At 36.9% G+C, this 72,089-nt stretch overlaps 1 protein-coding gene across 1 annotated transcript; it reads right to left on the reverse strand.

Annotated features, from left to right (window-relative positions):
* Positions 1–8,771: 8,771 nt before the first annotated feature.
* On the reverse strand, positions 8,772–29,540 carry LOC141413714 (fatty acid desaturase 2-like protein FADS2B). Its single transcript, XM_074045655.1, has 10 exons — positions 29,414–29,540; positions 28,003–28,104; positions 22,556–22,681; positions 19,063–19,123; positions 16,281–16,357; positions 15,990–16,087; positions 14,100–14,196; positions 11,692–11,771; positions 10,587–10,712; positions 8,772–9,257 (listed from the first exon to the last, which is right to left on the reverse strand). The coding sequence occupies exons 2-10, from the start codon at positions 28,075–28,077 to the stop codon at positions 9,209–9,211; spliced, it is 789 nt and encodes a 262-aa protein (XP_073901756.1). The 5' UTR covers positions 28,078–28,104; positions 29,414–29,540; the 3' UTR covers positions 8,772–9,208.
* Positions 29,541–72,089: the final 42,549 nt, after the last annotated feature.

The following is a 72,089-nucleotide window of genomic DNA, read 5'->3' on the forward strand; positions in this document are numbered from 1 at the left end:
TAAAGGGCTGCTATATCATAAGTATAAGATAACCTATAAGATTATGAGATGTGTTCAAATATCAGACCTGGATAAAGTATAGGTATTTTTATGTTTAGTACATGAGAAAGCATTGGCAACAGAGTTGACTTACTCAATACAACTCCACCACTCGTTCTTAGAACTCTTATGGACTTTTAACTGTTGCTACCCTTATTTTTGATACATGGGTGGTCTTAATCTCTCCTTTTTATTCTGTATTAATCTTATCCTCTCAACCAGGCCTTTGAGAGCAGAGCAATGGCATGCCCCTATTCCATACGCCTGCAGTGAGTCTTAGCCACCATGTATGTTCTTTATAGTTACTTGTTAAATAGTCTGAAGCCAGTTATCAGAAGGCCTTCTCCAAATAGTACTCTATTTGTACTTGGATTGTCCAAGAACAATACAATGTTTTCCCATGGCAGGAGAGTGGAAAAAGGAAAACTGACTCCCCAAACACCTTTTCATAACGGCATTAAACCCTACACACCTTCATAAAGGCTGCATCATCCAACACTGTGCACTGGGGACTCCATTTCCAATATATGAAATCTAGGGGACACATTTCAGATCACAGTGGGTGAGGGCACAGAGGTTGTGTGCCTTAATTGGAATGAATGATATAGCACAACATTTTATAGAAGTTTATCTTAATAATGAAAACGATCCCCTCAGGCAAATATGTGGGAGAGTTCAGGTAAACGAAATGTTAAGTTCAGAGGTGCTCATGAAGAAAGAAGAGGGTAACAATGATAGTAGTTAGGAAGTCAGCACAGATGCCAGACATAGTACTGGTATTTTCAAATTTTGGTGAGGGGAGGGTGTGGGACTGGGGTTTGAATTTAGGGCTTTGCTTTTGCAATGCAGGTGCTCTACCATTTGAGCCAGACCTCCAGTCCATTTTGCTCTGGTTATTTTTTGGAGATGGGGTCTTGTGAATTATTCACCTGGGGTGGCTTGAAATGAGGACCCTTCTGATCTCAGCCTCCCAAGTAGCTAGGATTATAGTCATGAGTCACCAGCATGCAGCTCACATGTATTTTATTTTTAAAACTCAAAATAATCCCATGTATTTCATTCATCATCTGTGGAAAAAGGTAGCAATCCCTAGAGAAGAAGCAGAAGCCCATGATCACATAATGAATTAGGAATATTAACTAGTGTCACTTCTAAAGGAACCCATGTTCAGTGTCTGGTCATTGAACCCTTATGGTTAGAAACTCTTCGTGTGATGTAGAGTGGCCTCACTTTCTTGAATCTTCCACTATGACTTTCTCTTTACCAATAAAGCATGTGTTGAGACATACATTCTCATGGTGTGAATCAATGTTTAGGTTTATCTGAAAAAGGTGGGGACCCAGATCACTTTTGTGAAATTTCTCTCAGTTGACTGAGCAAAGATCCAAACTAAAGGCTTTAAAAATTCCATCCACTCAGGCATTTTTTTGTTTTTGGTCCTGCTGGACAGAGTTGGATCCTAGGAAGCAATTACCAGGAACTTATAAGATGCTTTATAATGAGAAGAAAGATAATTTATTATTTTTCTTACTATGTTTTGACAGTTTGCATCTTTGCTTGATATACTTAATTAGGAGGTTTTGTAGGCCATGTAGAAATGATGAAGTTCAAATCACCTGAGACCTTGAGTTTAAATTTGATTTTGGACAGGATATTTGTCTTTTGTAAACAAGCTGCTTTTTCAGTATATTGAACAGGTCTTAAAAGGTATGGAAAATTACCACTCCCATTCTGAGGCAGTCTGGTGGGGATAGAGGGTGTCCTGGTAGAAAGGGAGAAGTAATTGTGGAACTTAAGGTGGAGGTTTACCAACTGACATGGGAGTATTTCAATATTATAATAACTGACACTACTAAACTCCTGAATATTAGTAAAGCTGTCAGTGAAATACATACATGTGCCCTTTTGGTGGTATAGACCAGAACTTCCCAACCTGTGTTTTGGGACATCCTGAGCTGCTGAGATATTGGTTCCCTCATCTTACAGTTCCCAGTAAATCATCGGGGGATAAGTATACAATCCTACTTACCCTTATCTTTCATACAAACTTTATAATTTTTTGTACCATTTCAGAAAATTTTTTGGTGGTATGCAAATATAATATTCTCATTTGTGTCTTCAAAAATGATGAAAAGCTTTGAAATACAAAGCAAAGCAATCGTTTTAGAACACAACGGCAATATTCAATGCATAATCTTCAGTCTGAATGTTTAATTCCTTCTTCATATAAACCAAACAACTTTTTCAGACCAATCAAAGTTAGTCAAACACAAAATTAAATGGCCTTGTTTCTATAATGGTTTCTTTCACTGTCGTTTTTATTAGCCACACCACTAACCTTCCTTCTCTCCGACTTTCTGGAGCACATACTCTGTGCTTCCTGTCAAGTTTCAGCTAATCTTTATCTTTGCTGCCCCTTTTCCCCACTGCTCTCCTGCAGAAAAATATCCTTTACATTCTCTGCTCAATCAAACCTCGTCCTCTACTTTTTCTTCTTGGTGACTTCTTTGGAAACTGTCTAAGTCGCATCTTTTGTTTTTATTTTCCTTCAAAGTTTCAAAGGACTTTTCTCCAGTTACTTGTGAGACATTTTCACTTATTTTTTTAATGCCGTAAGTTCAATATGTTTAAAAGCAACCCATTACTTTTTTTTTAGACTTTATTTTATTTTATTTTATTTTCATTTATTCATATGTGCATACAATGTTTGGGTCATTTCTTCCCCCTCCCCTCCCCCACTCCCTCCCACCCCCCATCACTTCCAGGCAGAAACTGTTTTGCCCTTATCTCTAATTTTGTTGAAGAGAGAGTATAAACAGTAATAAGAAGGACAAAGGGTTTTTCCTAGTTGAGATAAGGATAGCTATAGAGGGAGATTCCTCGCATTGCTTTCATGTATATCTGTGTTACATTCTAAGTTGATTCTTCTTGAACTGACCTTTTCTCTAGTTTAAAAGCACCCCATTACTTTTGTTCCATGCCCTATTCTTCCCCTTTTGATGAATGTGTCATCCATAATCCAGACTTGGGGTTCTCTTTAAGTTTTCCCCACTTTTCATTACTTATCACGTCCTGTGAATCCAGGCTCCACAAGTTAGCCCTGTTCATTCCTTTATATTTCAAATTTGTACTATCACCTTTGGCTTCAAAATGAGTCTTTCTTTGGTGTTATTGGGGTTTAAACTCAGTGCCTTGCACTTGCTGGGCAGGAACTCTACCACTTGAGCCACACTGCTGGCTAAGGATGGGTCTTTGTAAAGCCCAATCCATTTTTACCCCATCCCCAGATCAGAGGCCTTTGCACTTTCTTCTGATGATACTGCTCATGGGTATCTCATGGCAGGTTCCATCACATTCTTCTCTGTGGACCATGCAGTCATCTAAACCAAGCATGTGCATTCCATCATAGCATTTTAGATTGTTTTCCAATATGAAATCCTTTTACCTACCAGGCTTATCTACTATTGCTCTAACAAATTAAATATTCACTAAAATCTTTACTGAGCACCCACATTAGGTCACAATGGGTTGGGGCTAGTGATGAAATGATGACACAAGGTCACTGCCCCTATTGGGTCTTCAGTCAATTTTATCAGTGAGGTACACAGGGCACAAGAGTGTATAAAGAGGGAGTTAACCTGGTCATCTAACTCTGGAAAAATTCCTGGAGAAAACTATGCTAGTACAAATCATGGAAATTATTTTGAATACTTTTGAATAGCAGAACATGTTGCCCAGGTATTTGAGGTAGCAGCTTCACACGCTATTCTAGTCACACAGGTCTCCTACGTCATTCTTTGGACAAAAGATTGTTTCTGCCTGTACACCTTTTCACTTGTGTCTGCTGATCCTGCTCATCAGGATCTCATGGCAGGCTTCTTGGATACTTTTCTCAGAGTCACCTTTTACCTTCTCAACTAATCTAAACTAGTTCCCTGATTATCTTCACCCCTACTTCACATGATTTATTTTCTTTATATGTAGTCATCTTGGATTTTCTTCCACATGCTAATTGATGGCCTTCTCCAACGGAGTGAAAGCTTCTAGAGCTTGTAGAGCACAAATGATATAATGTGATTCTTCCTTATGGCCAAGTAAAACTCCACGGTATATATATACCATATTTTCTATATCAATTTATCTATTGATGGGTACCTAGGCTAATTCCGTAACTTGGGTATTGTGAATAATATCATGATTTACATGGGCATAAAGGTACCTATATAGTAAACTGACTAATTCTTTTGGATATATACCTGGAAGTTGTATGGCTGTATCATAAGAGAATTTTACCTTTAAGGTTTTGAAGAACCTGATTTCCTTAGTGGTTCCCACAGTGGTGGGCTAATTCACACTGCAACCAGCAGTGAAGAAATTTTCATTTTCCCCCTGCATCTTTGCTTATAATCTTTTTTTGATGATAACAGTTCTGGCTGGAGTGAGGTTTAATCTCAATGTTGTTTTGATTTGCATTTCCCTGATGGCTAAGCATGTTGAAAAATTTTCATGTATTTATTAGCCATTTATGCTTTTGTCATTTGAAAAGTATCTTTAGGATAAAGGAAAAATATACTCTATTGACTGTATAACTTGACGTTTCTTTTAAAAAACAAGTCCCTGGAAATTTACATTGAAATATATGAAAGAATAAAATGGATTAATTGACAAATTGAGAGGGGGATAGATGAATACATATAGCTGAAGTAAGTGTACTAAAGTATTGATGTTGAAATCAAGTGATGTCTACCCAGATATTCACTATAAACTTTTTTCTATTTTGCAGTTTCTTTGCAAACTTTCAAGAATACCCAAGTGTATTCTTGCTTTCAATAGAGTTTAACCTAAGTTTCCTATATGTTCTGTACTTCTGAGATTATACCAGGTAAGGAGATGGTTAGCAAGGAAGAAATAATCGATCAAGCAACAGATGTTATTCTTATATTTAGTAAGATTTTGTATAACAAGATTTTTGCCCTTACATTGTCAATCAGAATTTTGGGTAACTAGAACTTTCACTCTTCTATTCTGACAGCTTGAGATTTGGATGCTGGTTTCAGGAGATTTTTGGTACAGTCACAAGAGACAGGTGACTTGTGGGTGTTACTTGTTGCAACAGGAGAAATCATTTCCTCATTTGTGATGCATAAGCTGCTCATTTGGTGAAAGGTGCCCTCATCATTATTAAAATGATTGAGTGTCTTTCTGTCATGTGGGTCTGTGTGGCTCTATCATCCTTTTTGATGCTGGTGGATCTAGGATATAAGAAACACTAATTATAGTAATAACCAGAATCAAAATGGGTGTTCCCCCAAAGACATCATCCCATTCACCTTCATTTGATTGTTACAACTATGCTATGATGCATATAGACAAGAAATGTTACACGCCACACCTATTTACAGAAGTGAAGATTGAGGTATGAAATATGTAAGTGAACTGGTCAAAGTCATTATAGGATAAAATTATGAGCTGAAATTAGAATCTAGGTTCATGACTTCTAATCCAGTTTCCTTTACTTAATGTCCAACTAAAAACTCAGACAAATTTTCATTATTTGATTTTGCCAACAAGAATGAAGCCTTAGAGGAAACAGGGTATTGAGGAAAACCTTACAAATACAAATATAGACATGAATTTTCCATGGATTGAATTCATATTATGCCATTGTAAAATCTGAATTTTTTCCGACTTATTTGTCCATATTTAATGCAGCATGTATATTTCTGAAAGTTTCAATTTCAGCTTGAATCTCTTCAAGTGAAATTGCTCTGATCTGGATACTTTTTAAGGATTGGTAAGTGGAAGTTGGCTGAGAAGGATCCTTTCTAGGTTGCTGTTGTGTCTATCATATGCTTCTCCCAAATTCCCTTTCCCCTCCACAGGCACCTGTTCTGGTGGAACGCACTGGCATTGAGGATTATTTCCATTTAATTAGCTCCTGGGAAGCTATCATAAATATTCAAAAGATGCCAACTGTCCATGTCTTTTAATGCCACTTAAATTATACTTTACTTTGGATTTCCTGGCATGGGAAATAATGATCATTGACTATGGAGTCAAATATTCCTAGATCTGAAACTCTACTCCATGAGTTCCTACCTGTGAAACCAGGCAAATTGCTCAGGCTCCGTAAGTTTCAGGTTTTCCATCTATATAATGAGGTTAATTACAGCTCCTGCCCAAAAGAGGCTGTTATGAGAATTAAATGAAACAATGTCCATGAAGGGTGTAGCTCAGTACTTATTGCCTGGTAGATGTTCCTAACTATTAGTAAGGTTTTTATACAGCAATTCTGCATATTTGTCTAAAAGAATTGAAGTTAAGATTGCAAAGAAATTATTAGCACCCCCTTCTTCATTACAGCTGTATTCACAACATCCAAGATGTGGAAACAACTTAAATTTTCATCAGTATAAAATGAATAAGAATTTGGTATGTTCCTACAATTGAATATTATTCAGCCTCAGGAAAACAAAATCCTGCAATAAGCAACAAAGTTAAGTTAACTTTGAAAGCATCATACAAATTAAAGAAGAATACAGAAGTGTTTCTTATTTCTATCTGATTGGAAAGAATTACACTAGAATTTTTGTAATCAGAAAAATCTTGGAATAAGCAAAATCTTAAATGGTATAGCTATGGAGTAAATTTTAATTTGCTTAGTTGGTTGTAATCAATAAAGTCATCATTTTCCTGACTTTGTGATCTTGGTTAATTTTATCTCTTACCCTGTGGTGACTGGTATTTGCACTTGGCGAAGGAATTGATTATATTTCTATCGCTTGTTCAATATGCTCCACAGAGGTAGAGAACCAGAGTCTGTTTCTCTTGTAACTTCTCAGACCATTGAGCACTGTTAGAATTTAGGTTGATTGATCTTATAGGTCATTTTATTTTTGTTCTTTTATTATAAGACTGTGATCTATGAGCCTGAAAGAGGGTAGCTTAATCAGTCCTGAGTCTTTAAATTGAACGATTCTTGAGAGTTACATTATAGCCCTATCTGAAAATCTTCATTGGCTTCCCATGGCTCTTGGAATAAGGACCATTAACTCCCTCCACTTTGTGCCACTCTGGCCATTGCTCCCTCTGCATCAATCTCACTGGCATCTCTATTGCCACAGTATATTTTCTCCTGATTCTAGTGCCTAAACCAGTCTAATACTCTCAAGCCCTCAATCCATCCTACATGGTCAAGCTGCCACATACCTAGCGCCTTTTCTCCTTCATGACTCTCAATTTTTATTTTTATAGTCTTAGTTCCCTTATCATGCTACCACATGTTGATGAATCACTAGACAGGAAATTGTTTAGCTTGTATCTTTTTGTACACCATAGAAATACAGAGGATCATAGCAATTACTGTAATTATGTACCAACAAATTGGATAACCTATATGATATGGATAAATCTCTAGATAAATGCAATCTACCAAGATGAAGTCATGAAGAATAGAACATCAGAACAGTTAAATAAAAAATAAGGGATTAAAGCAGTAATTAAAACCTCCCAACAAAGGATAACCAAGGACCAGAAGACTAGCAACTTTCTTGAACTGATTCTACATTCCCCGTATATAATCTACCTACATCTAGCAGATGTCTTCAAAATTATACAGAAGCTAACTTTGTTTGGGGAGCTACAAAGTAGGCTAGTTTTGACACTGAGTGAGGAATTCTTTTGAGATAATTAGGTTTGCCCGGGAACAAATTTTGTTGCTATTTCCAGTGATTGGAAAAACAAAGAGTGCTTGAGAATTTTTGGGAGTTGGACCAGAATTTTTGGGAGTGGACAGAAAGCTGACCAGTGTATCCACTCCCACTTGCAACCCTGAATTTGGTCAGGAGAAAGTTTCTACAGACCATTAGCAGGAGGAACAAGGCCTCTTGACATAATCATTACAAAGAATCATGAAGTCAACAGAGCTTTGCATTCTTTTCATTCCCTGTCCAAATTCCTTATTTGATATTATTAACATTTCAACATTTCCTGTTCCCAGACAACCAGCTCTTGCTTTCTAAGCCATGGGATACATATCTAATGCCCCAGGAATTGTGGGTGATTTACCCTGTTGTTCACATTTAGAAACATTGTTCAATTAAGAAACAAAATGCCAGAGTGTTTTGCAGTTTGGAGAGAATAGATGCTTACTGGTAAAATTTCAGACAACAAATAAACCAATAATGCTGATTTTCTTAGAATTGGGTAAAGAAGTCTTGCTGTTATCCTTTTCCTCCCTGTAGCAAAAGTCAAGTTTTATCACACCCCACAGAATAGCTGAACAAAAGCACAGCAAAGAGGTCAGTATGATACTGAGCGTATCTGAGTAGGTATGATCTCATTCATCTAGCACTGAAACCTTTGCAAGGGGAAAAACACTTTCAAGACATGCTTAATTTGGTGCAAAAGTTGAAAAAATGTTTTGACACAACCTATGGTCTCCATTATAGAAAATGAAGCTCTTTATTTCATCACAATAGCCCAATAAGGATGTCCAGTAGTTCTGCTTTATTGAGTAGGGAGCAAGCAAAGACACCTCGTAATATAGAACTACTTGACAGTTACCATTAAGACTGCATATAGGTAGTGTTTTAATGAGATTTTAATGAGATGATTATTTCTCCATGTGGAAACACAGTGTATGTACACACTAATTACACACATGTAAGTATGATAGTGAAAGTCTGACATAGTGAAATCTTTGAAGATATTTTAATGTTAATTATAATCAATTTTTAAAGAAAAAGAAATTTGCATGTTTGAGAAGAAGTAAGAAAAAACCTGTACTATAAAAGTGGTTTCTTTAAATAAATGATTCTTTTCAAAGAGCAATTGCACACCGTTTTCCAAAGTACTCCATCAGATGTCTCTCTTTGGCCCATTTCTTTCTATGTCCACTTCATCTGTAAAACTTTCACCTGGTTCCTATTCTTGTGCTCCTTGACTTACATGATCTGCTTAAAGTCTATTGATTGGACTAAGTTCAAGATCCTAGTGAAAAAATGAAAATAATGAACTCTCATTTCCTTTTGTCACTCTGGCCAAAGTCAACTTGTGTTTCTTCTGCTTCTTATTTGCAGAGAAGACTTTTAGGGACATGGTTCTCATGTGTCCTTGGGATTCACATTCCTGGCACACTCAGGTATACAATTAAACATATGGCTCTGTATTACTCATAGTAAGCATCCATCCATAGGGTTGCAGATTTCTTCAAGGCCCTGTGGGAAGAGTAAACAAAATCATCAGTCAGTGAAACTAATGGAAAACAAGCTTCTCTTTGGAGTGTTTGTTTGCTCCTCTGCATGGGTCAGGGCAATATTACTTCCAGCTATATCTGATAAATGCCATTCTCTGTTGACTAAGGGAGGAGATAAAATACATGGAATTGATTTGGTAGATGACTTCACCTTTATTTTATGGAGAATATTTTAGTTCTGTTTTAATTTTATTCTGTTCTGTATCCATATATCTATATACCAACCCATTTTATATTTTATAAAGTGGAAGATATTTTCCAAGCTCTTGGTAGATAGCATTGAAGAAGAAAGAAGAAAGATACTGTCTACATGGAGTTCCTGATATAGATTGGGAGACATGTATTAAATAATTTATCACCCAATAAATTAAGTATCATTGTGATAAAGGTCATTAATTAAGAAAACCAGGTGCTGGGAGAGCGTGTGATAGATTTGGTGTGGAGATCAATGAAAACCAACATGAGAAAAGGAGCTTGAGATGAGCCTTGGAGAGTGAATGGAAACTGACAAGGCGATATGAGGTGAGGGAGACATTTGGAAGAATATTCACGCAGAAGGCAAAGAGATGAGATGGTCAAGAGCAGGGAGTTTTGTAGCAATAGAAAGTAAGCCAGATATCTGGAGGGCAGAGAGGCAAGAGAGAGTACAGAGTCTGAAGTTGGAATACTAGACAGGGATCAGATGAGATCAGGCCTAGCTTTGTTGACCTTATTCAAGATACTATTTTCCCACTGATTTTAAAAGAAAGAGAAAGTTATTAAACCCAGAACTCTGGCTGTTAATTTGATCAGCACAATGTCCTCTAGAAAAATGTGTGTGAATGGCTCAGCATGAGTTTGAATTTTCAGTTTTTGTAGGCCTCACAACTTGTGGCTAGTCACCCCAAACTGATTCACACATTATATCCCACCAGGTCTTATAGACATGTAAGTTTGCAACAGTGGACTGGAGGATTTGATAGTCCCTTCCACCACTGAATTTCTGAAGCATGTAAGAAGTTCTGAAAAAGACACAAATACAAATGATACATAGCCTTGGTTTCAGGAAACTTAAAATATGTAGAACAGGAAGATGTTACTGCTAAGAAGTATGTAGAAGGCAAAAGGTAAATGGTACTTCTGTTTTCATTGCTGTTGGAATTGTTCTCTGTATGTTTCTGTGCTTATGTTGAAATCACAAGTAGTTCTTAATAAATGGTTGTTGGATGAATGATTTACAAGCCAGTGAGTAGTCTGGAGACTGCCAGGATGGAAATTGAGAGTTGAGAGTCAAGAGAAATTATGTTATTACCTGACAATATCTCCAAATGCCTTCAACATGGGCTTACTCACATACTGTAACCCATGCTTGGCACACAGTGACTTCACCAGAGGTGACACTTTGTGATAATTATGGCGTGGCATTGTGGGGAACAAACTAGGGAAACAAATAGGAGATATGAAACTTAGACCTGAAGAAAAACCCAAGGGAACTTTATTTCCTGTATTACCAAATAAAATTACATCAGCAGTGCAAATCTAACCTTAATCTTGCTCAATCCTTCTTGGAAGGTCAGGTATCTTGCCAAAATACCCTCATCTTATCTTTTAACATTCCCGTGAGCCCTATGGGTAACAAATGTTTGTGAAATGCTATTAACATGTTTATTTTGGGGCAGGTCAAATGAAAGTATGGCTTATCTATCATTTTTAATTACTTAAGAAAGCTGGAGATCCTTTTTCCTTTGCCTTTGTCTCTTTCTCTTTTTGTAACTTTGGCTCTAAATTGCCATTAAATTTCAATAAAACTTGGTTACTCAAGTGGTGTGATTTTTCTTGGGATTCAACAAACCAAATGTGTGCCTACAAGCACACATACACACGCACACATATTCACTCACTCACCAATTTCTTCTTTTTTTTACTTTTTCTTTTATTATTCATATGTGCATACAAGGCTTGGTTCATTTCTCCCCCCTGCCCCCACCCCCTCCCTTACCACCCACTTCACCCCCTCCATCTCCCCCCCACCCCCTCAATACCCAGCAGAAACTATTTTGCCCTTATTTCTAATTTTGTTGTAGAGAGAGTATAAGCAATAACAGGAAGGGACAAGGGTTTTTGCTGGTTGAGATAAGGATAGCTATACTCACCAATTTCTAATACTTAAATCTGAAAACTAAGCCACTATTACAATTCCACGATTCCAATCCATTTTTTCACAACTGTTACATCTCCTTCCTTTCTCTCTTCCCTCCTTAACCACTGATACTAATAGAAATATAGCAGCCTTTAGAGAATCCTAGTTCATGTTTTCCATTCTGAGATTCTAAGCTGAAAGGCTTTACAATAAACTACATTGGGGGCTGTTATTAGTGACTATCCTTGACCTATCAGGGACTGCTTCTATCACTCACTGGTGCTCAGTGTGGAAGTTCAGGTGCCCAGTGAACCAATTGTTGAAAAAGGACTGTTCAATATTACAGGTGGCCAAGACCTGGAAAAAAAATTGCATTAGATATAAATGAGCTTAACTATTAAGCAAGAAAGTATTTATTTTTTATTTAGTCAACAATCAAGAAGTGCTTATTAAGTACTTTGTGTGTGTGTGTGTGTGTGTGTGTGTGTGCCTAAGAAACTATGAGGAATATAAAAGATACACAGTCCAAGATCTCAAGGATCTTAACATTTAAAAAGACAATGAAGGGGCTGGGGGCATGGCTCAAGTGGTAGAATGCCAGTTTAGCAAGTTTGGCACCCTGAGTTCAAACCCCAGTACCTCCACCAACAAACAAAAGACAGTGAAGTACATACAGAACAATAAATATGAAAGAGTGTGTAGGATTTGGAGAGGAAAAATCACTATCAATCCTTAGATACAGAAGACTAAGGCGTCATGAATAAGGACTTTGGAGGATGGAGGTGGTATTGTTAGATTATGGCAGAGATTACAGTGTCAGATTACCATTTTCATAGAATAGATTTGAAGGACTTCAAAGTGAGGAGAAAGGCCATTCAAAGATTTTTATCATGTATTAACCTTATCTATTTTGTTTTATACATTTTTTGAAAAAATATTATCTTGAGAGGGAAGTTCACAGATTTCACAGACTATCAAGATTAAAAATCCACATAAATGTCATTTTGTTCAATGCCTTTCTAAGGTTTAATTTTACCTGTGGTTGCCATTTTGAATGTTAAAATCTGTGGCTACTTTATGTTAGTGTTATTCAAGTGTAGTTCTGAGAATTTTGAGGTACTTAGGATATGTTAATGATATCTACAAGATCAAAACTTTTTCTTAATACTTCTAACACATTGTTTGCTTTTTTCATTCTCATTCTGCCTTGTGTGCATGTGGAATTTTCCAGAGTATCCTAAGTCACTGTAATCTTAACATGAATTTGTTTTATTCTTATATTTTATTATTAATGAATTTATATACTAAAAGTTCTCAGTTTTATTTTCAAACGTAATAGATATCAATGGATATAACCTATATAAACAAAAGCTTTTTTGAGTTTTTCAATAACTTTTAAGAGTGTAAAGTGTTTTCGTTGCTTTTAGTCATTGCAAGTTAGATGAAAGACATTCAAAAGACAAGGTAGGTTGATAGGTTAGTGGAGAGACTTTACTAACCTTCTATACTAGCTGTAAACATGATATGGTGATATATTATTTTAATTAAATTTCTTATTACAGCTACATGCCAGAATCCTCACTAGGTAGGGTGAGTGGGAAAAAGATGACTAAGTGGTTCATGGCAGGGATGTTGCATGCAAGACAATGTGAAATATTTAAAAATTCCTTCCATAGCAAAATTACAGGGTCAAGAACCAACTAAAGGGTTTATAATATACATTACAATGTATATTAGTCTACAAAATCTACTAGTCTATAAAGATTTCTGAAACCCAGTAAGAAACATGTGAACCCTAGAGAGAATAGGAGACTATGAAATTCACCCAAAAAGAAATATAAGGATCCAATACTGGAGAAGTTTTTATACTAACTAATGATTAAATAAGTGTTAAGTGAAAACGAAAAGATAAAAAAGTGGTTACTAAACAAAAAGTTTTATATTGCTTCTCTATATCCTTGTAGGGGGTCCTCTGAGTTTGGGCATGAACTTGGAGAAAAAGCAAGGTAATGACTGTATTTCCTTGTTATCATAGCACTGCTAGTGGCAAGGACTATGGTTAATGAGGCAGGGGTGATCTGTGTTGGTTATAACTTTTTTAAGCATTAATAATATATTTGGAGAGCATTTCATGTCCAGAATGTCCTAACTATTTAATGAGTTGACTCACTTGAAAGGCTGTGTCATGTGGGAAATTAGAAGAGAGGTCAGCAAACCTTTTCTATAAAGTGCTAGGCAGCAAATATTTTAATTCCTTCATAGATACTCAATTCTGCTGCTATAGCATGCAAGCAGTCATAGGTAATATGTAAATAAATGAACATGGTTGAATTCCAGTAAAACTTGATATACAAAAACAACAAATAGAGAGTAGGTTTGGCTCCTGGACTGTAGTTTACTCATGATTGGTTTAGAGAAAAGTTTCTATAATCATGGTACCCGTACCTAGGTTAAAACCCTGCTTCTACCACCTATTAGTTGTGTGACTGTATATGAGTTACTGAAACTTTTCATGACTCAATTTTATCAACTTGTGAAGCTAAAAATAATCATTGTGCTTATCTTGTGGACTTACAAGTGAAGCACTTCATGGTGGACATATGTAGGTGAGTTACTGTTACATGAAGTAATCAGATTCTAAGTCAGTCTGATTGGAAGGACCCGCCCTTGAGACTCTACCATTACCTGAGTGCTGAGCCAGTCCCGATTCTCCTCTCCACTCATTTTCATTGGTATATGGCTCATCTGGGTAACAAACACAATCCAGGGGCTTTCAAGAAACCTTTTGGGGAATCAAAATAGGAAGTGATCACTCTTTATGCTGTTCTAGTTGCAGCCACTGGGCTTGCATAACCCTTGGCAGAGCTGGCCAAGCAGTAGAGGAAATGAAAGAGATTCCAAGGTCTCAGTAAAATGGCAGTCATTCCTTTTCCTTTTTGAATGTCCTTTATAGCTAGAGTCGACACACAGGTAGTTGGCCATATGGTCTTCCATGCTGGAGCAGTGCCTCCAAAGAGTTCTATAGGTCTGGTGCAAAAGTAAAAGACATCACACTCTCTAAGGGCATATGAAAAGTGGGTGACAAGTTGGGCTTTGACATCAAATAGAGCTGGGTTCAAGTTCTGTCTTGGCACCCACGCACAGGAAATCAATGTGAGTCAATGCCCTGTATAGCTATCCTTATCTCAACCAGCAAAACCCCTTGTTCCTTCCTATTATTGCTTATACTCTCTCTACAACAAAATTAGAGATAAGGGCAAAATAGTTTCTGCTGGGTATTGAGGGGGGGGGAGCGGGAGGGGGTGGAGTGGGTGGTAAGGGAGGGGGTGGGGGCAGGGGGGAGAAATGAACCAAGCCTTGTATGCACATATGAATAATAAAAGAAAAATGAAAAAAAAAAAAAAAGAAGAATTAACCTAGAAGGTAACACACATGCACAGGAAATAAATGCCAGTCAACTCCCTGTATAGCTATCCTTATCTCAACTAGCAAAAACCCTTGTTCCTTCCTATTATTGCTTATACTCTCTCTTCAACAAAATTAGAGATAAGGGCAAAATAGTTTCTGCCGGGTATTAAGGGGGCTGGGGGGAAAGGGGTGGAGTGGGTGGTAAGGGAGGGGGTGGGGGCAGGGGGGAGAAATGACCCAAACATTGTATGCAAATATGAATTAAATAAATAAAAAAATAAAAAAAAAAGTTCTGTCTTGGCACCAGCATTGGCCCTTACTTGTTCTATTACCATTGGCAAGTGATTTAATCTCTCTAAGCTTCAGTTTCCTTAGCAGAAAAGTGAAGACAATGCTATCGATATTATAGGGTTGTATGAGTAGTACATCAAATAAGATAATGCATGTGAAGCCCTTAATAAAATATCCCATGACTAATAACTGATTTTATCCTTATAATTAGTTAGGATTTAGCACGATAATGCAGCAAAATGAGGAAGGAATAAATTGGAAAGTAGAGGAGGGCTATGTAGGCAAAGTAATTGTTTGAAGTTGTTTTAGTCTTGGGAACATACCTATTCAGAGAAAAACTTTAAAAATTTCCTGTCCTGGGATGAGCTTAATGGTTCATGCCTGTAATCTAAGATCTTTGGGAAGCAGAGGTAAGAGGATCTCAGTCCGAGGCGTGGGCAAAAATGTGAGACCCTATCTAAAAAACAACTATAGTAAAAATGAATTGTGCATGTCTCAAGTGTTAAAGTGCCTGTCTTTAAAGTGCAAGCAAAAATCCCTGAATTTAAGCCCTAGTACCACCAAAAAATTTCCAGTCCAATCATGATTTTTGGCAGGGCTTATGATGTCCAACTACAGTTTTAAAGGATTTGGGAATCAACTGAAATGACTTAATTGGGACTCCAAGAAAGTAGGGGGAAAATAGAAATTGGGCAAATTCTTTTTGTGAAAAAAATGGTCGCATTCAACAATGTATTATTGCTTTTTCACATTTGCTTAGAAACATATCAGTTCAGGGAATGGGACATGGTGTCATAATGCTGTGTTAATCATAAATAGCTCTGATAAAGAAATAAGAGAGCCTTGTGGGTTATGGAAATAAGAAAGTATTCTTACTTGATGAAAAATATGAGCAGCACAGTTCCAAAAATTCCATAGAAAGGACCAAATGTGATGAAATATCTAATGTAAAAGCTGATGACCCAGGCAATGTCCTGCAGAGGAAAACATTTCAAAGTTAGATGTCCTGAACATATTGCATTTGTCTTTACTGGGCAGGGGCTCCTTCCTGTGCTGGCCAAATCTTACATCCTGCTCCTTGAGGAAGCTACATCTGGAGGGCACTAAGAACTTTCAGTTCCCCTCTTCTGTCTGGTCTGGTTTTAGACAGTGAGCCAAGTTACTCACCACCCAATACTTTCGAAGGTACATGACTTGCACGGATTGGAGATTGAAATATATAGGCACGAGGAGGGGCAGCCCAACTGCAAAAGAACAAAAAGAGATGGCAAATAAGTGAGCAGAATGTGGCCGCAGTGCAAAGTAGCAGATTTCTACTTCTTTCCCATGCCTTTCCCACAATGTTGGCTCTGTGAAAGGCTACAAAATGGAAATTCACAACCCCATCCTGAACTCTATTGGGCTTTCCAAGTCCCAGAGGCTGAAATAGAAGTTTGGTCAGTAGTTCCAAGTTCTCTCAAAGCAGCTAGCAAAATTTTGAAGATTCGAGTCTTATTTTTCTTTTTTTTGTGGTACTGGGGCTTGAACTCGGGGCCTACACTTTGAGCCACTCCACCAGCCCTTTTTTGTGAAGGGTCTCAAATTGTGATCCTCCTCATCTCTGCCTCTTGCATAGCTAGGATTAGAAGCGCGAGCCCCTGGCAACTGGCTTGAGCCATTTTTGAAGAGGGCACCCCCCAAAATGTTCTGCTGTGAGTTTTCAATGTTTTTCCAGGTACTGGAGTCTTTTAACACCCTCAAATCCTTGGGAATGTGTTCTTTTACAAGTTGTTGTATGGCAGGAGTAAGGAAAATGTATTCATTTTCATTTCCTGGCCAGAGAGTTATTTACCTGTTTCACTTCCAACACCCAAAAGGTTTCTGAGAGCATGACATAGACTCAAGAGATTCTTTGGTTTTGGATAAAGGCTCTCTCCTTGAAAAAACTTTAGTCAGGATCCTCTGAGCCTTCTTCTCAGCTAAGCCTCAAAGTTGGCTAATGAAGACTACAAACTCTCAAAACAAATGATGATCCACCCCTATACTCAAAATCTTCATGTAAACACTAGCATAGTTTCTAACACAACAGCACATCTCTGGGATGTTCCCAGCCTACTTCTAGTTCCTGTGTAAGAAAGCTGAATAATGCCATGGCAAAATAATTAACTTTTTTTCCAGCCAAAACCTGACTATAAGACCCTGACCTCCCTTTTCTTACAGCATTTTCTTTAAAAAACTTATTGTTGCAAATACATTCTCTCTTCCTTTGAGATTTATCTTCTAAAACCCAGATAACTGAGAGCCATTCCTTTGAAATGTAATCATGAGGGATGATAGAGCCCCAGTCTCACAGTTTCTGAAGGAGGATCACACCTAATACAAATCAGTGCCAGTCAGCAGGCACAGTTAGGTGGTGTAACCTAATCATTTAACCTTCCAAAGGCTTTAGTATTTTCCTTTAGGATTCCCAGACATTGCAAAGACTCTCTCCACAGTGTGTTTCAAAAAAGTAATGTTCAGTTTATATTGAAATTTCTCTTTCTTAGTGCAGTGGCTTGAACACAATTTGTCTGGCCATCTTTAATGAATGTCTATCTCTGTTTTACTGTAAAAGTTTGTACCCAAGATGCTACTGGCACTGGAAGTGAAAGGACACACTAAAATAGCTTTTAAGTGGGGAGAGAGGAAAATATGGTTTCTGAGGTGGGCATTCTGCAGTGAATTCACACCATTCACTTATTCCTTATAAGCTAAGGGGATATTGTACTGTTACAGAGAAAGGAGGGAAAATAAAGTTCAGAAAATAAACTCGTTCTTGTGCAACTTCATATACAATTTGGCTAGGGTCAGTTATCTTTCAAAATGGAGTACCAAGAGATTAGTTAGTGATGGGTATAGCACAGGGAGGCTGAATCCATTTCTGGAAGGGATAGCAGTGATGGTTGGTGAATTTCAAAAACTTTACCCAGTGATTATCCTCCATAGGGATGTCACAGGTGGCCACTAGTAGCTAACACGTGGGCAAATGAGATCTTCTGCAACAGGGTTTCTGAACCTCAGCACTTGTTAGAATTTGGAGCTAATTATTTTTTTAATGAAGGGCCATCTCCAGAATCATAGAAATTTTAGCAGCACCCTTGCCTTCCACCTACTGGATTCCAACAAAGAATCTCCTCCCCTTCCCATTGTGTTAAGCAAAACTGTCTCCAGAATTTTGTCAAATGTCTCCAGGGGAGAAGGATTATCCCTGGTTGAGAATCACTGGTCCATAGGCAATGTTTGCTTCCCTCCCTGATTTTGTTTCCCAAATGTGCAAGTATGGTTTAGATGAGCAAATTTGCAGATTTACTTGGAAACTTTATTTTTAGGTTATTAGGAATTTGATTTTGGTTAAGATTGAAGGCTTTTTGTGTATGATGTTTTTTTATTGATGTCAGAATTACTCAGCTAAACCGATTTGCTTTCAATCTTGACCAACATGTCCACGTGGATATGCATGTATGTATGTATTCTACAGTTGTGGGTAGGTCATGGGAACAGCACACTTTCTTTAACATAGTAGTTCTACTGGTGACTTTTATTCTGGAGTCTAATTTGTCTGGTATCACACTATAAATGTTTCAGTATTATTTTCCCACCTCTCTTCCCCCACATACAAATATCACTTTTAGTTTTTCTTGGAATTTTTTAGTCTTTCCAAGATGAGACTCTAGGACACAGGACCGCTGATAAACATTCTGCCTTCCCATCTTCTTTCTCCTCTGCCTAATACCTAGTGTGATGAGATGACTGTTGAAAAACAGCTTTGCTTTCCCATTTTCCTTTTCAAATTTTCATACCAGTGAGTCTGAAATAAGACCTACTGCTTTTCTCAAGATATGAGCTGATTTCCGTGAAAGGATTCTAATTACACATCTGGATTGACAAGTGCTTGCATTAAAGATAAGGGAAGTGGCTCTGAGAGACTCACCCATGTAGAAGTACAGGTGCTGCTTTTCATAGTCAATGTATTTGATTTTCTTCTTGCCATACTGAATGGAGAGAGAATGAAACTAAAATAAGAGACAATACTTCTGGTCAACATGCTCACAGATGGGTGTGTGTGTGCGTGTGTGTGCTTGTGTGTAAAATTCTGTGGAAGGAGCCGTCTGATCAGTGTTCATTGGCTGTCAAACCTAAGAACAGGGATGGGAGCAAATATTGTGCTTTAATTAAAGGTGGGCATCTTTTTGCTTTAACTAAATGAGGGCAAATCTTACACAGATGGATTTTTCATTTTACTACAGGGATTTTGATCACTTTGAAAAAATTCTAATGGAAATTACTTTGAGATTTATTCAAGTGTAATTGTAGCTGAAAGGAACATTTCTGATGAGCTTTTCTAGCTCTCTTTCACCTCTAACATTTAAGATTCTGCTTGAAACTCGTGTTCCATTGCCATTATTTTATTCAATGAATATTCATTAAATGGTCATGTGATAAAGATACTGATACGGTCTTTCTTGTCTTTCCCAACTTTCCTCTTTTGTGTTTTTATCATAGATCTTATACTGTGATTTCTAAAAAATGATATTATGGATATAGATATAAGGAGAGATTATAACACATGTCATATATCATTATTCATCATCTAGATTATTAGATTCTACTCACTACTGAGAATTCGATTCATTTCCTAGGCTTCCCCTTGTTTATTTGTCCTGTGCCTAGGACACAATGACAGCAACTGTTTTGAGGGGATGCGTAGAAATAATGACCATATTTCTCTAGCACCTACCAGAATCTTGATAAATACTTATTTGCGGTTTGAACGAATGAATGATAATTCATATCCATTCTATATTCTCTCAGTTACAACACTATAGGAGGTGTTAGACTGTTATTTTCTCCATTTGCTATCTTCCTTCTTACATGTAGATTTCTTCCTTTATTTAGATAATATAGTTAGTCCCTCCTTTTATTGTCATAAATAGGAGTAACATGGTGATGAAATAATGATAACTATTTTAAGTTGCTCCTAAGCCTCCAAACTCTAAGTAGTGAGAAAAAGGAAGGACTGTTGAGTATTACCCTGAAGAAGGATATTAAATCTTGCAGCATATGAGCACAGAATATAGCAGATTTAGTTAATGCTTGTTAAGAAATTGGCATTTAATATAGTAGAAAGACTGTTGGGAAAGAGGGAAGAACTCATCAGAAATGCTTTGGATATGGAACTGTGGATTTCAGAGATTAAGTCATACAGTTCAGTAGCTTTAAAACTGTAGTGTCTAAAACTCTGAGAATAGGCCTGGCTCAGCTGCAGAAGTTGGAGAGGTGACTTCTGCATTTATGAAGAGGCATCATGTGTACTGAGCATGTGGAAGCACATCTGGAGAGAGTCAGGCTGCTTCAACACTTTGAGTGAGACAAATTCCTCTTGTCCTGGGGTAGGTGGGGACTATTAGAGAAATCAACATATCACAACTTTAGCTATGAGGACATCAGGGAAGTCCAACTTGTTTGATGAGCTATTGTCAAAAGCAACTAATCTGTGATAACATCAACAATTTTTAAAGAAAAATTAAAAGCAAAAGATTTTGTTTTCTAATAAAGAGTGTGAATTCTCCCAAAGATGAGAAAACCTGTTTTCAAATTTTGTACCATTTTTGGTTTATATACCAGATAGGTTCAGGCAACAATTGACAAAGATAGACTTATTTTTAACACTTCTAAGTTTTTCTTGAAGAAGATAGCAATATCATCTTAAGCAGCTTATTTTCAGGGTCCAGCATTTCCCCTTTTTTTTTTTTTTTTTTCATTTTTCTTTTATTATTCATATGTGCATACAAGGCTTGGTTCATTTCTCCCCCCTGCCCCCACCCCCTCCCTTACCACCCACTCCACCCCCTCCCACTCCCCCCCTCAATACCCAGCAGAAACTATTTTGCCCTTATCTCTAATTTTGTTGTAGAGAGAGTATAAGCAATAATAGGAAGGAACAAGGGGTTTTGCTGGTTGAGATAAGGATAGCTATACAGGGCATTGACTCACATTGATTTCCTGTGTGTGGGTGTTACCTTCTAGGTTAATTCTTTTTGATCTAACCTTTTCTCTAGTTCCTGGTCCCCTTTTCCTATTGGCCTCAGTTGCTTTAAGGTATCTGCTTTAGTTTCTCTGCGTTAAGGGCAACAAATGCTAGCTAGTTTTTTAGGTGTCTTACCTATCCTCACCCCTCCCTTGTGTGCTCTCGCTTTTATCATGTGCTCATAGTCCAATCCCCTTGTTGTGTTTGCCCTTGATCTAATGTCCACATATGAGGGAGAACATACGATTTTTGGTCTTTTGAGCCAGGCTAACCTCACTCAGAATGATGGTCTCCAATTCCATCCATTTACCAGCGAATGATAACATTTCGTTCTTCTTCATGGCTGCATAAAATTCCATTGTGTATAGATACCACATTTTCTTAATCCATTCGTCAGTGCTGGGACATCTTGGCTGTTTCCATAACTTGGCTATTGTGAATAGTGCCGCAATAAACATGGATGTGCAGGTTGGTGGGAATGTAGACTAGTACAACCACTCTGGAAAAAAATTTGGAGGCTACTTAAAAACATGGACATCGATCTACCATTTGATCCAGCAATACCACTCTTGGGGATATACCCAAAAGACTGTTACTCCAGCATTTCCCCTTGAGGAGAAATAACCTTTTGGGGTGGCAGTTACATCACCTCTTTTAAGGAACACTCCTACAAAATTTGGTAATTTAAATAGTTCTTTACATGGCAGGTTTAAGCTGAGGTTTTTGAAAAAAATCAATAGCTGATAAATTCTAGACATGAGTTTTCCCTTCTTTTTTCCACTAAGAAGTCTAAATTAGAGGTGGAATCTCTAAGTGTCTTACAAAGCCTTTTTCCTGTGTGGTTTATATAAAGTAAATTCACCAAAGTGAACATGAGTAGATGTAATAGCATAGTCTCTTCCAACTGAGCTAGTATTGGTTGAAATAACTGGATTTTTAGGTGTTGGTGCTCTAGTGCTTATTAAATGCACTGACTTATCTTCTCTTGTGAAGGTCTTTCCATGTCTTTGCTAAAATTCATAAAGTTCATGCTGCCTCAGTCATCTGATTCCACTTTGTGACATTGGTTTATGTTACTTCAGTGATAATGATAAATGCTGGGAAGGGACCTGCCTGGCAATGAGATTGTGCAAGTGATGATATGGGTTATCGCATCTGCTGTGGGAAGCTAAATTGAATGACTTTTACTGTCATACAGTTATGATGCCAAATATTTTTCTATTCTTACAACCCCAGATTTAGTTATTTCAAATATATTCTGGACCTAAAGAAAGGTGAGATGCTCTTAGGTCGTGAAGCCAGGACTTTCAACTTGATTTTTCCAAGACTAAGATGAAAGCCTTCCCAGGAATCCTTTAAGAATAGTTCCTCTTGTTCCCTGGGATAGATAAAATACCTTGACAGGTTGTGAATCCCCCAGCAGAAAAAGTGGGCCCACGTCAATATCTGGGTCTTTGGGGTAGATGTTTGGTTTTACATGATGTTGGAAGTGTTGGTAATTCCACCAATTGGCTGACAGGCCCTAAGGAGAAGAGAGAGTTTATTCACTAATACAATTCCCTCCTGAAATACCCCTCTCTAATGGAGTTTTCTGGATGCGTCCTCAAAGTCAAAATAAGATGTTTGAGTTTCTCCAATCCACCTTCACTGTGGAGTCATAGAATGACTCACTGGAAAAAAAAAAGAAAACCTCTTACTCTTAAAGCTTATGAAGAAATAATTGTCTGATTCAGGGACACAACTTGAGGCTAAAACAACTCCTATAATGAAAACATAATAACCTACTAAAATGAAATGTTTTTCCATCTTTCTCTTATTTGGCTCTCATTTAAAAAATTCTGAAAGTAAGTGGGACAGGGAGTATTATTTCCATTTTACACATAAAGAAGCCTCAGATCCAAGACTTTAATTAATTCTGGGAAAAAGAGTGGCCGCAAGTATCCTACTTCCATGAGTATTTCAAAGAATCATGGATCTGAAGTGATCTCCTTAGGGGACTTGGCTCAGATCATTGAATGTTCCAGCTTCAATGCTCTTATATAAAAATTAAATGAGAATGAAAATATTTTAGCTGGTGCCAAGCTTGAATCATCCCTAATTAGTTTGCTGATAATTTTCTCTCTTACTGAAAGTCTGAAGATTATAACAGAGCAGACGATTTAGAGGCATAACAACCTAGTTTTATATGCTAGATATTTATGTGCTGCTGTGAGGTTTTGGCAACTCAATCATCCTCTTTGAGGCGGAATTCTATTTCCACTAAAATGCAGTATAATGACATTTACCACTATGGGTAGCTCAGAGATGAGAAATGTGTATGTAAAATATTGGCACACTGCAATACTGTTTCCCCTGATTTATGTTAATCATTTATAGAACAAGCAGCAGTAGTAGTTTTTACTACGTTTTTTTCATCTCTTTATAACTAGGCTAACACGTCCTAGGTCTACATGGCTCAGTAGAATAGCCATTAACTACATATGGCCAGTTGAAGGATTTTGAAGATTCAGTATAATAAAAGGAATACAAATATTCTTCTAATCCTTTTTACATTGGTTACATGTTGAAATGATAATATTTTGAATATATATGGAATAATAAATTTACCTTTTAAATGTAACCATTTGAAAATTTAAAATAATAGGTGTCATTTGAATATGGCTTGCATTTTATTTCTGTCAGAGAATGGTGGTCTAGCTAGTATATTAGAAGTAGATGAGTATGTTTTGAAATCTGTATGCATCAGCCCTGAATTTCCATACTCTTTCTGAGGCTTTGCTAAGGAATTTAGCAACTCCCTACTCACTTCCAACCAAAAGGAGTGAAAGGTAGAATTCTCTTCTCACACCCCCTAACACAATTCTAGAAAATCTCTCCATCCAGCCTAGGTCTGTCTCTGAAAATCATGACTGGTTGGGCAATCACTTTCCAAGTATTTCCTTTTGAACATCTTGTGGTATCTCAGACTCTACATATCCAAAATTGAATTCATCAGTCTTTAGTCCACATTTTGGGGCCCATTAGACTCTGTACTTTTCCTGTCAAATTCCATGTGACTCATTCTTAAGATTGTGCATTCGCTCATTTATTCACCTACACATTATTTTGAAGTATGTCCCATGTGTGAGATGCTGAGCAAGGCATTTGTGATAGCAAGGTAAACATGATAAAATGGAGTTTCCACACTAGCAAACATATAATCCAGAGAAATTAGTAGACAACTAAACAAGAACTGTGTGATAAGAACTGATTATCTCTTTTAATTAAGTCCTTCAAGATAACATGTTGGTTTCTTCCACCAGCTGACTATATTCTTATAGTCAATGACTATCTAAGGTAATTGGTAATATGAGAGCCAGATTTCCATTCACATTGGGGTAGAGAGCAGATCTTAACAGAACTAGGCCCTGGTTCTTAGAACAGTGGCCAGAGTAACAATGGGTGTGATCTAAATAACCACCTCCACTTGGAAGTCACTCTTACCAGAGACAGAGGAGAGAGTACTTCACAAGCAAAAGAATATTATCAGCCCCATGCTTGACTGCTCTTGACACATTTGTATAAAGGTACCATATTGACTCATTACTCATTTCCAAGTTAGGTTCTTTTTCAGTGCAGAAGAAAGATTACAGGATATGGACCATAACCAATCTGAATTTATATCCCCACTTGGCTATCTAATAGGTATTTGACTTTGGTAATTTTCTCATCTGCAAAATGTATAATGTTACTGAGAAAATTATAGGAAATAACATGCTTGACACTCCCTCTCTTTTGCCATCAAATGTTTTAAGAAGACAGAATAAGAAGGTCTTAATTTACAATATTCTGCTCCACTGTCCTGATAATGACATTTGACATTTGATTCTTATTTATTGTTTTGGTGAGATTGGAATTTGGAGTTTGAACTTGGGGGCTTCGAACTCTCAAAGCAGGTGCTCTACCAGTTGAGCCACACCTCCAGTCCATTTTGCTCTAAAGGTAGAGTTTTGTGAACTATTTGTCTGGGCTTCTAAGTAGCTAAGATTTCAGGTATGAGCCACTGGCGCCTACCTGATTCTTACTGTTTTAAAATGTGTATGCTGAGTAGCTTGAAAAATATGCTATGTGGAAGAGTCCACTTTGATTTTATTACAGGCTGATATTTCTTATTTGAAATGTTTAGAACCAGAAGTATTTTGAATTTCGATTTTGGAATATTTGCCTATATACAATGAGCTATCTTATAGATATAACATTTGAATTTTTTTTTTCATGAAACGAGGTTTTGTTGTGTGAAATTTTCTACTGTGGCATCATGTCAGTGCTCAGAAATACTTGGATTAAGTTGGGGGTATTCAGCATGCATTGCATCAAGCCCAAAACACAGGTAAATGTTTCATGATTTACTTTTAGAAGGGCTCTTTTATAGTGCATTCACTTCAAAGACCAGAATGTATTTTCTTTGCACAGCTAGTGAATGAAAATCCTGAGTAATATCAATGTCTGTGCCTTTTTGGGGGTGGGGAGGAAGAATTGATGTTAAGTCAAGTTTTGAAGTTTAAAATTGTGATGCATGCAAAAGGCGGGGATGTTGCTACTTATAATTTTCTTTGTCATCTCCCTTCCACCCACTTTTCCTCCCCACAGGTAATTTTCTCTTCTGCACATAGTTGAAGCCTATATTCATCTTGTTCATGAATCACTGACTTTGCTGGTACAAAGGCACAGTACACTGGTTTGCTTTTAAAGCCATTTTCCATTTTCTCCTTCTGTTCACAAACCATCAACATTATATTAATTTCAACTAGCTCAAAATTGTTTCTGGAGACACAGTATAGAAAGAGCTCTGTACAGATTTAGACAGTGGGAAAGCATTGACTTTTAAAAGTGCTAGCAAGGGTGGAGCCGTTTGGAGATATTCCACATAGAGGCACGAAATCAACTGCCCGTTACCTCTAGGTCAGATGAGTGTTACCTTTCCTCTGACTTCTCAGCACAGCAGAGGAGAAACAGGCAGGTCCATAACCTGAATCTCACAGTGACTAAGGAAATGTTGCTGCTTTTATTTTGTGATAGTTCTGCGTGAATTCAGAAACACATCATCATTCCACCATTGGTGATGATGGAATTGTGTGCCTATAGGAATTTTCTGATTAAATGAAACTTGCCAGATCAATTGCCAATTTATGATTTATCCTAACCCTTTAAAGATATCTTTAATATGAATCCAAAACCCAACTCTCTGTTCTTTAAGATACTTATTTGTCAATCTTATCACTGGGAGAAACAATAGATTAGAGTAGGTGATTCCTTGCAAGTCAATGTGGCTGTCTGGGATTTATGATTGACTTCCCTATCTTCTTAATATCATCATGATTAAACATTTTTCTTGATGATCGTGGGTCCTCATTTTATTATTAAAAAAATTTCCCTAATATTAGTAATGTCTAACAATGTCTAAGCACTTTTGGGGACTTTATTAGGCATGACACACGTGTATTTCAGATAATCCTAACTATATTGATCCAAGTTGAAGCCATCACAAATTTTCATTTTGCAAGTGAAGAAAGTGAAATTTGAACACATTAAATAACTTCTCCAAAGTGACCCAGCCAATAAATAACTGAGTTCCCATAGAAGGATGCTCTATGGTTAGATCAGCAGTTTTCAGTACTTGGCTTCAAGTTAGTATCACCTGCAGAGATTTCAAAAACATGCTAACATCTAGACCCCACTACAAATGGATTTTATTAGAACATTTGCAATGGTGTCTAGGCATGAGTGTTTTTAAAAAGTTTTTCAAATGTCTCCAAATGATAGCCAGAATTAAGAAACACTGCTTCAAAGTCAGCACTATTAGACACCGTGCTATGAATTTTTCTACTTAGTTTACGAACATTGGCTTAACCCCTTTGAAGAGCAACCTCAACTGAAAAGAAGAAATGCTGTAATCCTACCTCATGAGAACTGCATGAGACAACAGCCTGAAGGAGATGGTTCTGTGCCTAATACTTGGCAAGCAGTCGTCTAATGTGAGTGACCACCTGCCAACTCTTATCATTTGCTGGCCATGTTTATGGCTTGCTGCTCTATGTGGGCTTGGCTCCAGGATTTTCTTCACTCTCTTATTAGCTGGCTACTTCCAAGATGCTATAGACTGGAAAACCAGATAGTAGGTTTTTTTTTTTTTTTAAATAATATAAAGGCCCACCATGTTAACTAAGAATAAACAAGCTCCAAGTCAGTGCTCATGGACTTTTCCTAAGAGGAACTGACTTGAGTGCAAGGATTTGGTTTAGTGAAAGGCTTGTTTTTTCCAGAAGTTTAAGTTTTACAACCCTCTTCTTGAACAGAGCTTTCTGGCCTTCCCTGATTAGTCTTTCTCTTTATCTTAACTTTTATCTGTTTTCCTACATCTTTTCCTTTATTTCCTCAGCTTTATCCTTCCAGGATTAATCAGGCCTGCTGGATTTCCCTAGATCCTGACAAAAAAAATATTCACATTACTTTAAAAAAAATTCCCATTCTAATGTTATCTTCATTTGTAAAGACACAAATGTTCTTGTGAGGTGGTTCCTTAGGACAAAGGGTTCCAGGGATTGGGCCAAATTGTCTGTCAGATTAATGGAAAATATAAGAGCCTGTTGAATAAAAATAAAAGTTTTCCTCGTAAAATTAAAAAATCAAACATATATTTTGTAATGTGGTATTACAGATTAGTAGGTATAATGTACATTATTAGTATGTTCACATTTTATTTGTGAGGCATCATGAACAGTTTTTACTGATATGATTGCCCAATCAAGCAGGGACTCCCTACCTTATGGAATGACACTCAAGAATCCCTATCACATCCTGTACCTTGAGATGACACATCACGAATTTCTGCATCAAGTGGTTCCACTTGGACTTCTTAAACATGGAAAGGTGTCCCATGTCATGCTGCAAAAAAGAACTCTGAGCCTAAGAGAGAGAAAGTGGTTAGAGAGGTTGGGAAGTCACAAGGAAATCATCAAGCCAATGTGATGCAGACTTGTGAGCCTATTGGAGAAGAACACTGGGGGATTTTATCTGACTTCAATCCAAATTTGTTTCTGTTTTCCACACGTCATCTCTTTTCTAACACCCATCTCTTCATCAGGTGGATTTTCTCAGCCTGGAATTCTCTCTTTGCCACTGTCATAATCTCCCAATGTGGAGTGGAAAGACCATGGATTGTGGAATCAGACAGATTTGGGTTCTTCATCACCATAGGCAAGTCACTCAGTAGCTCTGAACTTTAGTTATTTATCTGATGCACAGGATCAATAATACCTGATGAACTGGGCTGTTTTCTAATTGACATAGTGTAAAGTACTTAGCTTATGCTCAGCACCCAACAAATATTTCTCTCTCTTCGTGTCCCAAATCTGTTTTCCAAAGAGTAAACCAAGTTTGTTTTTCAAGGGAAAAATATTGACATAAAAATTCTGACATACATTACTTTATTCTGAAAAAGTTCTGGAATCTGGAAACACGTTACTGTTAATTTTCTACAAAACCTTCTCCAATTGTTCCTGTAAGAATGAAATGCCCCTTTCTACTCCAACAGAACATGCTTGTTCTTCTTGGCATTTGTCTTATTCTTCCTTGTACTACGTGTAGCTGAATGGCTTCTCCCTTCCTGAATGTCTCCTTTCTCACGGACAGGGACCATGTGAATTTCCTTCCTATCCATAGCACTGTCTTGTTCCAAGATTCAAATTGTATTCAACAAAGATTTATTAAATGCCCTGCTAGGAGCCAGTTGTTTTTCATTTACAAAGGAACTCATATGTTCTTATTCTCTTATAACAAAATGTCGTCTTTGCCCTTGAAGAATTTATGGTCTAGTGCATTGAAAAATGTTGGTGGGTTAATAAATGAAAGATAAAGATGAATGTTATGTGGCCAAGGACAAGATTTTAGTTGCTGAAATTGTGGGGATAAGACAATGTGAACAGTACAAAGCAAGAGTCATTAATTAAACCTTTACCATATGCCAGATCCAGTGCTGGGTGATTTACACATGAGCTTGCTTAGTGCTTTTCAGAATCATTGCATGTTCATTATCAACCTCATTCTGTAGATAAAAGAACTGGGGTCAAGAGAAGTTCAGTAACTTGTAGATACTTTGATAAGTAGTTTGCCAAGAAGTGTCAGGCAGCTAGCTGCTGACACCTATCTAGGGAGGGAAGAAATATCTCCAGGCCACTTTCTGAAGCTACTGCCTGGGTTTAGGATACTTGCTTACCTGAGAAACTGTGAGAAGAAAGGAAATGAATATTGTAACAGTCCAACCATTGCCGAAATAAAGCAGTATTAGCCATGCTAGGACTTCCAAAATCAATATCTGAGCAAGGTGGATGAAGAAGAACCTGTGCTGTGGCACTGAACATGTTCATAGCCTTCAATCTCCTGTGCAGTTCTTGGAAATCTGCCACCAACTGTGGCTGTGAAATAAATATTAAAGGGAGCAATTAGTTCCTCTGCGATAAGTGAACAGAAGTAATACTTTATTTCTTTAGTAATAAAATTATTTTACTAATAGAATTTTATTAGTATGAACACACATTTAATTTTGAAGAACAAATGAAATATTTCCTTTTTTGTGGTACTGGAGATTGAACTCAAGGCCTTGTTGACTAATAGGCAAGGACTCTACCATTTGAGCCATGCTCTCAGTCCTTTTGCTTTTTCATTTGTTTTTCTGATAGGGTCTCAAGCTAACTTTGCCTTGGCTGGCCTTAAACCATGATCCTTCTACCTCCACCTCCCAAGTAGCTGGGACCACAGGCAGATGCCATCACACCTGGATTGTTTTTGAGAGAATCTTGCTAACTTTTGCCTGGGCTGTGCTCAAATTGCAATCCTCCTACCTCTAACTCCTGAATAGTTATCACACCCTTCTTTGATGCAACTTTTAAAGGATCTATTGCTGGTCAAAAGTCTGGAAGGCCTCATCTTCCAATCCTTTATCCACCTTAAAATTCTGTGGCCATAGGTAATTTTAATAATTAATATTAATTAGTCATCTCTTGAGTTTCTCTAAACCCAATCATCTTTTCTAATCCACAGATTATGCAGCGTAAAAGGTCACCAAAATCTAGAAGAGTGACTGTATTGAAATCATCAGCAAGTCAGTGACAGACGCTGGAGGTTAGCCTACACTTGCTGGTATCCTGTTTTACCACTTTCCTATATAGAGAGACCTGAGTATTTACATAGATGTAAAGAAAATTTATGGTTCATCTTCACAGATGAACATTGTTTTAAATAATGATTATATTATAGCTCTGCGACAACAATGGGAATTTTTTATTTTACAGAAAAGCTTTAAGAATAAAAATTGGTTTTGCATCATCTTTCCCTTTTAACCTCATGCCATCTGCCCAATATGAGGGGGAAACATCTGCAAGCTCTCCAATAAGCAGAGACTTAAGGTATAACTTCAAAATGTCCTGGTCCAGATGCATGGCTCTGAAATCAGTGATACCTGTTAGAATCTTGGAAGAGACGTTTATCCACAAATCCACCCCTTCCTTACTCATCCTGTGCTCAACTTGGCAATCAGCAGACTCCATTACAAAGGATTTGCTTCTCATTTCACTTTGATGTTTCAAGTTGAAGAATCAAAACTACCCTTGGGACCCTTCTATCAAATGCTGATGCTAGATGGAGACTCACCTAGTCTATGCACTGTTTCTCTAGGTGTGACCAATACAGTCAGGCTATCTTGGAGTAATGATGACACAATTGTTTATTTTATTGTGCACCAGAAGCGATAAGTGGTTTAGTTTATGAGCCATGATCAATCTTTAAAATCCAGCATAAGCTTTCATGTGGAAATTGCTTATACTCCCTAAGGCATGCAACAACCAATACTAGTTATGCAAATTACATCTTCTATTGAGGGATTCCTTTGGGTTTTGGTCCAAGCCCCAGAAGAATGAGGCCCTTGAATTAGTTATTTCCTGAAACCCTTTAATTAGTTATTTCCAGAGAAAAATAGGTTAAATTTGATGACAGCAGCTAAAAAGAAAGACATGAGAGATCATGACAGCACAGTCCTTGAGCCCTGGGCTGTCTAAAGTAGTACACTTTAGGTTAAGTTTATCATTAAAGGACTCTTACCACTCTATAAAAAGCATTGTTGCTAGTTAAGTAGTAACTCATACTGCCGTAAGAAGCAGAGAGGTTCCTATATCCTGTTATATATGGAAATAAGAGACACTTCCCCCTCAAGTGTTTATGTAATTTTTTGGGAAGAAGGATTCTGCAAGAGGGAGATGCTGGGTTTCCTGACATTAGGGCTTTGGAGTGAGAGTGATTAAAGTGAAGTTGTAAGTTGAATATATGGAAGCAGTACAAGTATTCTATAGGGTTGGTTTTGCATGGTATCAATTCCTAAAGTAGACCCTGGATGCAGCTTTCCCAAATCTAAATTCTGGCTCTGCCACTTACTAGCTGTGTAACCATGGACAAGTCTGTTGACTTACATGTGGTGTTCCATATTCTCTTCTGAAATGGAGGTGATGATAGCCACTCAATTCATAAATTTCTCATGAGGATCAAATGAATTAGTTAGAATGCTGACTGGCATATGCTGTTTATAATACTTATTGGTATCTTTATCATGTGCCTACCTCTAGAGATAAGAATTCACCATTTACCTTCTCTTTAATACAACAATTCTGATATTTTACTAATACCTCATGTAGAGTGGGTTCAGAATATGTTTACGAGTATAGTAAATCCTACATTTCCAAATCCTGAAGCAACTTATGACATATCCAAGAAATAGATATGAATCTATTTGTAAGAAAGGCTTATAAAATGAGTATGGTAATTAAAAGGGTACAATATCAACTCACTTCTCTTAAGAATCTATATATACAATAATATAAAAACGGCTTTTATCTGCTAGAACCAGTCCAGGCTTTACTGTATATTGTATTTTGCCTACTTTGTATGACCCCTTTGAGAAATAATGGGCTATATTATTACCATTCTCTGATACTAAAGCTTAATTCCCCTAACAAAGAAAAGAGTGATTCAGTGATTAAGAATGTGATTATTATAGCTGTTGATGATCCGTACTGACAAAATGATGTTCTGCTTGATATTTCAGAGTGGGTTAGAATAAGAAAACACCCTGATGGACCAATGTATGATGCAGAAGAATGTGATCTATTAAAATTTTATTTTACAATGTGCTGATAATAATATTCTTCTGAGTTCATTGTTTCTTCTGATCTGCAGGAAACTTCACAGGTCCGTACTATGATAACAAATACCAAAGAACTACAGCATTTTCCAGAACAGTAGGCATTGACTTTCTATGTGAAACTCTTTTTGATTGTATTAGTACAACAAATGTGTTTAGATAGTCTTAGAATATTTAATAATGTTCTAATAGAATCCAGATAATAGGCTGTGAAATCCATGGTTGAAAGTCTGCCAAAAAAATGAACAGGTTCTGTCAGTAACATTCTTGGGCAAGTTTGTTCCTGCCAAGAAGGAGGCAGAGTACAATGGAGGGAAAAGGGGATACTGCTAGTGTTTCCAAGGTGCATCTTATGTACAAGGCACTCTGTGGGCCAACTCAGAGCTTTCAGACTTCTGTCATACAGATAAAGCTGTGAGATTTCATTTGTCCTACAGATAAAGACACCAGGTCTCAGACGGGAGAAATATTTTGCACCAGGTTTTGAAGTCAGGGCTAGGTGACTCTAAAGCAATGAAGCCATAAAGATCCTTTCCAGCCTAACAGGTATAATTCTGAAAGGTACAATATTACATCATTTTCAAATGATGCTAAAATCAGTTTACATCTTTCAGGTTTTAGTTATATAAAATAGTTTGCTTCTGGCTTGAACCTGTCTCATTGGGCTTACTTCTAGATCTATATAGTTTATGCACTGTTTTCTCTACTTAAGCCTCACATTTAATAAACATTCTATGCCTCCCTATGGTTCTAAAGCTTTATGCATACTGTTCCCTTTGCCTTGACTTCCCTCTTCCATTTGTGAAAGGTTCTCCTCATCCTCCAAGACCAATATGGGCTTTCCTCACTTATTCATAATCTCTTCTGGGAGCTCAGGACACTATTAGACCTTTTCAAATTATGTTGCAATGAAACCGTGTACTTGCCTGTTCTTAGTGAGTTGTGAGTTGTTTGAAGACTGGAACTATGCATTGTTATTGATCAATGTATACCTAATACCTATGACAATGCCTAGAATATAGCATGGGATGAATGGATGCCTGATGAATAAGGGCAGGGTGAATGAATAGACAGAGATAGTACTTCTATAATGAGGAATTGGGATGATCAAAGTGTGGCATTCCAACAATGTAGGTGTTAAGTGCTGCTCCCTAACTTTAGCATGTCCATTTTTTATATTTTTGCTAATTTTATACCTCCCATTTCACTTGTTAGCCTTTTGACTCCCTTCTCAGTCATCATCTTCACTCATGGAGTTACTAGTCAATTTATATTAGAACTCATCTTGAAACCAATTAATTCCAATAGTATCAACACAGGGAAGATGTGACTAGTACATTGCTTTCACAAATACCTTAGAAATACTGCTAAGTTTTTGCTACTATTTAGTGGGAGGTGGAGTATGTACTTTGGTACAAAAGCATTTTAATCCCTAGTGAAAGAGAAATGTATGGGAAGTCTGAAAGTGTGAGGCAAAATGTTGGTTTTACAACTTAAATACTATTGCACAAATTGTGCCCTGCATGAAGGCACCCATCCAAGAGGGCAAGTGTGGTCTGAAGTCCAGCCAAACCTTGCACCCATTCTGCTGCAACCACTCAAAGAGTGTGTGCTTTTTCTAATCCACTACACAGTACAGTGGAGTGTAGCAGAGAAGTAGGCTATTTCATATTGGGGAAATGATTTAAGTTCCTCAAGCCTCAGTTTTATTACCTACATAGATAATACTAGCTAGTCCTCCTCATGGACTCATTAATTCCTTTATTCATTTACTTAGTCATTCTCAAACCTATCCATGACCTACTCTAGTGTCTAAGAGCTTAGGCTTTGAAATTAGACAACAATAAATGATTACATATTACTGCTAGTATTATTACTTAGTTCATCTGATATGGCTTGAAATGCCCCAAAAGAAGTTTACTAAGAAACAAATTTAAAAAAAACGCTAATGGCAAATGTAAGTCACAAAACAAGATAACTAGAATGTAGTTCTTGATTTACTCCAAAAAAAAAAAAACTCACAAGAATATTCTATACCTATCCAAAGATGAAGTTCCATTTCCCATGTCTCTGCTTCCTCCTCAGATTTTATGCACTCCATGGTAATAGCTAGAGGAGGCTCTTAATATTTCAGATGAAGTGTGAGTTGTAAACAGGCTGTATTGTGGGGGAGAATGTGTCTTCACTCTTGTCCTATAAGAAAACTATTTTGGTGTAGAGGATGCTCACATGAAATCACTAGATTCCCCTTCATCCAGAGGAATAAGGAGGAGATGGTTAGATTTCCACTGCCATTCATTCTATTGCTTGAAAACTTTTATTATTTGAAGGCTTTTCTGTATACTGAAATATTTTTTTCTATGACACTTTCAGCTAAGCTCCAGCACAATGTTCTCTCTCTCTCTTTCTCTCTCCAATATTCTAACTCTGAATATTACCCTGTACTGGGCACCCAGTTGCCCAATTGAACTATCAATAAATCAATTTAGACTTTCACATTCTGGTAACTTATTCAGTTACTCATTAAATATAATATATGTCTCCTAAAAGTACTTCCCACCCATCTTCTCTCCATTCCTGCTGTCAATGCTTTATTTGGGCCTTCAACATGCTCCCTGGACTCTATTCTGGTCTTCCTTCATTTGGGCTAGCTCCGCTTGATTTCATCCTTTACTTAAATGCCAAGCTGACTTTTAAGAGAAGCAATATCTTCTCATGACCCATTTTCATCTGATAGAACTTGGACTTCCTTCTTTCTTCTCCCCATGTATTTTTCAACTATAACTACATTTTAAATGGGAATCAGATTGCTTATAAAGTTTAACAACCCAAGAAAGACACGCTTATTATGATTATTACTTTCCTTTCACCAATGGCTTAGAAACAGTGGTGAGGATGAGAGCATGGTACGTGCAAGGTATCACTTGTAGTGGAAGGACAGGCAGCCACATAGTGAGGGTAAAATGCAAACTCCTTAACTCAGTATTCACCATCTTTTCTCTTCTTCCTCCTCTGCATTTTTCTTACTTTGCCCCTCTTCTTCCTTTCTCTTCTCTCCATTTTCTCTTCTCACCATCCTACTATGATAGATACTGTCACTAATTAAGTATGCACTTTTGACCAGTGTTGTGCTAAGCGATGGAAGTGGCTAGGCTGGGATGCCCATGCTGTTTGTGAACATAAGCATGAATCATACCTGTACTCCACCTCTGCTCACATTTACTTCCTCTTGCCCCAGCCTTACCTCTGTTGGTTTTGCTCATCCCAAAATCACTTGGGAGTAGAGCTGCACATTATTTTATCTTTTCTAAAAAATACTCTGATCAGAACATCCTTGAAACTTTTGTCATTCCTCCCTTGTCATGTCCACCTTTGACTCTCATGGGAAAGGATTTGAATCTCTCACTGTCCCTGCTAGAGTGTGGGGTCTAGAGATGAGGAGTGGGTTGATCTGAAGACAAGACAATAAACTTGCTTTCTTTGTTCTTAACATGCTACTTCCGTGTAGCATTTAATTTTTGATGGAGCTTGGAACACATTGTTGTCTTATATAAAATTTATGGCCAAATATTTATTCATGTAAGTGTCATGCCATCAAAATTCTTTATTATCCTCATTTTAAAGATCGCAAAATAGCCCAACCTATTGTAGTCATGTGATAATCTTTATAATTAATTCTTCTTGTACTTATGGGCTGTTTCTAGTTTTTTTGAGTGTAAGCTTACACAAGTGAAAAGACCTGGGCCCAAACTCTATTTATAAGGACAGTGACATTGGTTTAAAACCACATAGCTTGAAAACAACCAGAACTCATTCATTCAGTAACAAGAGTTTATGGGTCAATATCATTCTATAGGTTTATTTTTCTTAGAAAAGTTCTTCAGAGAACATTAAAATCCATCTTAGAGGAATGAAGTAAAAATTAAATATAAGAACCATCATTTTTTGAGTATTTAATCTGTGCCACGCATCATAAGGAGCACTTCATTTTATCTCCACTGACTTCTACAACAAAATGAGGATTAAAGTATTATTCCCTTTTATAGATAATGAAACTGAGACTCCAAGAACTTCAGCAACCTCTTTTGGATCATCCTAGTAAGAGTAGAGCCCAGATGTGTACCAGACCTGTTTTATTTTAAAACCTGTACTTTTAACCATTAGGCTAGACCTCTTACAAAGGTTTTAGAACAAATGAATGGATGGATTCACAAACCCCTGGCACAGATCACTTAGGTATCATTATCCATCTTCTATGAGGCATGGAAAAGAGTTCCTGTGTAAATTGGAGAAAGATTCCCTACCTGGGCAGGTACAGCCACAGGCCCAGGGCTGACACATAGAGACTCTATTTTGGTCTTCACTTGCCAATCAATGCACAACCTCTTAAGTTGTAGAGCAAGCATTTGACCTCAGGTCCTTGAACTTGATGTTCTTCTCCCTTCACTAAGAAGTGTAATGCTTCTCTACCACACATCCCTCTGTTCTCAATTAAAGGCACAGTTATAATCAGAAGTTCTACACTGATGGTAATCTACCAGAAAGTAATGATCACGTTTTTGATGATAGATGCTGGCAACATGAATAATAGAAGCCACGATTTCATGAACTTTTATCTAATGTTTGGTATCATAGTGAACACTACACATGCATTCTTTCTGTTTACCATAAACCAATTCAATGGATTATGCCATTTCTATTTCGGAGATCAAATTGCTGAATCTCAGAGCATTTCACTCTCTCATGTTCGCATAACCTATTCTAATGTTCGTTTCCTAGCCCGGAGTCAGGTAGGAATATAATTGCCAGGATTCTCCTGATACTCTTCTATTATTCTTGAGCTATCTTCCCTTAGAGAATCTATTCTCTGACTATTTTCAGATTTATTTTCCTAGATGCTAAGATACTTGGCTGACCAAGATATGATTTTGCTCTGTGACATGTATGAATATGAGGTTGCATGGGTATTTATCCCTAAGAATTGGATGGCTCCTATGTGGCTAGAGTTGGAAGCAGAAGAAAATCATTTCCTAACTCCTGAGGTAAAAACAACTAACAAATTATAAATTTATCTTCTAGGTGGCTTCAAACAAGTGAAGCTGTCACTACTTTTCTTTTTCTTTCTTTTTGATGGTACTAGGCTACTAGGGTACCATCAAAAAGAGCTTGCTAAGCAAGTACTCTAACACTTGAGCCATGCTTCCAGCCCGAGGTTATTTTGATTCAAAGTTATTTTTCAGATAGGGTCTTGCACTTTTTGCTTAGGGCCATTCTTGAACCAAGATCCTCCTATCTATATCTCCTACATTACTGGGATTATAGACGTGTACCACTATGCCTAGCTTGTTTGTTGAGATGGGATCTCTCTAACTCTGTCAGTGCTGGCCTTGAACCACAGCCATCTAAGTCTCCACCTTCAGACTAGTTGGGATTACAGGCATGAGTTATTATGTCCAGCCTTGTCAGCTATTTTAACACTTTTGGAAACCTATGTCTTTGTCAGTACATATTGAGCTAATTTTGTGATGTGTGTTAGAAAAGCCTTATTCATTTTCTCTGAGTTGTAGGAATGAAGGCACAGGAGAGCTAGAGATCTGTGGTCTTTTTTTTTCATTTTATATTTGTCAATTTATTTTCCATAGTTCTCACACAAATGTTCTCCACTTTACTGCATCTCTGACCACTGTGTATCTATCCTGTCCATAACTTCCTAATACCCATTAAACACCCATCCCTAACTGTAATGAGCTTGTGCTCATTTTCCCAAGGAATGAAGAACTTTGTTTTAAAAGTATCAGATCTAAGAGAAAAAAATGAGGATGTAGCCTAAAATCAAGATAGAAACAAGGTAGAAGAACTACACCTAGTAGTTAGAGAAGGGGGCAAAAAATTGGGGACAGACAAACATTTGTGGAAAACAGATGTTGATGGCATCAATAGATGCCATTTTCTAATGTTTATAAATCTGCCAAATATCTGTAAATTCTGTTATCAGCACACACCATTTGCAGAAACAAAACTGTGCTTGGAAATCATTTGGAGAAGTCATATGCTAGTTTCTGAAATGCACAGGTGCAACAAAATAACGCCCAGGTGTAAATTTCTGTTCTGTCATATGCTGATTTCTCTGAACTTGAGTTAGTTGTTTATGCTCTCTATCCTTTTATACAATGTGAAAAATAAAATTTTCAGTTGGGTGGAAACATTTGTCATTATAGAATACTTAAAGAGAGGTTTCTAAATGTACTTAAAGAGTTTTGGGAGACCTCCTTATCAAATATTAAGTGGAAAGCCTGTGTTTTAGAGAACCAGATAAACAAGGCTATATGGTCAAACCAAATTAATTCCAAAATTTGTCACTGTAAATTGCTAAACGTGTGATGCATTATTTACCTCTCTTAACATCACCTTTCTTGTGTGCAATATGGAAATAATATTCCTTATGGCAAGTTTAAGTAAGGTGGTGCATTTGAATGTGTCCATAAAAGTGGGTTGCATCACCTGTCACACTGAATCAGTTACTAGATGCCAAAGAGCTCTTCAAACTAAAAGTCTGAGTAATTGTTGGCTTTTGTTGTTACTAACAATATTTTGATGCCCACTGGATCTTTCTTTTAGACACTGTAATTAAAAAGGTCTTAGAAATCTCTGCTTTAGTTGCAGATATTTTTTCAGGTTTTACTAACCTATTTGTTATTTTCTTCTAATCAGACAATGACTCCATTGTAAATCAAAGCAAAACAAAGCCCCAAGAAGAAAATGAAACACCAAAATATACAAACACAGTATCCTCTGTCAACATCTGAGTATATCCCAAACTGTGAGTAGTTAGTAGCTATACCTTGAAGCTTGATGTGCTTCCAAGTTCTTGCTTAGATAGGAATCCTGAAAAATTGGTTTGGGAGGAGATGAGTGACTGTGGAGCTCCAACATGTACTTAAATGTTTTTGGGAAGACAGCCAAAATTTCAGCCACCTAGCTGTTGGCAGAGAGAGAAGAAGGGAGGGAAGGAGGAAGCGGGGGTGGGGAGTTGAGGGGGGAAGAGAGCTAGAGGAAGAGCAAGAAAGAGGGAGGAAGGGAGGGAGGGAGGGAGATTGAGAGAAAGAGAGAGAGAATGAGAGAATGGCTTGGAGGTTCTTACCGTGGCATCTTCCCCAGCATAGTGGTTGAGGACTCGGTGCCCACCTGGATGCTTGTCTGCCCAGTCTGTAACATTGTAAACCTTGTGATCAATCACCAGCCACTGGTCGGCCTCCTGATTGTGTCTCTGGATTTCCTGCCAGGTGTAAGTGTGGAGACTCTTGCTGAGCACATTGCTCTTGCCATTTACTTCCTGCCTTACATAGGCCTCCGCTTTCCCATTTGCTACTGGTTTTCCATTTGCCTGATGTATTTGGTCTAGGTATGGCTGACACTTTTCTACAAGGCTCCCAGTGCCCTCAAACTTTTCTTCAAACTTCATGGTCAAAGAATCTCTGAGATTATCTAGGTTGACTCTTGAAATTTCTAATTCTCTGAATGGACCATAAAGTGACTGTTTCTGTTCCCTGAGAAGGCAATATGATGCCTATACAGAGAACTTTCTAGTTGCCTCTTCACAAACCTGAGAGATCCCCTCCCCAGCTTGTCATGAGTCTTTTGTGCTCTGAGAGAGGCTAGACTATCTTTCTCTCTTTGCTTTGCTACCTGCTGGCTGGTTAGCAGTAACCGCCTTCATCCTTAAATATTTCTGAGTAAGGAACCAGGGCCAATCACAGCCTGGCAGGATGTTGAGATCCACCCCCAAAGAGGAGGCGGCTGTGCACTACACTCATCAAGGTGTGTTGGGTTCACCTGTTCTCTGACATGTCTGTGAATAGAGATCTTTACATTCTGAACTCCAGCAGTTTTCAAAATCTCCAGGATGACACACAATACTTGGTGGATGTGAGAAACCTTTTTCTGACAGCTGTCATTTCAACAGAGTGCTTTCAAATACTTTTAATCTTCTTTTTGTTTAAAGAAAGCTTCATTTTACAAAAAAAATGAGATAAACCACTTTTTTCCACTTTCAATGACCTTTGAAAGTTTTCTGTCAGTAAAAATAAAGGTAATAGCCACTGACGTGCTAGAACACATGATGCTTACAAGATCCTTGTCACATGTTTTATCTCCTTTAATTCACCCATCAACCTTTTGAGGGAGGTGCTATTAGTGTTTCATTTTTTCAGGTAAGAAAACAAGGGCTAGAGGCCACAGACCTCATGCCAGGTAACATTATCCTCTGAGTGAGAAGTGAACTGGCCAGATGCCAGATGTTCTCATCCTAAATTACAAGCTCTTTTCATCCTTTCTGCACATCTACATTTGAGACATTTATACTATTGACTTGTTGGTTTAGAAAGAAAGCAGAAAAAGAGATTAGGGAACTGTGGTGGTAGTTGGGGACAGTATGGAATTCTGAATTCAAAAGGAAAAGCAATTTCATGAAATATAGCACAATCAATTTTTATATTTGGGAAACTAAATGAACTAAATCTTCCAAAATGAAGTCTAAATTTTATGTACAAGGGGATTTATTCCAGTATTAATTGTAACTGTTAGAATCAGAAGTGACTTAGACGTTCAGCTACAAGGAAGAAGGCTGAATTAATTACAAATATATTGATATATGATATAGATATTAAAAAAGGTTTTTTGTAGAATTTTTAATGCCATGCATTCATGATTGAAATATAACAAAGGAAAAGTTGTTCAATAAATTGTATGTACTGAATGGTATGTGATGGGAAGGAAATAGGTCAAAATGTTGGCAGCAGTTCCCATTGGATTACAGTGTTACTCGAATATGTTTTTTAAAAATGTACTACTTCCTAAGTTTTTTATAAATTAATATACATTATTCTTACAATTTAGAAATGAAGGTTTCTTTTTTAAAGGGAAACAAAGAAAGAAAGGTAAACCCTGGATTCAGAAGTTAGATGGATTTGGGATCACATTCCAGTTCTATCATTTATTAGCAGTATCATGTGCCAAACTATATTGTTTCTGTGAACTTAAGTTTCCCACTTGTAAAATGAATGAAGAAGCACAAGTCTCAGAAACACATTGAATTAATATGTTAAATTAATTAGTTTCCATGATTTCTGAGTGAGGGTTCATTAATTCAGCAGGCATATATTCAGTATTTGTAGGCCACATGCATGAATTCAGGATGACTCCAAAATTTCAGTATCAGAGTTGGGGATTTGAGAACAACAATCTGCTGGGAACTATGGTGGTGAAAGTCAGGGCTTGTCCAGGGTAGTTGTCTGGCCTTTCCTATAAGCTTGAGATAATACTATTTTAGCACATCACACCATGCAAATTCATTGATGGGAAGTGAGTGGGATCATTGGTTAAAGACCTTCACATTCCTTTTATTTATTCCTCATTTCTTTCTTATGTGTCTGGAAGACTTAAAATGTATTGGTAATGGGGTTTGCCTAGCAATAGTCCTCAGTATACTTTGTTACCAATGAATGTTCTTTTTCAGAATGGATGTGAGTCTATCAGAATCTGGGTATATGTGGACTGTGTTCAAATCTTTCTGAAACGTGGAGGGGCTGCCCCGATGCACAGAGCACTGATCTCTCTTCAGTAACTGCCTCTAGCTTCCTTACAATATTATAACTCCTCCTTGGGGACAGTTAAGTAAATGCCTTGCCTCAGCTACACCAGATGGTTATGATTGCAGATAAAATGTGTTTAACCCAAAGTTTCTCCTAAGGATAAGATACTGAGATGTTAATCATGCAGAGAGCTTTTTGAAAAGCTGGCATCTTTTTCCAGTTGAGGATGAGTCATTTAGTTATTTATTTACAAATCCATCTATTGAGCTCACATTGAGTGACTTCTGTGGACTGGCATTGTGCCTGCAGTACTTTCACTGTCTTTAAAAATGGGTCTTTCTGATTTCATCACTCAGTGGGATGATGGAATAGGGGTTCTATGACTTGAAGATGTCAGTTACTTAGGAGACTTATGCAACTCTGGACCAGAGAACTTAGACTTTCAGAATATTGGTGTCCCTTCCAGTCAGACTAGAACTGGTCAGAGGCATTACAGAAGTATTTCCTGCCAGCAAGGACATTTTCCTTTGCATAATTTATTGAAGATGTTCCAAGAACTGTTTTCTGGTTGCTGTGTTAAATACCTGGAGATAAGAGATGAACAAAACTTTATTTTCTCTTTTCAGTATAGCTATAGTTTTAGCTATACTGAAAACAAAACAAATAAAGAACCCCTCCAATCCCTATTCATTCAAGTTCTTTATAAAAGTTTAAATAGCCAGAGTTCAAAATCAAGGACTGATGCCCCCAGGGCCATGAATTTGGACAAGTGACTTAACTACTCTATAGCTTGATTTTCTTCTTTAAAAAAAAATGTATGAAGCTACTAACACTAATGTTTCACAGATTGTCCTTTCTGGCAATTAAATATGCTAATTCATGTACAATTCTTGATATAACACCTAGCAGTTGTCTACAAATGTTAGCTATTGGTTTTATTCTTTACAAAAATATTTTAAGTTGATATAGTAATTAAACATATTTAAGAGGTATGGTATGTTATTTCAATATGTGCAGTGATCAAATCACAATAATACATCACCTCAAATACTTATTTCTTTGTGTTGGGAGAATTCAAAATTCTTTCTACTAGCTATTTTAAAATAAACAATTGTTGTCAACTATAGTTACCCTACTGAGCAAATAGAACATCAGAAATTGTTCTTCTTATTCAACTGTACTCCTTTTCTTGTTAACTACCCTCTCTGCATCTCCCATGCCTCAACTCTCTTGAGTCTCTGGTAACTACAGTCCTATTTACTTCTATGAGATTAACCTTTGACTTCCACATCTTAGTAAGAACATATGGAAATTTTTAACATAGTCATTTTCATTATTAAGTAATACACATAATTATATGCACTATATTTTTATATGATTGCCAGTCACGGTCAACTTGTTTATACCTGTATTACCACAAACTTTTAAGTAAAGCGTTGCATTATGGCATTACAATAGTTGTGATGCCATAGAAGATAGGAGTTTTTCAGCTCCACTATAAGCTTATGGAACCATGTTATATATGTAGTCTATCATAGACAAAAATGTCATTATGTGGTTATCACTGTAATTATATTCATTACTATTTCAAGATATACGTAATATCCTTGAAATTAAGTAGTATGGGAAGAAAAGCGGGTTAGGATAGAGACTTAAAAACATTATCAGGGTAAGGTAGAGAAGAAAGAAGTGCTAGAAAATGACAACAAGGAGTTGTCAAAGATTTTGGAAGACTGGAAGAATGTTCTGACCTAGAAAGTAAGAGAAGAGTGTTTCTAAAATAATTTTCAGGAGAGTCAAATGTTTCTCAGCAGATAAGGACAATGATAACTAAAATGTGTCATTAAGGTTTATTAAGTTGAAGACTCACAATATTGACAAGAGTTTAAGTCTTAATGATAAAAATAGACAACAAAGAGTAAGAAATACAAGAAAATGCACCTGATGGATACAGAGAATTTAATGCTTCAAGGAAGAGAAATAAAGTTTAAGCATAACTAGGTCTGAGGTAGAGTGAAGGGTTTACTGCTTTTTTTGTTTATACAGGAGAAACTGAACATGTTCAAAAATTGATTAGAAAGAACAAATAGTGAGACATTAGAATACAAGAAATAGAAAGGAGATAGTAAGTTCTATGAACGTGAAAAGTGACAGGCTACAAAGCAATCACATAAATGTACTTTACATGGGGTGCTGTGTTTCTGCTTCCTTTGTTGTATCATGTAGAAAAGTAAATTGAATCATTTAAAGTTAAGTGTATAAAATAATTTATTTATTTTCCTTTATTATTTTGCTGGGCTTGGGTACATTGTGACATTTACAAAGGTTCTTACACCATAGTAAATATATCATACTTGAATTTACCCTCTCTACTGTTCTACTTTATTCTCCTCCCCAATTCCTGGAGTAGTTTCAACAGGTTTCATTTTTGCATTTACATACATGTGTACACATTTTTTGCACCATATTTGCCCTCCTAACCCTTTTCCCCGACACCTCCCCATCCCACTGATGCCAGCCCTCTCCCCTGGGCAGGACTTGTTCCACACTCCTGTTCTCTGATTTTGTGGGAGAAAAAAGATAAAATAAAAAAAACATGGCATTTTAGCTTGTTTGGGATAAAGGAAGTTACACAGTGAGTTTCCTTGTGATACTTTCATGTATTAAAACCCCAATTGGCTTATCTCCTCTAATTTTCTCCATTCTTCCTTAGTCCCTTTCTTATGGTAATTTCAGTTGTTTTAAGATTTCTACATCCATGTTTATTGTGGCACTATTCACAATAGCCAAGTTATGGAAACAGCCAAGATGCCCCAGCACTGACGAATGGATTAAGAAAATGTGGTATCTATACACAATGGAATTTTATGCAGTCATGAAGAAGAACGAAATGTTATCATTCTCTGGTAAATGGATGGAATTGGAGAACATCATTCTGAGTGAGGTTAGCCTGGCCCAAAAGACCAAAAATCGTATGTTCTCCCTCATATGTGGACATTAGATCAAAGGCAAACACAACAAGGGGATTGGACTATGAGCACATGATAAAAGTGAGAGCACACAAGGAAGGGGTGAGGATAGGTAAGACACCTAAAAAACTAGCTAGCATTTGTTGCCCTTAACGCAGAGAAACTAAAGAAGATACCTTAAAGCAACTGAGGCCAATAGGAAAAGGGGAACAGGTACTAGAGAAAAGGTTAGGTCAAAAAGAATTAACCTAGAAGGTAACACCCACGCACAGGAAATCAATGTGAGTCAATGCCCTGTGTAGCTATCCTTATCTCAACCAGCAAAAACCCTTGTTCCTTCCTATTATTGCTTATACTCTCTCTACAACAAAATTAGAAATAAGGGTAAAATAGTTTCTCCTGGGTATTAGGGGGGAGAGGGAGAGGGGTAGTGGGTGGTAAGGGAGGGGGTGGGGGCAGGGGGGAGAAATGAACCAAGCCTTGTATGCACATATGAATAATAAAAGAAAAATGAAAAAAAAATAAAGATTTCTACATTAATTCTTGTATAAAGAGTATATCAACCATGTTCAAGTTCTTACTATCCTTCTTTTACTCTACCCCTCCTGTGTGTGAACCTTCCTTTGGTGTGAGCAGTGTTTCATAATATTGCTGCATTTATATTAGGTCTATATTTCACATATGAGAGAGAACATGGTATTTTTTAAAATTCTAGTTTCATATCGGTAGCCAAAAATCACAAGAGTTCTTTCTTTTATATGGCTGCATAAAATTTAATGTGTATCTATACTAACTTTTCTTTATCCATTTATCTATGAATGGACACCATGGTGATTCCACTTCTGCACTATTATGAATGGTATTTTATCCCATTGATATCCCTATTCCATTTCCTTTGTATATATATCCAATAGCAGATTTCTGGATCATACAGTAGCTCTATTGCTAGTTTTTAAAGGAATCATTACAGGTACTTAATCTACTTTTGCTGAAGAGCACTGACTCCTCACTTGCTTCTAATAATTAACTGAACACAGACTAAAAGCTTGGCATCCCAACTTCCATTTTGGATCTATCTCCTTCAAGGAGTCAGTCTCTCTCTCTCTTTCTCTCTCTCTCTCTCTGTGTCTCTTGCTCTCTCTGTCAGTAATGACTCTTATTATAACAAGGCCCCACCTATTAGTCCTGAGACAGAGAGCATACAATCACCTGAACACATTCATGACTGGGACTGTTTAATAATTATGTATGTCTCTCTTCCCTGGCCTCAACTCTTCCTCTTTTTAACCTAAAGTTAATGTCTGCACAAGGAGGATGAATTGAAATTTATACCTTGCCTCTTTCCACAGCAGGCTCGTGCTGAGTTAATTAAATTTCCTTTTTCCAAATTCCAACACTACTTGTTAGGTAGACTGGGGTGGGTTGCTGGACCTAACATTTGGAACACAAGAATCTGGGCTTGGGGCCTAAAATTCCTGTATCAGAACTTCCATACTGTTTTCCATGAAGGCTGTACTAATTTACATCCCAATAGCAGTGTACTAGTTCCCCTTTCTCCACTTCCTTACCAACATTTGTTATTTCTAAGTCAATGTAGCACTCAATGACAGAAAATATTTGATGAGCAATTGCTGTTGTTAGATACTAAGTCTTTATAATAAATTAGTGCCCCCAAATGGAGTAGAAGATAGACAGTCAAATGGGTAAGAAAAAGGGGCAAACGTGTAAGTTTAGTGAATGAATTGGGGGTAGTATCAAGTATGAATTACAGATTGTAGATTCAGGCTGATTTTTCCTTCTCCCACTGACAAGGACTAGATTTTCTGGAATTCAACTGTACTACTTTTGATCTCTCTTTTCCAGTCTCCCGTCTGTCTCCTCCTCTTCCTCTTTTTTTCCCCCGTCTTTCTCCCTCCTCCTACTCTTCCTGCTACTTCTGTTCTTTCTCCTTCTCATCTTTCCCATTACTTTTTATCCCTCTTCCCTCACCCTAGTCTCCTTCTTTTTTCCTAAATAAAGCCCCTTCTACTTCATGTGCTTCTCTTTAAAAAAAAATCTAGATTCCATATCAATAAGTGAATATTCTTTAGATCTGCAATGTACTAAACTAAACAAAAAGGTCAAACTTATGCACAACATTGAAGTAATGTCCTCAAAACCAGAACACTGCTCTTTTAGGTGAAAGTGAAAGTCATTTAAAAAAGATGTTTTATAGCAGGCTTAGATAGCAGTATATGACTCTTTTAGGTCTTGGAGATGCAAACTCTATAAGTAATGGAGAAAAAGATCTTTGAGAGTGAGAAAGCTCTGGTCTTATGATAGAAGAACTATATATGCTTCTTTTCTGCTATTTTATTCTTAGAAGCTGTACATTTCCATATGTCACTTATCTCTCTGAACCTCAGTTTTCTGTGAAATTGAGTATGATGTCCATGATGCATATCTCTAGTTGTTGTGAAGACTCAAAAGTGATAATGGAGGTGAAAATATGGTCTTAATGTAGAGGACTGTTATTATGATAATTGTGTTTTTTATAATGAGTGCAAGGTTTTCCAGGTTCTCCAGAGAATTATTTCCACTGGATGCACTGAGTCTCAGTGAGAATTATAACTATTCTTCTTAGACACAGACCCATAGAGAAAGTTGGGACCAGTATATGGGGATCCAATTCTCTGTTGGCTCCCTATTTATCCACCTGCCTGTTGACTGACATTGTGTACATGGCCTATGAGTGCAGATACAATTGTAACTGCTCAATCTGTTTTGCAAATGAGTTCTTTTAACTTGGGGCACACCCTAGTTTTCTGTGAATGAGCCAATATATTAACTGCATACTCATTTTCCCAGAGTAATTGTTCTGAAACATTGCTTTATCATTTCCACAAAATTTGTTTGACAAACACTGTAATTAGCTTCTTGAGTATTGAATTAATAGTCTCATTGTTCTGGTGTAGATGTTCAGGAAGAACTGCTTTAGCTGGTCTTCTGTCAGCCTGTGATTGGCTGCTCTGGTACTGCTAAGGGCAGGATACAGATAGACTAGTACAGCTTGGTTTTCATGTAGGTTCGAAATTACCCTTTTCTGTTGAAGTCTCAGATTCTGCCTTATCTCACTGGGAGAAAGGAGAAATGGAGGCCTAATCCTACAAACACCCAACACTGTGCTTTAGCAATCAAAGAGAGGGGAAGGGTTAGAGGAAAGAAGGGGATTTTTCTAGCATCCAAAGGGCAGGAAATTTTGTTTTGTTTACCACTCTAGGATAGGAGTGGGTCTTCATCAAGTATTTGTTAAATAAGTAATGTATGAACTTAATTTAAGGTCTGCCAGTGACCTTTAGCTAGTCTCTCAGGTATGGTATTTCTTTGGCTAAGTAGACTGCTTGAAAGCTCCCAGACTACCTAGGGGAGTAGGCTAAAGACTCTCAGATCAGCTTCTCTATCCAAAGTTGGTGCAGAAAACCTATACTTAGCATCATATTAAACAGGGATAAAGTGAAACCATTTCTTTTAAAGTCAGGAGCAAGACAAGGGTGTACACTCTCTCCACTCTTATTCAATATAGTTTTGGAATTCCTAGTAACAGCAATATAAGGAGGAACAAATAAAAGGAATTCAAGTAAGAGAGAAAGAAGTCAAATTACCTGTATTTGCAGATGATCTGATCTTATACCTAAAAGATTCTAAAAATGCCACCCAAAAACTTCTTAGACCTCATAAACACATACAGCAAAGCAGCAGGACACAAAATTAATATACAAAAATCAGTAGCATTTCTATACACCAACAGACTGAGAAAGAAATCAACAAAACAATACCATTCACAATAACACCAAAAATTTAAAATAACTAGGAAGACATTTAATGAAAGAAGTGAAAGACCTATACAACAAAAACAATAAATCACTGAAGAAAGAATTTGAAGAAGACATTAGGAGATGGGAAGTACATCCCATGCTCATGGATTTGCAGACTCAATATTGAAAAAACTGTTGTAGTACCAAAATTAATCTATAGGTTTGGTGCAGTTTTGTTCAAAATTCCAATGACATTCTTCACAGAAATTGAAAAATCAACCCTAAAGTTCATATGGAAGCACAAAAGATTTTGAATAACTAAAATAAAACTGAGCAAAAGGAGCAACACTGGAAGTATCACATTAACTGACTTTAAACTATACTACAGAGCCATGGCAAAAAAACAGCATGATACTGGCAAAAAAACAAACACAAAGACCAATGGAACAGAATAGAAGACCCGGATACAACTCCACAACAAGTATAACCATTTGATTTTTGACAAAGGACCCCAAAACATATGTTTGGGGAAGGACAGCCTCTTTGACAAATAGTGCTGGGAAAACTAGAAATCTCAATGTAGATGACTGAAACTAGACCTCTGTCTTTCACCCTGTGAAAGTAGGATCAAGATCTTAATGTAAAGCCTGAACCTTTGAAACTACTACAGGAAAAATAAGGGAAAACACTGAAACATATAGGCACAGGCATTAACTTCCTAAATAAAACTCCAATAGCTCAACAATTAAGATAAGGGATTCACAAATCAGAATACATGAAACCAAAAATCTTCTGCACAACAAAGGAAACTGTCACCAAACTGAAGAGGCAGTCAACAGAATGGAAGAAAGTCTTTGCCAGCTATATATCTGATAAAGGATTAATAACCAGAATTTATAGGTAACTCAAAAACTAAACTTCCCAAGAATCAATGACCAATGGAAAAAAATGGCCAAATGATTCGAACAGAATTTTTTTCAAAGGAGGAAGTACAAATGGCCAATAAAAACATGAAGAAATGCTCAACATTTTGACCATAAAGGAAATGCAAATCAAAAGCACATTAAGATTTTACCTCACTTTAGGCAGCATGGCTATCATCAAGAAAACAAGCAGCAAATGTGAGGACATGAGGACGTTGGCTGTAGGAACTCTAATACACTGCTGGTGGGAATGTAAATTAGTACAAGCACTATGGAAAGTAGTATGGAGATTTCTCAAAAAACTAAAAACAGAACTACCATATGATCCAGCAAACCACCCCTGGGCATATATTTGAAGGAATGTAAGTCAGGATACAATAAAGACACTTCTTCCCCCGCCTCCGCCATGTTTATTATAGTGCTATTTACAATAGCCAAACTATGGAAATATCCCAGATGCCCTACAATTGATGAATGGATTAAAAAACTGTAATAAATCTCTATGAAATATATAAAGAATGTTGAATGAAATTATATTGCTTGCAGGTAGATGGATCATCCTATTGAATGAAAGTAAGCCAGGTTCAGAAAGACAAAGGTTGCACGTGTTTTATTTTCATATGTGGAAGATAAATCCAAAAGCTAAATATATACACAAGCATGGACACAGTCATTATATATATATCATATGCACAAACACAGGAATAGTGGGATTTACTGAGGGGACTGGGGAAGGAGGGAGAGGAAAAGAGAAGGAGGGAGATTAAATAATATCTAAACACATCGCATCTGTGCTGGGAGATGGCATAAAGAAACACGTTGAAAGCTGTTGAATGATAGGGAGTGGGGGAAAGGGTAAAGAAAAGTAATAGAGGGGTTTAATCTGTTTAGAGTGCACTGTATTCACAGATGAAATACCATGATGAAACTCCTTTGTGCAATGAATACACATGTAAAAATGAAGAATAGTAATGTAAAGAGGATCCTGTTAGGGGAGGGGTGGTTATTAGTTGGAGGGGAAGGGTGAATAGAGATGGCAAAGGAGGATGAATATGGTCAATATCCTTGTATGAAAATAGAGCAATGCCTGTTGAAATCATTTTAAGGAGGATGTGGATGAGTGGGGGCGATGGTGGGGATGAACTTAACCAAGATACATTTGTAAGCATAGATGGAAGTGTTACAATGAAACCCCCCGTACAACTAACATATGCAAAAATAAAGGTCAAAAATGAAAAGAAAACATCAGTCTCGTGAATAGATCTCTCATGAACTGTCGATGGGAATGTGAAAGGGTGTAAATAAGTTTGGCTGTTTCTTATGAAGATAAATATATACTCATCACAAGAATGACCCAGAAATTGCAGGCCTAGGTAGTTGTCGTAGAGAAATGAAAATGTATGTTTATACAAAACCCATACACAAAAATTCACAGAGGCTTTATTTATAAGAACCAAGAAGTGAAAACAACCCAGATGTCCCTGAAAAAGTAAACTGAAATAAATGGTAGTACACTCATTCATGCCATGGATACTATTCATTGATATCTATCAACAAGAACAAATAACCTGTAGCTACATATTAGTGACTTGGATGACTCTTGCTGATTTGTGTGTTTGGATTTTGTTATTTTGTTTTGTACTTTAAGATTTCTTGAATATTTTTGAGACAAGGCCTTTATATGTAGCCTTGAATTCACAGTCCACCCCCTCACCCTCCTCCATGCTGGGATTACAAACACATGCCACGTGCCTGGCTTTAAACTCAAGTGCATTATGCTGAGTGAAAATTTAAAAAAATTAAAGGGTTGTCTACTGTATGACTCCATGTATGTAACATTATTGAAATGGCAAAATTATAGTGATGGAGAACAAAGCAGCAGTTATTAGTGATTGGAGTTTGGGAAGGGCATGATTGGTAAGGGGTGACGAGATAGCTTCTTTGTAGATTTAGAACATTTCTGTTTCTTGATTGTGGTGAAGTTCCTTGAGTCTACTCATAAGAGAAAATACCACTGACGTGTATTGCAAAAACAAACATAAATAGAAGAGAAAAAGAGTGTGTTTCAATCTGTTGAAATATAAATAGTGTCAATACCTGGGTAAGTAGTATTATATCATAGTCACTTTTGTGGTTTTGAGTATATACTATATTATGTAGCATTACTGGGGGAAGTTCAGCAAAGAATACATGGGGACTTTATAATTTTTGCAACTCTTGTGAGTCAAACTATTTCAGAATAAAAAGTTATTTTAGAAATCAACCTTGTATTTACTTTTAAGCTCCTTCCACACCACTCAAAGTTTGTAAAAATGGCCCAGGAACTCTGCTATTGTCCTCTCTCTCCCTATGATTTTGGAATATAAAGGAGAAAGCAGAAGTATGATGTTTCCGTTTATAGTTGTCCTTGGTGAGTTGGCTGTCATTTTCTTTGTTGTAACTTCTGTTTCCTTATATCAGTGTTTATCAACTTCAGCACTACTGGCCTTTTGTATAAAGTAATTCTTTATTGCTGGGGTGGAAGGTGAGAAGCTGTGCAATAGGATATGTAGTAGGTTCCCTGGTCTCTTCTCACTAGATGTCAGTAGCAAGTTCTGCCTCTCTCCCATCTAGTCATAATATTCAAGTTTTCCAGGTCTTTCCTCTTTTCACTTATTCTCTGGGAGGCACACTTATCTTAAAGAAGGTTGAGAAGCATTGCCTTTTATGTATTCCACAAAATGTAAAGGATACCATTGGTTTGGACTGAATTTGTGCACTAGGCCCAACGGAAAATACCAAAGTGTAGTCATTTGTGCTGAAGGTCTAAGTCACTAAGCCAAAATTAAGTTCTTTGTCTGATCTTCTGAGAAGTTAGGATAGTGAGAGATAATAGCCAAATCCCCAAATAGGTCAGTTTTACCTAGCATGATAAGTAAGTCTCCTCTGCATTTGACCTTTATAGGAAAGTGACTTTGAAATGTCCAATCTTGTTTTTCATTTTATCATTTTTGCATTCACTCACATGTGTATACATTTTTTGGACCACTTCCTCCCCCGCCTCTCCCCACTGCCTCCCTCCATCCCGTTCTGCCCTTTTGTTCTCTGATTTTGTTGAAGAGAAAACATAAGGGATAATAGGAAAGACAAAGCATTTTTGCTAGTTTGAGATAAAGATACCTATATAGAGAGATTCCTAGCATGCTTCCATGTGCATGTATATTGAAACCCACATTGGTTCATCTCTACCAAACCTGAGTTCCAATCTGGTTTTTGTTCTCAGTTTCTGCTCCTGTTAGCCCATTTCTGTCTATAAAATCAATTTCCTATGATCAGGTCATTAGAAAACCCATTCTAATTTGCAGAATGAGGTGTGTTCTGGATTCCAGGTTTGCAAATAAAAACCAATTAATAATTTTAAATTTGTTGTGATTTTGTCTTTTGACATATGCTCATTCTCACATTGGCAGAATGGATGGTGAGTCTCCTACTGGCTTCACTAAGGAAAGGAAACTCCACAAGTCTCTTTGGATTCATTGGCTACAGATTTAGCTAACTCACAGATGATGGCAAAATGATGCCTTTATTTTGTGCTTGATCTGCAGTAGGCTTGCAGCAGCCAATTTTGTCTCTTCCTATTTACTGAAAGATTTCTAATTGCTCTGTTTTGCCAGGCCATGTTACTATGTAAGTGAGGTAAAAATAAAAATCTTCCTAAATACAGTGACTATGGAGGAAAATAATAAAGGGTGCTTCAATGGTGAAATGGTTTAGTCTTATCCTTTCCAAAACCCTTTTCCACCTTCCACAACTCTTAGAGAGCTCTCCACTTCAACCCCCTCCAGGATCTGTAGTCTGTTACCATTTGTCACTTTCCTTAGCATCTAGCTGATGTGACATGGATTGTTTATTCTCTGATAAATGCTGTGTAGTATATAAAAAAAAAAAAGACCAATAAAATATCAAATGAACTGAAAGAGAATGAGATGAAGTTATCTCAGATTCAATGCTCTCATTTACAAGGTAATGAACAGAGATTTGGGACTTATTTAATATCAGACATGGAATAAGTTATAGACCCAGACTATATCTAGGTTCTATAACCAAGTGTTAGCGACCTCTTAGTAAAAGTACTTCTTGAAAACAAGTATGGTTGATTGGTCATATAACATGTAGGTAAGTTTATTAACTATGCAGCTAGATAGATCTGTGTTCAAATTCTTGTTCCCTCATTAAATTGCCTATGTGATATTGGACAAAATTTGTCATCTCTTTGAAGCTCATTGAAAAAATGGAAATTATTGTAGGATATGGCTCATAGATTTTTTGGTGTGGATTAACTGAAACCATATATTTGAAATGGTTAGGACAGAGCTTTCCCCATAGCAAACACTCAATTTTGATTCTCACGTTAGTCATCATTACATTGAGTGTTTTAGAGTTTGGAAAACTCTTTCACATTAATTTAATCTTTTCAACCCACATGGGGCTTTAGGAACCAGGTGTCCATGACATTTTAAAGATGAGGAAACAGTTAAGAAAGAAGAAGACATTTGTCTATGTCCATACCTCCTGTCAGGTCGAGTCAAGCAAAGGTCTTCTGACACCTACACTCATGCTTCCTGGAGGCTTCCCAACTCCCATGTAAGATTTTTGTCTTCAATGGCTATCCTAGTAGGTGTTGTATTTTTTTCTGTGTTTATGCCCTTTCCCTACCAACACACTTAGCTAAAAATTCTTAGAGGATGACTCTTTATCTCAGGTGTCTCATGGGCCACACATACACGGTTTGGAGCTAAACCCACAACTTGTTTTCCATAACTTTTTGATGCAGATGAAATTGTAGCATCCAATGGAGATGTGATGTGAGCTCTGATGTCTAGGTAGCTTATTATCTACGAAACTTTGCAAAAGTCAGAAACAGAGGCCCAAATGGGGAGCAAAGTTCAGGCAAATGGAGTGGGTCAGAAAAACATCACCAGACCAGGGTTTATAATGTGCTCTTTGTCACATGGATTCTGGAAAAACAGAGCAAAACAACCATGACAAAAAACCTCAGAGGACTAAAGAGGAAAATATATAGGTACTGCCTGAAGGAAATGTGCTTTTATCGTATGATTAATAAAAATGGCATGTTTCTTGTGCTATTGGTATAGCATAAGCAATAATAACTGTTATTTAATAATGTTTTAACATTAAGTTAAAATTTATGACAATTTCATTATTCTTCAAGGGAATTCTTCAAGGCCTCTGAGGCTTAAGCCATTATTGGAAGAACTGAAAATGAAGGCCTGAGTGCCTGGAGCCTTCAAGCACAGTTAAGATGGTGGCATGGGAAGAGTAAAATAGGTCCAGATGCAAAATCATGGTGGTGCCTTAATGGGGTTTTGTTTTACTTGAAGCATAACTGGTCATCAGTTGAGAGGTAGTACATAGTCAAGGGATATAATGCAATTTGAAATTTTCAAAGATAATTTATTCTGGATGCTGTGTAGAAAGAGGTTTGAGAAAAATTCAAATGGAGAACTGTTTGGAAACTCATTTGGTAGTTGAGGTGAGCGCTGATGGTAGGTTGGATGAGAGGAGTGGCTGTAGAAATGGAGAGAGTATGCATTTTGAATTCATCCTTCAAGATTATTCTCTGAAATGAATTTTTTTAACAAGGGAAAAATAAAGTTGAATTTTAAATAGGCAATTTCTTGGTCCATGTGCCCATGTACTCCCCCTACTCCAGTTAGGGGAAGAGACGAGACTTTCAGATCTACACTCTCAGCCATCCATTACTATATTCATTTTTGGTAATCTGATGAAGAGATGGAGAAAAGAGAGGAAGAAATAGAATTCTTTAACTATTGCTAAAACCAAAGTAAACCCTTTAGTCAAAGTACCAAGTATATATAGTAAGTAACTCTAAAGTTGAAGCTGCAAGGTATGCAGTTGTGCCTCATGCTTTGGTGCGTTCTTTTGGAGGAACATGGCTGGGTTTGGTTTAGAGCCTTCATGGTGGGGACTAGGTAAATGACCAGTGCATTCAGTGAGAAGAGTCTTTTACCAAACTAAGTGGAATTGTCACCTCGTGATCAGAATATGAACTCTGTGAAAGCAGCATGCATTTTCACTTGGGTCTTTCATGGGAAACAAGGTTAGACTAGGATTTCCTCTGCTAATCCTGTGAGATCCACTATGACTTCAAAACCTAAAGTGTGTGATCTCAAAGTTTATTACTGTGCACTAAGGGACAAGCCCAAGTTACAGGCTCTGTGGTATTATGAAAAGAAACACAGATCTTGTTTCTCAAATCAGATTTTATAAACACACTTAAGAGTAGCATGTTTATATTATATTCATATATAGATGGGTTGTTTCAATATTTTTCATTCTCTGACGTTTTCTTTCCTTATTCTGCCTCCTGTAGTTTCCTCAGACAAACTCACATATACAATTTTGTTTTCTCTCTAACTATATATATGTATATTAGCTTATATAATTTACTGTACTATAAGCTGTTGAATACTAATGGAGCATGGTGACAAAGAAAGAGTAAGTAACAGGAGTGCTAATTTGATTAAAGCATAATTTATGCTGATCAGAATGTACCAAGGCAAAACCCCCTTGGACTATTAATATACACTTTAAAAGATGAAGAGCATGAGGGTTAAATATTCATAAATGAAAATAGAAGAATGAAAGCTATTGAAATTTGTCTAAGAGAGGGTTGAAGAGGGAGAACAACAGAGGGGGTAAATATAACCAAGATTTATTGTAAGCACATAAGCAAATATCATAATGTATCCCCCATGTAGAACTATTGTATGCTAATAAAATTTTTAAAAAGAGTAGCAAATTTATTTGCAATAATGATGATAATGGTGATGACAATAATAGCAACAATAAATCATTTATTAAGCACTTAAGATATATCAGCACTATTCTTAACACTTGTGTGCTTTGGAAAACTTAATCCTCACAATTGTTCTATGAAATAAGTAGGGAAAGTTTTAGTAACTTGCCCAAGTTTACATAGCTCAAATTTGTCAGGGTTGGAACTACCACTTTTTCCCTTATTCTTCCACCTACAGTTACTGTTTCACCTTTTGACTGTGAAAGTTCTTTCTGTTGTGTAGAAACTTTATTTTTTACAATGCACTTTTTCTGATCAGTGTCCTCACTCTTCACATCCTAAAAATTCCTTTGAATCTGTTAGAGATATCTATGAGATTTCCTAAATTTCCCTTTTGTTTCTGTGGTACTAGACACATACATGTATCTTACTAAATTAGTAATATGTGTGTATATGGTTGTCTTTCCACAAAAAGAGCTCCAAGAGAACCACTGGTACACTTTTTTCTTCTTTTTGTCCCCAAGACCTGGACTAGGTCACTGATTACTAAATGTGATGAATAATGAAAGAATGAATAAGTTGTCTGGACAGAGTAAAAAAAAATAAGTTAGAAGAACAAAACTGTGAGCAGCCTGAATGAACAGCATGACATTTATGCTCTGAAATGCATATACGTCTTCAAAGAAGTGTTGGTCAAATGTATTGAATTGTCCTTTCATCATGGTTTCCTAATGGAATTGCTGCAACTGATCTTAACGAAACAGCTCCTCTGGAGTGACCACATCCCTGTAATATAACCTCTTTCCTCCAAGCAATAGTGGCTGGTGTAGGAGAGCTCACCAACCCAAACTGAGCCTGTGAATTTGTTTTGGAAGGGACTATAAACTTGAATAGAGAAGATGTAAATCTAAGAACTATTGGTAGTAGTCACACTTCACTGTTTGGACCAAAAAACCAAAAAGGCTTGCTTGCAATAGGTGTGAAAAGTGAGGAGATTCTATCCACGAGTCCTCTTGTGGCTGAGTCCTCTAGTGACTGAGTACAACAGACTTTATGAGAAAAAGACTTTATATCTTGCATACTATTTTATCCCCAATATAGTGTGTGACACACTCAATAATTATTTTGTTCAATGAATGGACAAGTAATGTATCAAGAAGTAGGTGGACAAAGGAAGGGGTAACTGGACCAATTAGTTTGATTTTGGAAATTTTTATCTAAAGTAAGATTATATTTGACTGTCATAATTATTCCATCATTTTAACTTAGGTTTTCTGCTTTAAAAACTATGGCAGGTGTTCATTTGGGTGGACTAGGTGATCATCAGAATTACCTGGAGAGTTTTTGTAAATGTCACATTCTGAGTCTAGCCTGTGGAAATTCTAATTCAGTTAGTCTAAACTGGGGTTCAAGAATCTATGGTTTTCAGCCAGGCATGGTGGTTTATGTCTATAATCCCAGCTACTTGGGAGGGGGAGAATGAGAGGATTGAAGTTTGAGGTAGGCAGACCCAATTTCAACAAAAAAAACAAGGTGTGGTTACTTATGTCTGTAATCCCAGTTACAGTGGAGGATTGCCTTTCAGGCAGGCCTGGGCTAAAAAAGTGAGACCATATCTGAAACATAACTGATGCAATAAAATTGTGTGAGGGGAAGCAAAGGGATGGCTGAAGTGGCAAAGTGTCTACATAGCAAGAGTAAGGCCCTGTGTCACAAAACAACCAACAAACAAGTGAAATCCCTGCAGTTTTAAAAATGTTTCTCACATGATTCTGTTCAAGAGTCAAGTTGGTGGAGTCCACAAATTTTTACAGGCTGTGTCTCTCTCTAAATTATTTATTGCATTAATTTGCTATTAATTTAGTGAATACTTAACATGCTCTGCTTTTAAAATTTCCTAGCAGGAAAGCAGATACTATCTCCCTTCAATTAGCAAGAAGGCAATATTTTCTTATAGATAGGAGTTTCATAGTACTATTTCTTCACAATGGAAATAAAAATTCCTTCTATAAGCATGAAATCACAAATTCTAAGCTATGAACAGGGTCAGAAATAAAAAGCTATTTTTATTCCTCTAAGTTGGAGTCATTTATTCTGACCTCTTCTGCCTGCTTCTCAAAGGAATGGGCCACAGAACTAATCCAAGATAAGCCAGAAAGTGCAACTCTGAACGTGAATGTAAATCGCACCATTGTGAGATCTGTATTCAGATATCTGGAAAGTCATGGGTCTGGCTGCTGCCTAGTCAGAGGGTGGTACGGAAAGCACTGATCCTCACACATGGGGTTCTAGTCCCCATTTCTGGTACCGGGTTCATTACAAAGTTGCTTCCCCTTTCCCGGTCCTCATATCCTTCTATCCCACTGAGGGATTGCATCAGATAGACTTGTGGAATTGGAGATCCCACAGAATATCAGATTAGAAGCCAAAAGCTGTCACTTTGGTCATTTTTTGGCATCAAGATTTTCAAAACCACAAACACAAAACCTTAGTATCAAAATTGCATGGCAGGACTTGATAATAAGGTGAGTGTCCATTTCTATCTATCTATCTATTTATCTATCATCTATCTATGCATACATAAATATCTCTCTATAATTTTACATGTTGTATATATATTATATGTGTTAGATGCATTATTTTTACAGTTTAAATAAAAAAATTTCATAGGGTAGTTGAGGATGTCAAGTTAATATCTGACATTCTTTCTAGCCAACTCTAATTTCTCTGTTATGGCCTAACTCCTATTAGTTCATCTTCAGTCATTCTTCTCCTGTTAGCCATAGATAAAGCATACTTCTAAATTTTTCCTACCAGATGTAGAAATTATCTACAAATAATATGAGATTGAATAATAAGCACTCATCTCCTGAAAATATATTGCATGTCAATCATCGTTACTGGGAGTTCTTGGAAGACTCACAAGAAAGAGATTATTTGGTCTTTGACCATCAGTGGCTGGTATTTGCTACCTTCTTTCATTTTCTGTTCTCCCACTGTTGCCGGAAACAAGACTGTGCATGAGTCACAAAGAGCAGCCCACTGTAGCCTCACTTGTGTGGTTCTTTTTGACTGAAGTACCCCCATACCATCTATCTACCTTTCTAGGAAACTCATTATCAAAACTCAGTTTAAGATATTATTTATTTTTATGTATGTATGTATTTATTTATTTTTGACAGTACAGGAGTTTGAACTCAGGGCCTCATGATTGCTAGGCAGGTACTCTACCACTTGAGTCATGCTCTCAGACCATTTTTGCTTTAGTTTTTTTGGATAGGGTCTTGTTTTGTGATTCCTCTGTTTACATCTCACACATAGGTATGAGGTTATGGGTTTGCTCCACCATGTCCAGCATGTTGTTTATTATATTGGAGGCACTGGGGTTTGAACTCAGACCTCATGCCTGCTAGGCAGGTGCTCTAACACAACCCACTCTGCCAGCCCCCAGCTGGCTTATTGAGATGGGGGTCTCCTAATGTTTTACTTGGTACTGGTCTTGAACCACATTTCTACCCACTGAGTAGTTGAGATTACACAATACTTTTATTTTTATCATGGTCATTCTTTTGCTTTGTCTTTGCTTTTGCTCCCTATTTTAATGTTTTTAGATTTAAATTAATTTTAATTGATAAATAAAAACATAAGAATTGTACTTATTAATGGGTATCATGTGATGTTTTGGTACATGTTGCATGCATTGTATAATGCATAAATTAGGTTAAACATCCAATTTTCCATTTATCATTCTTTTCTGGTGAAAGTATTCAAAATATTTTCTTATGGCTTTTTAAAAATATATAGTACCACCTTGTTTGCTATAGTTACCCTACTGTGCAATAGCACACCAGTACTTAGTCCTATCTGTAACTTAGGACTCATTGTTCAACCTTTCCTTACCTCCTTCCTCTCCACTCTTCCCAGTCTCTGGTTACCATCCTACCCTCAACTCCTATGAGACCAGCATTTTTAGATTCCCCATATGAGATCATTTGTGATCATTCTTGATGGGACTGAACTCTTTTGCTTTCTTACTATACCTGGGACTTGTTGTAATTTTACTACAATCTATCTCATTTGCGTTTTTGTTGTATATCTCCTCCATTAGACCATGGATTGCGTGAGGGAAAGGACTATGTGTCCTTTATTCCTGCATTTCTCAAACCTTGTACTAACTAATGCTCAGTACTTAATTGTAGAGTGAATGAATATATCAGTGACTAACTAATATCCAGAGATGTTCACATCCTACTCTGTCATAGAGATGAGTGTATAGGTGAAAATCTCAGATAAATTAAATCCCAGGTTGACTTCTCATCTTAGCAATGTCAGCCTGTTCTCTTCTTTCAGAGCCATCCCTGATTATCCTCTTCCCTTCTTAGTTAGAAGTGTCCTTAGGTCTTTCATTCCAGGTGCATACTTCTTTTTTGAATATGCTGTTTATACTTTCATGTCATTTGCATCCAGTCTTTAGATATGATGATATAATTACAGAGCCTGAAAACAAATTCTCATGGAGGAGAAGGAAAGGCCAAATGAATCCTTCATGTGATAAGATAAAGACCCAAATCTATTTTTAAGAGATATTTACTGTAAGTGACAGTTTATTGACTCTGGAAGAATGCTAGGTAATGCAGTTGGTTTTCTGATTCTTATAGTTGTTTTATTTTAAAAAAAAGTTTTGTTAGTTTATTTTAGCTATAAAGGGAGATTTGTTGTGCCATTTTCATATGTTCTTACAATGTATTTTAATTAGATTCACCCCTCCATCATTCTCCCTCATCTTACTCTCCCTCTTAGAAAATTTTCAGCAGGTTTCATTCTATTTTCATACATGTCTACAAAGTACATAGACCATACTCTTCCTCCTTCACTCTCTCCTTTTAATCTTTATCCCCACTTTCCACTAATACCCAAACCTTAACTACCTTGATCCAAAAAGTTAGCTGCAATTTTTAAAGCAGTGTTCATAGCTGTTCCTTGGCCACACTTTACAGGTGATATTTAGAATGGACAGGAACTTGCTCAAAGTCACACAGCTGGAAAGTGACTGGGATTCTGATGTATTTGCAGGTAGCTGCATAACTGAAGTTCTTTCTGCTTTGGTACATGTTATTCAGCTTTGACTAGTTTTATTGGCTACTTATTGTCAAGCTACATGCAAATGATCCTTTATCTTCTCTCCTCTGGCTAGAACCTTTGAATAGTTTATAAAGAAATCTCTTCAATTCCTGATATGTTCTCTATGGACTGGTTCTAAACTGGAGGAGTTGAATAGCAAGGACCTTTCAGTCCTATCCTTTTATAAAATATGAACATTATCAAAGTACATTATATGCATGTGTGGAAATATCACAAAGAACCCCCTTACTTTGTACAAATACACTAATAAAAATGTGATACTGAGCACTCACTATGCCCAAGGCATGGTATTAGGCCTTTTAGGAGATCTTTAGGAGAGGAAGGATCTAATCTCCTTCTTCTAGAGTTGATGCAACTAAGACCCAGGGTAATTAAATGGCTTGTCCAAATATCCTAGCTAAGTAGTGTCCAAGGTCTGACTAAAGCTCAGGTCTTTTTTTAAAAAATTATTCATTATTTCACATGTGCATACATTGTTTGGGTCATTTCTCCCTTCTGTACCCCTCCCTCCCTCACCCTCTCCCCCCAAACACATTCTTGTATTTGCTCTAGATCTAAAGTCTGCATATGAGGGAGAACATATGATTTTTTTGTCTTCTGAGCCTGGCTAACCTCGCTGAGAATTATGTTCTCCAGTTCCATCCATTTGCCTGCAAATAATAAGATTTCATTCTTCTTCATGGTCGAGTAAAATTCCATTGTATACAAGTACCACATTTTCTTGATCCATTCATCACTAGTGGGGCATCTTGGCTGTTTCCATAACTTGGCTATTGTGAATAGTGCTGCAATAAACATAGGTATGCAGGTGCCTCTGGAGTAACCTGTGTTGCGTTCCTTTGGGTATATCCCAGGAGTGGGATTGCTGGATCATATGGCAGGTCTATGTTTAGATTTTTAAGAAGCCTCCAAATTTTTTTTCCAGAGTGGTTGCACCAGCTTGCATTCCCACCAGCAGTGTAAGAGGGTTCCTTTTTCCCCACATCCTTGCCACACATGTTGGTGGTGGTTTTTTTGATGGTGGCTATTCTAACAGGGGTGAGGTGGAATCTTAGTGTAGTTTTGATTTGCATTTCCTTTATGGCTAGAGATAGTGAGCATTTTTTCTTGTGTTTTTTGGCCATTTGAATTTCTTCTTTTGAGAAAGTTCTGTTTAGTTCAGTTGCCCATTTCTTAATTGGTTCATTGATGTTAGGAGAGTTTAGTTGCTTAAATTTTCTATACATTCTGGTTATTAGTCCCTTGTCTGATGTATAGATGGAAAATATTTTCTCCCACTCTGTGGATGGTCTCTTCAGTTTAGATACCATTTCTTTTGTTGAGCAGAAGCTTTTTAATTTCATGAAGTCCCATTTGTCCATCCTTTCTCTTAGTTGCTGGGCAGCTGGGGTTCTATTGAGGAAGTCCTTGCCTATACCTATTAGTTCCAGAGTGTTTCCTGCTCCTTCCTGTAGTAACTTCAGAGTTTCAGGTCTGATATTTAGGTCCTTGATCCATTTTGTGTTGATACTAGTATAAGGTGATAGGCGTGGATCTAGTTTTAGTTTTTTGCAGATAGGTAACAACTTTTCCCAGCAACATTTGTTGAAGAGGCTGTCTTTTCTCCATCATATATTTTTGACACCTTTGTCAAAAATGAGGTGGGTATGCTGATGGAAAGTTTAGGATCTGTAGGTTACTTCTGCCTTTAGAGAGAGTACAATTTATAATAGGAACAAAGTAGTGTCACAAACAATGATGGAATATGTCAGTGCCTTGAAGCACATGAAAGTGTATATTCTATTTAGTATAGAAAGACAAATTTGGAAGAATTCTCATTTGCTTGTCATAATCAAGGAAGGCCATATGAAAGAGAATGTTTCTACAAGACCTGACTTGAAAGATGATGAATTAGGTAAGACTATGAAGGATAGAGCATGATCAGGAGGCTTGTGCAATGGTTTGAGGTGAGAAGTAAGGAGGACTTGAAAAAGGATGGGGGTGGGTATGGAGAAGAGAGGTTATGATATCTCCTAGGCTTTGTGCAGGCATAATCCCATAATACTCTTGTTGAGATATGAAGATTATGGAATCTCCAATTGTTAGAGCTATAACTGCAAAAAAAATTCATTTTCCCTTCCCAGCTTCCACTGAAGCAAATGGAGAATTTATTTTCCTGAGTAGTTTTTACAGATCTCTATCTCTTTGTCTCATAAGATGGGAAGAAATAAACATGGATGGAAATCATCTACCAAAGACCCTGCTTTTGAGAAGAACTCAAATACATGAAAGAACCTTACTGGAGATTAGAAATGGGCATGGTAGGGCATCCTGGAAAGGGCCCAGGAATGGGAGTCAGGAGATTGAAGTTCTTATAATAGCTCTGTCTGTCTAACTGTGGCTTTTGGAAAGCTATTTAATCTTTCAAATCTGTGTCCTGTACAATCCAGTGATGTGATTTGGGTTCAGGAGTTTTCAACTTTTCTCTGTGATGGAGTCTTTGGTTTAAATAAATTCTGAGAAATCCAAGATATAAAACTAATAAATGAAAAATGTAGTGATGTAGCTGGATTGAAGAATTTAAATCTTTCTTGCTTAGCTCCTGTGCAAACTATCCTATCCTCACTCTTCTGAGCTCCATGATATTGTCAGACATTAATTAACATTGGAGTTATTAGATAATACCAGATGTTCCTTATAGTTCATAGTTATATATGTATGAGTCTCCAATTAAGTTCCTTAACATCTTTGTTAGAGTAATGGAGTAACCAGTGAAGATACACTCCTTACATGGTATCTTTCTATCAACATCTCAAATTTGTTCCTGCCTTGAACCTTTCACTAATGGTTCACTCTCCCAAAATAGTAAATTCCTTTTTTTTTTGCATTATTTACTACTTTTCATCATTTAAATCTCCAAATAAGTACACATCAAGAGTCCTTCCTTACAAAAAAGATTTGCTTGTTGTATTGGTCCCTGCCAAGAACCAAGGAAGAACTCAAAAAATGTGCTCTCTTAACCACATTTTTGAAAAATTTTCTAAAGGTATTTCAATCATAATTCATTATGACTATGTTCTCTTTTTTTAATGTCATGTTTGCTCTGCTACATTTACTTTGTGTTGGGTGGCTTTTGAGAGTTTGGTGGCTCATTTTCTTCATCTACCAAATGAGAATAAAAATATGATATACCCCCCGTGGTGTTCTGAGTGTTGAATATGAACATATTCATGCATTAAAATTGTTTAAAATGGTGCCTGATAAGCAGTAAACACTTATTGTTCTGTTGTCTCCATAATACATAGGTATCACCAATATATAGAACACTGGATTCAAGTTCTGGCCATTGTAGATTATAAGCAAATTACTAATAGTAATAGCACCAAAGCAGAAAGGATCTAATCTCCTTCCTGTAGAGCTGATGCTACTAAGACCCAGGGTAATTAAATGGCTCATTCAAATATCTTAGGTAGGTAGTGTCCAAGGTCAGACTAAAGTTCAGATCTTCTGATGGAAAGTGCAGGGCCTCTGAAGCACACTACTGCAGGCCAAGGCTTTACAGGGAAGAAGGCTGCTTGGAGTAGTTACTCAGTCTCTTGTCTATGGTCTTCATTCATATAACCCATATGTGGACTCTTACCCCTTAGAACAGGTTAGAAAGGGAGTGACCCAACACATCTGCCAAAAATGCTGCAGGAATCTGTGACACTTAGTGCCACCAAACTAATTTTGAATAGGTTAGATGTGCATTTTAGAACAGGTAGATTTTCTTTTAAGGCATTGCCTCACTTTAGAGTGACCTCAGAGCACATAAGCAGATATGAATTCATATGCCAGTTCTTAGAAATTATATCCATATCTCATTACCACATATAAAGATAAATTCCATAAGTAGAATGATACCTATGTAAAAAATAAAACCAAAATATTACTTGAAGAATGCATAGGTGAACATTTTTATAATCTTGAATTTGAGACCACCTTTATTACTGCTACACAAACATCTCTATGCCATAAAAGAAAGGCTGATAAATCTGACCATGTTAAAGAACAAAGAAACATATAATGTAAAATAAGATCTTTTAAGTGGCAAAACAAAGCAAAAAATAAAAAACAAATTTAAATAAAATGAAATGAATATGTCAAGTTGAGGAAAAAGTTGCAATGCATGTCTAAGACAAAAGGTTGATTTCCTTATAACATAAAGATAGCTGCCACAAATTAAGATTCACAAAGAGATATCATTTTCACCAAAAAGATGGACAAAAATCCAAAAGTTAACAAAATACTTTTCTTATGAGTTTTGGGAAAACACTCCATGAAATACTAGTTAGAGTAAAAATTCAATACCTGACCCAGTGACCTCTCCTATACAAAATGGATTATGTACATCATTTGAACTAGCAAAGACTTAGAAACAACTTGCATTTCCTTGAATAGAAGCCTGAGAACCTAAACTGTTGTTCACCTTTTTGAGGGGTAGCAGATGTCAAAATGAGACACTGTCCCGTTGTTATAAAATGGTCTCTAACATACATTTTTATACATTTTATAGTTTACATAGTATAGTACATTTAGATAAAGAAGGGAAAGAATGTAAAATTGTATTTGGTTGTACATGCATAAACACTTGGATAATATCCATGATACTGAACCTAAATAATTTTATACAAGCACTTGGGAGTGGGAGCAAGGGATGGAATTCTATGAACAAAGGAAGTCAGGAAACTTCCCAGTGAATGCTTTTATATTGTGCTTTGGTGGATATGTAACTGATTTGCCCATTCAAAAAGTCAAAGTTAAAATAATCTTAAGCAGTGGCATGCACTTATGAAGTAACTTTGAGAAAGATGTTTAAACTTCAACAGCTTCAATTCTCCACTTATAAAATGGGGAAAACAGAACCTACTTAAAGATTTCTGTCAGTTAATTCACACTAATCAAGATCAATCTTGACTCTGGTCATTTACACTTCTGCACCATATGTGAGGCATGTGTTATACTTGAGGTTTGAGGAAACTCCTGCATTTGATCATATCACACTCAGCTCTAATGTCAGTCTCCTCCTCTTTGGAAAAACATCCATGGCCACTTTATATAATTCTGGTTGTACTTATTCATCTCTGACCCATTTCTTTTTTTTTCTTCATAACTATTATCATTAATGGAACTTCTTTTTTAAAAACTTACTTTGACATTGTATGCCTTCTTTGATGTAAACAACATATAAGGAGGGCTTTGTCTGTTTTTGTTGTAGTTGAATGAATGTGTGTTTATATCAAATACAAGATGCACGGAAGAGGCTCAGGCAGTATGGGCTATTTTTATTATTGATGATACATCATAGGTCAGGGTGCACTGGACATTATTTCCCCACTTCAGTTTTCCAGGTTAATAATTTATAAGAAAACACCTAGTGCTTTTCCTAATATAACAGCAAGGATTAACTTGGATGGATAGCATTTAAGATAAGAATTAAGGAAGTTGAAAAGACTTTCTAAAAGAAAGCCTCCTTTGATCCCCAAATCTACCTTTCCTATTTAGTTTGATTTCTGTTATTCTCTCAGCCTCATCATATTATCACTCAGACTTGTTCCATCACAGACTCAAGAATTATGCTCTCCTGGAAGTGCAATCTCAGAGTGAAAAGAGCCCCACAGTTACTTGTACCTTGGCATCAGGATAATTACTCCTAATTGTTTGCATATCTTATCAAAGAGCAGAAGCCCAATTATCTCCTCCCTCTGCAAACTCTCCAGAGACAAAGCACTGTGTCTATTTTTTCCTTCTTAAGAAAACACCTGTGAACTTGATTTCACCTTGTGGGTGAAGTAGGCTAGAAAGCACATATATGGGCACACACATATATTTAGTTTTTTATGTGAATGGCTTTAAATTTTCTTTTCTGGTTTCATACGTAAACATTTAGATTGGCATAAGGGAGTTAAGACTCCTGAACTTTACATCTGCACAGTGGGTATGAGTTTAGTTCTAAATCACATATTTATTTGAGCTTACTCTAAGCACAGAGGGGCCTGTGAGAATCTGGTTCTCATGCTTAATTTAAAATGTAGACTATCATAACAATGCAAAATTATATATACATTTGTGTGCATAATCCTATCAAAATGAAGTAGAGAGAGGAATTATTTCCCTACCATTTTGCCTAATGTTAGCAGCGCATCTGATTAATTCCAGGTCCTTCAATAGCAAATGGTTAGGTGTTCATTATTTGGCTGATTACTTTAATTTCCCACTTGACATATGTGGGATTGAATTAGTGAGATAGATTTATGTATAGTATTGCAAACATCATGCAAGGGAATCTTTCAAGATTCTGCTTTGCACTTTGTAGCATAGCTGAGATCTCTAAGATTTGATTTTGGGAAAGAAGATGCTCTCTTAGGATTATATCAGTCCCTAACCCTGTGAAATACAGTCTATCCCTGTCTGTGTTATGGCTCCTGTCTACCAGGTATATGAGAAAATGGGTCTCAGTGAAGGTGCTGCTTTCGTGGATCAGAGAATTGTAAATGACACAGTGACTCATTTCAAGAGAATACACTGGAGCCAAATCCTGTGTTTTTCCTCAGTCCAAACAGTCTTTCTCAGTGTGAAGTAAACTGATTTCTGATAAGTCAGAGTGGAATCCACAGAGCAAGCCAGGTGAGTTAGAAGCTTTAAGTATTAGATTATGAAAATTTCAACACAGGGTATATGTCTTGTTCAAATTTGCACTTTCCAATGGTATACAGTAGACAATCAGCTGGTGGTGGCCTTTTTTTTTTTTTTTTTTTTTTTTTAGTATTAATAGTACCCATTCTTAGGTTGGGGGTGTAGCTCAGTGACAGAGCACTTAACAAGCCAGTGTGAGGCCTTGGTTTCCATACTTTTCAGCAATGCAAAGAAAAAAAGTTTAAGGTGTTAATAATGATGCCTTACATTTGCAAAGCACTTTGAAATGGTCCAAGATCTTTCATAATCATTATCTTAACACAAATGTTAGTAGTTCAAAGCTGGTTATTATTATTGTTTCACAGATAAGGAAACAGACTCAGAGAGGTCAAAGAAATGCCCAGAGTCACAAAATGAGTGGCAGTTAATGTCTCTGAGGACTGACACCAGCTCTTCTATTTCTCAATTGGTTCTTTTTTAAATGCCCTAGCTGTCCTCATTTATTGTATGATTGATAGAAAAATGAATGAGCTCATTCATAGGAATTTTATTTTTTGAGACTATTGAACATGAACAGATAATAAAGAAAATGTGGGATGCACACACTGAAGAGCATTATTCCACCATAAAGAACAACAAATTGTTTCACTTGTAGGAAAATGGATGAATCTGGAGATCATTATGTGAAGTGAAATAAGCCAGACTCATAAAGACAGATACAGTGTTGTTTCCCTTTCTAGGCAGAAACCAGAGCTAAAGAAATAAATGAACATGAGCACAAAGGGGGCACTATTTGGGGACAGATTAGTGGGAGGTAGGAAGTGGAACAGAAAGAGTAAGGGAGAGAGAATATGATTGAAGTGCCTTGTGTGTGTGTATGCATATATGTGTGAAAAGTTCATAATGAAACCCATTTAGAAAAACTCCAAGAAAAACAAAATGGGGGTGATACTGGGAGTGGTTAAGAGAGAGTAATAGAAAGGAAGAAGTATATTATATACATGTATGGGAATACCACAATGAAATCAGTCATTTCATACAATTAATAAAAACTAATGAAAATGTAGAAAATGCAAAATATGAATGAATGAATGAGGAAAAGAACGATAACTAGTGAATACACCATGCCTCAAATTTGGAGAGGCTATCCTGGCAAAGTAGATCCAGACAGAAGATCCATGCTGAGAAATCCAGGCCATTGGATATTAGATTACAAATTCCCAATGTAGCAGAAGGAAACTCTTCTATGTTATACTAAAATATGTAAACAATTCTATTTAAATTTTTCCATAATTTATTGTCATTGTGAGCCCACATGTTAATGAATGGCAGCGGCCACTATCCTGAATCCAACTTGTTAAAGCAGTTGATCTGGTAATCTCTAACAACCCTGTATTTCAGATGCCTCTTCACCCTACTCCTCTCCAAGTTGGATATGAGATATGAAGAAAGAGCTCTGGGAACTTTATGTGAAATGGAATGGGAAGACTCTCTTAGATATCTGTGTAGGCCCTAGGGCTTTCCCTATTTCCCTATGGTAACATCATTGTCATTTTTAGTGTGTTTCATCCTGATGGCTTCCTTAGCTGTGATTTCCTGGTCTTGTCTCTTTGCACAGACTGAATATTGTGGGTTTTCTCTGTTTTCAAGACCGCACACTGGTTTGGCTAGCAATCATAACATGTGCTGAAGAAGAGATGCAGAGAGTCTGTGAAAACCTGAGTTTGAGTCAATTCAGTTCATGGACAGGGTCAATATTGCTAAGTGTTTAGCAAACTAGATCTAAGAACTCTTCCTACAGTTAGGTCTAAGAGAGCACATTCACTCACCACCTTTCCTTATCCCATCTCTTTCCAAATTATCTTACATTTATGGTGCAGAGTTGAATCGGAGGAGAAGTAATGAAAATTCCTCTGGTTACTGAAGGAATTTAGAGGGAAGTACTGTTGACTGGAGGATTTGGTTAGAGTCTTAAGAATGACTCTAAGGAGGCCTTAGACTTCTGAAAAAGTTTTTTAAAAAGGACAACACTCCACCACCCAACTTCTTACAATGTGCCCTTTAGCAGTGATGTGGTCTTTCTATGCTGGACAAGTCTTGAGGGCCTCTGGATCTTGAAGAATGGCTGAATTTTTTTTTTTCTGGTGCTGGTGATTGAACACAGGCCTCATGAATGCTAGGCAATTTCTCTATTATTGAGGTATACCTCTAGTCCTTGAGAGTGGCTGAATATTGATTGGAAGGGAATAGCTGGTTTAGACTCTGGGTTATCAGTCTTAGTCTCTTGACTTGCCTCAGGGAAATTTATTGCAAATTCAGAAGTACAGTGAATACATTATGATAAATTAGCTAAAGCAATTAAAAATATAAATGGCTACTTATTGAATGTCCAGTATGTGCCTGACCCTATTCTAGGAACTGGGGAAGAAATAATAGGGCAATGAAAGGGGACTAGATATGAAAGAGGTATATACAAAATATGTAAGTCCATTAAGCTATATTCAGGAAGGGATGTCAGAAAATAAATACAGTAAACAATTATAATATTTGTATGGTAACTTCTGATATAGAAAAAAATAAAGCAGGAAAACAAGGTAGAAGATATGTGGGAAATGCAAGTTAAGTTGGGTTGGTCAGGAAACATTTGACTGAGAGGATGAGCCTTGAAGGAGATGAAGAAGAGTCCAGGTAGAAAGTAAGATTGTTTCTGATGTATGCTGGACAAATAGGGAGAAGGTCACTGAGTCTAGAAAATAATTCCTCAAGAGAAGAAAAATTGTCTGTGAGTTAGAAAAAATAAACTCACATGATTATGAAAAGAGTATTTGGTTGTGGCCCAAGTGAGATAGGAGCCATTGAAGTCTTGAGCACAGGAGTGACCCAGTCTGATTTATCAAAGAATCACATAATTGCTATTTTGCTGAGAATTCTCTTTAGGGAGAAAAATGGAATCATAAAAACCAGTTAAATTCTTATATAAATATTATGTAGCAATAATTCTAGTTAGAGATATATGTGACTTGGATCAGCATTGTAGCAAGAGAGGGAGTAAGAAACAATTGGATTTAGATATATTTTGTAGTAGAGCCAGTAACACTGATGAATGGATTGGGCAAGGGGTAGAAATGAAGGCGGAATATCAGGGCTGACTTCAAAGCTTGAGTAACTAGAAAAAAATGGAATTACTGTTAATTAAGATGTGTAAGGCTGTTGGTGGATCAGGTTCAGAGAGGCAATTCAGAAGTTTATTTTTGGTTATATTAATGTTGAGATGGCTATAAAACATCCAAGAACATTTGTTGAGTAGGTATTTGGAATCTAAGATTGGAGAAGAGGTCTGAGCTGGACAGATAAATATGTAAGTCATCAGCAGATAGTTGGTTTGGAAAGGCATGAAACTAGATGAGATCATCAAGGGAGTCAGTGCAGACAGAAACAAATCTTAATAACATGCAGAACACTTCCCCAGGGTTCCAGACTTTTAAATCTGGCTTCCTATTGGATATACTAGGTATTTCCCAGGTCCCTCAGATTCAACATAGTCAATGAAGAGCATCGAATACTGTGATCTCTTCCAAAATTTGCTAAGTAATCACAGAACCAATATTCAGATCAATAATTGCAATGAGGAATGTTTTTGAGTTCTTGTTATGTGTCTGGTGTTTAGCTAAGCACTCTAATTCATTATTTTATTTAATCCTCACAATATCACTTGAAGTAGATACTATATTTTTTTCCACTGCAGATGAGAAAGCTTCAATAAATTGCTCAGAGATACACAACTATTAAGTGGTGAAGTTTTTTGGAGACT

The sequence above is a fragment of the Castor canadensis genome, chromosome 1 (assembly GCF_047511655.1).
Source record: "Castor canadensis chromosome 1, mCasCan1.hap1v2, whole genome shotgun sequence".
NCBI lineage: Eukaryota > Metazoa > Chordata > Mammalia > Rodentia > Castoridae > Castor > Castor canadensis.

What these genes read in the sequence shown, in the direction of transcription:
- LOC141413714 (XM_074045655.1), bottom strand. Translation starts at nt 28,077, where the DNA reads ATGGGACACCTTTCCATGTTTAAGAAGTCCAAGTGGAACCACTTGATG. An exon ending in TCGTGATGTGTCATCTCAAG is followed by an intron (nt 22,682 to 28,002) that starts GTACAGGATGTG and finishes TCTTCTCCTTAG; the next exon opens with GGCCTGTCAGCCAATTGGTG. An exon ending in GGGACTGGCTCAGCACTCAG is followed by an intron (nt 11,772 to 14,099) that starts GTAATGGTAGAG and finishes TTTTTTTTCCAG; the next exon opens with GTCTTGGCCACCTGTAATAT.